Source organism: Odocoileus virginianus, chromosome 12 (genome assembly GCF_023699985.2).
Source record: "Odocoileus virginianus isolate 20LAN1187 ecotype Illinois chromosome 12, Ovbor_1.2, whole genome shotgun sequence".
NCBI classification, from domain to species: Eukaryota; Metazoa; Chordata; class Mammalia; order Artiodactyla; family Cervidae; genus Odocoileus; species Odocoileus virginianus.
Window position 1 is genome coordinate 2309 of NC_069685.1, and position 72089 is coordinate 74397.

The 72089-nt window shown below is 40.0% G+C and overlaps 3 long non-coding RNA genes across 5 annotated transcripts; 1 reads left to right on the forward strand and 2 right to left on the reverse strand.

Annotated features, from left to right (window-relative positions):
- Positions 1-3320: 3320 nt before the first annotated feature.
- LOC139037723 (uncharacterized) lies at positions 3321-6429 on the reverse strand. The gene is made up of 2 exons (XR_011490564.1): positions 6338-6429; positions 3321-5884 (listed from the first exon to the last, which is right to left on the reverse strand). It is a non-coding gene; the product is annotated as an uncharacterized lncRNA (long non-coding RNA).
- Positions 6430-6977: 548 nt separating this feature from the next.
- Positions 6978-7448, forward strand: LOC110128102 (uncharacterized). Its single transcript, XR_002311055.2, has 2 exons — positions 6978-7040; positions 7207-7448. It is a non-coding gene; the product is annotated as an uncharacterized lncRNA (long non-coding RNA).
- A 15518-nt stretch (positions 7449-22966) lies between these two features.
- Positions 22967-42229, reverse strand: LOC139037724 (uncharacterized). Of its 3 annotated transcripts, none has more exons than XR_011490567.1 (3): positions 42082-42229; positions 25373-25454; positions 22967-24455 (listed from the first exon to the last, which is right to left on the reverse strand). It is a non-coding gene; the product is annotated as an uncharacterized lncRNA (long non-coding RNA). The 3 variants fall into 3 exon arrangements; XR_011490566.1 differs by lacking the exon at positions 42082-42229 and adding an exon at positions 26878-27487 and having other exon boundaries at positions 22968-24455; XR_011490565.1 differs by lacking the exon at positions 42082-42229 and adding an exon at positions 26457-26838 and having other exon boundaries at positions 22968-24455.
- Positions 42230-72089: the final 29860 nt, after the last annotated feature.

The following is a 72089-nucleotide window of genomic DNA, read 5'->3' on the forward strand; positions in this document are numbered from 1 at the left end:
AAACTGGAGCCCATTATACAGAGCGAAGTAAGCCAGAAAGATAAAGACCATTACAGTATACTAACACATATATATGGACTTTAGAAAGATGGTAATGATAACCCTATATGCAAAACAGAAAAAGAGACTCAGATGTATAGAACAGACTTGTGGACTCTGGGAGAAGGCGAGGGTGGGATGTTTCAAGAGAACAGCATTGAAACATGTATATTATCTAGGGTGAAACAGATCACCAGCCCAGGTTGGGTGCATGAGACAGGTGCTCAGACCTGGTGCACTGGGAAGACCCAGAGGGATGGGGTGGAGAGGGAGGTGGGAAGGGGGACTGGGATGGGGAATACATGTAAATCCATGGCTGATTCATTTCAATGTATGACAAAAACTACTGTAATGATGTAAAGTAATTAGCCTATAAAAAAATATTTTATAAAAATTATCAAAATTATTTAAAACACCAGAAGGATTAAAAATAAATAAAAAATAAATAATAAAAAAATAAAAATCTATAAATAAATAAATAAATGAAAAAAAAACTTAATGGAGAGCATAAGAATATACTCAAATTTAGAAAAAAAATCAATATGTCATGGACTAACTTTAGAAATAACCACAAAGAAAAAAATGCATATAATATAAAAAGTAAATATAAAATATTTATAAGTTCCCCAAAAATGTCAAGAAATTGAATTCTAAATTTCCTACTTCTAACTATTTCTCATTTCAATATACTACAATGCTAACTAGAAGTCTTTATAATCACTGGTGTACTGTTAATTATGACCTCAATGCCTTCTCATAACAAACCCATACAAAGTTCATATAAAACTAGTTTACAGTAAATAAAATTATTTCTATAATTGCCTATTTCTTTTAGGTTAAGATTATTGTGTGTTCAAAATTATATCTTCCAGAAAAATTTCACTAATGATTATAATCTAATGACAAAAATAAATTAAGAGCCCAGGCTTAGCGGTTATGAAAGAAAGGAGTCAATCCAAACTTTTATTTTTCAGAGTAAGACTTGGACAAGTTAACCAAATTCAATCGCTTTATCTAGAGAATAAATCACAGATCTAGAGAATAAATCACAGATCTGTGGACAACTAAAAGAAAATAATTTGTTAATTTAGGATATAGTAGGGATTCAATAAATAGCTAGCATTACTTTTACTTTTATTACATGTTCTTTTTGCTAAACAAAGACATAAAAGAGAAGCCTGGCATGCTGCAGTTCATGGAGTTGCAGTCAGACATGACTTAGCGAATGAACAACAACAAAGAGATAAAACTATTTTTAACATATAAAATGTACACTGAACAGGATCTGAAATTATTATTGGAATTTACTTAACACTAACACTGCAAGTAAACTATCAAACAAGAATACAAATTAAAATTTTTAATCACCCTTGCCAGTAAAGACAAGAATTTTCAATATTGATACTTTCTCATCTGAGCCTCCTCATTTTCAACATATTGGATGTAGCTAACTAAGTAGGTCCATCCCTTTAATTTTCTTAAAATATAAACATACAAGCAACAGATTAAGAATCCTAATTTCATTTATATGTAAACTGTACCATGCTGCTTCTTCAACTTTATTTTTGGAAATAATCTATTTTAGTTATAATATAATAAAATGTCAGCATGTGTACAAAAAATTGTATAAGTATACACAGCTTATTTTTTAAAAGTGGGAGATGAACAGGCAGAGAATTTCTGAAGTCACATTTTGAGTTTTTGACAACAACAAGTATTCCTTCTGCAATCATTTAAAAAATTTATTAAGTTATTTAACAATTCCACAAAGGAAACCAAAGGTGGACAATTTACCACTGCCACTTAAAAATAATAAAAATAACCCTCTTTCCTAAGTATTTTTCAGTGATCTTTATCTCCTCAGCCTACCATCCAGTGTAACAAGAAACAGAATTATCAAATCCTCATTTTTACAAGCAGCTTCCTTGAAAAGTTACAAACAGATGTAGTAGGATTTGTTTCCATAAATATATACATGTTATATATTATATATATACTTAAATACAGATTGATGAAGAGACAATGCTTTCTAAACATGTTTAAGGATTTTGATAATGAAACTCTCCCTGGGGAGAAAAATCTTATAGGTACTAACAGTACTTCTACAACCTGCCAGAATCCAATCTTTGGAACATGCTTTCTGCTCCTGATTAACCCACAGAGAAAACAAGGCCCTTAAATGAAGAGAAATGCAACACTGAAAGGGAAGACTAAAGCTGATTCCTTTACCCTGATTGCATACTTCACATACTTTTTTTTTTACCTCCATTAGATAAGCAGATATCAGGTAAAGACTTTCAATTTTACACTGCTATTAACTTCTTTACTCATAAAATAAAATTATCCAAAATCAGGGGCAAAAGCCTGTAATAAAAATACTCCATTAAAAAGAAGTTTGCAATAGATGGATAGGTATTTTCGCCTTTCTGTCCTTTAGAATTGAAGCAGTAATTTAACAAGATGAAAAATATTACAAGTATTAACTGAGACCTTTTTGGTACAGAATTATCAAGTTCATGTTGGTGATGGCATAGGAAAAAATAGAAAAAGTAAAAAGGAATAAACACACACACACACAAAATTAAGCTCAGCTAAAAAATGTTTCCTTTTTGGAATTTTGGTATATGTGTTTGCTAAACAGCAGCAAAATTTCAGAAAAAAACAAATGTTGCTCCTAAAAGTTATTGAGAGTCTTAAACAAATACCATCTTACATTCATAGAAGTTTTAAACTATTTTCACATTGTTATAATCTTTTATCTTCACAATCCTATGAAGTAGACAGATCATGTTATTACCATCCCTATATTAAGAAAAACTAAACAGAGCTCAGTCAAACTGTTTAAAATGGGCCTTAACTTCTACTTCGTAAAGATAACATAATCGGAGTTGGAACAGACTTGAGTGTTCCTTTCACAGTTAATCTTCCCCCATTTCACAGATGAAAAACAATGAAGCTCAGGGAAGTCAAGACACCCACCCAATATTACAAAACTCTCAGTGACATACTGAAGCCTGGGAGGCAGGTCTCCTAACTTTCGGCTGGATACTCTCCTTTCACCACACTGCCCTGCCATGTCACAATGAGTGATATAAAAGCAGGCTGAAAATGTTAAAAGTCACTATAGAAGTGGGTAGTAGTAGCAGCTCCAGAAAAGGGAAGACATTTTTAATTTTGAAAAAATTAAGACATTATGAAATAAATAAATTTAAATGTAAAACTACCTACCACCTTCACCTTTTCCCCCTAAAATCCTCCTTCACATCTTCTTAAATCCCTGATTTGATCACAAATTCTTAAAATTTTCATAATCTGTACATATTTGTTCGTTGTTTAATCACTCAGTGGTGTCCGACTCTTTTGCGACCCCATGGACAAGGCTCCTTTGTTGGTGAGATTTCCCAGCCAAGAATACTGGAGTGGGTTGCCATTTCCTTCTCCAGCCTGCACATATTAAGATATCAAAAATTACTCAACTGATAAAATTTTACTTCAAATAGCAAAATATTTTTCAGGAGCCATGTTATATTCCTCTAAGTATTAAAGCCTATCATTCTTGGTTATAGTAACTTAAAGTTATTTTATTGATACTTAGGTCACTGAAGTATTTTTCATTGTATATGCTCACTAAAATATTGCCATTGCAGACTTTTAGTTGAAACAGTAATCAGATCTGATAGACAATCTAATGCAAACATGAATTAATGAAAATGTGGTAACTGACTGGCAGACATGTATCATGTGATAGAAGGGTTTTTTTTTTTTTTTTGAGGACTGTAAGAGATTGAGATTGAAAAGATTACATGGGCTTATACTGTCATAAAAATGTAGACAGCACGAATCTTATAAACACATGGTAAACAGATCTTAATCACTTTTTTAGGCAAGATTTTTGAAATGTTTCAATCCCAGCCATCCAGGAAGATATGCCAGGCTTTATACACAACTCTATACAGGCTGAAAGACTCAAAATCCATCTGATGTATCTGTATATAAAATAACACAAGGAGGGCAGATCAAAAGCTATTAGTATTAAAACTAGAGCAAGATTACACACACACACACACACACGCTCATATATATGTTGCATATACATACATACATACATACATACATGATATGCATAATGTATTCATCCTTTTCAACAAGTCCTAACTGAAAGCTTCATGGACCAGGGAAGACCCCAAGTACTAGTAATTCAAAAATGATAACAGTCCCCACTGAGCGGGAACTCACAGTCACTCAGACAAGGCAGAAGTATTTCTCAAGAAATTATAAATGTGTTAAGTGCTGAAATATAACATTTCAATAATTCAAAATATTAGACACTTGGATATAATGATCAACTCACTTTAAATTGTACTAGTTCAGTAATGCAAGAGCCTAAAGTTTCTCAAAACAGGAAGTGAAAAAACATGCTTTTGAGAAAAGGCAGTGAACTGAAGCATTTGAACGCTTAGAATTTAATCTCATCTGAGATCATTTATGAAGATGAAATTTGTAAAATCTCACTATTTTCATGCCATAAAAATGTGTAATGAATGCTTTAAAAAGAGGAATTTTGCCTAAATACCCGAATCACTTTTGATGTTACTCTCACTTCCTCTCTTGGAAACCATCATAACCATTTCCTTTAACCACAAGACCACATGTCTAGTAACTTCTAGCGATGTTTGTCTTGCTTGTTTTTTTGCACAAAGCTCATATAGGAACGAATTTCCAAGTTAAGGAGCATAATCTCACAAAAAAGTTCAGGTCAATGAACCTGTAAGTAATACTATCTAAAATTATTACAAACTTATAACCAAGTCTCTTCTCGGTAAATGCAGAGGGCTTCATTGGAATGACCCTGAGCTCCTGTCACACAAAATTGAAGTGTGAAGAGGCATTTTACTCTCCAGAGTGCACTAGGTTTAAAGTCAACCAATCCTTCTATTCAGGGAAGCCAATGGAACACAGCCATCGCTACACAAAATTTATCATTATTAAACCAGGACAGTCTTCTCCTCTAGAATTTCAGTGTCTACATCAAATTGCTGAAATAGGTCAGTTTTATATTGAACTCCATCATACGTTTTTTAAGTATTCTTTTCTTCAGGAGACCTAATTTACAAGGGCTACAACTCTACTGCTACGATTAAACTAAAAGGAAATATTCAGAATGCATTAAAAAGCCAACAAAAAAATTATGAAGATATAACATCAAATACACACTGGAAACTGTCAGGATCCAGCTTGCATCAAAAAATCTTAAGTTTTCTCTATCAAATTACTAAAAACTTACTAACTTTGCCTTAAAAGGAATAGAATTTTGGTCTTTCTTTTCTAAAATAAATTAATGTAATATTTGCTCTATCCTTCCATCTATTTTTCTTAATTGCAACTCAGCCTTTCATTCCTTAATGTTGCGAAAGCCATGTACTTTCAATGGGTCTATTAGCTAGAGCTACTCAAATTATCAGACTACACCATGAAATCAGCATAAGAGCAACACAATCACAGTTTTTATTTTGTATAGACACCGAACGTCAAGAAATTTAAGCAACGATGTTTCGGTATTAGCGACATGGTTGGAAAAACTAAGATGAGGAGGAGTAAAGAAAGACAAGAAGGTTGTTATTCCTGTCCTAGTGACTCACAACCCAGAAGTATTTCAGGAGAAAACTGGTTCCACCCTCACTCCCACCTCCTTTCCACCTTCAAAATGAAATAATTCCCAATCGTCAACACACTCTTCAATGGCTTTTACTTGGCGATCCAGAATAAAATGGCCAAGTGGAGGAGATGTAGGGTTCATCCAGATGAGCCATTCCCTTCTCACGCTCCCACTTACATACCAAAAGAACTGAGGGGGAAAAAAAAAAAAAACTGCTTCCATCTCCGCCAGATTTCTACCATTCGATCTCAGTTACGGAACACCCAAGTTTTCCTAGCCCCCATCTAGTATCTCATCCATCCTCCTCCCTTTCGCGCAGACCCAGTCCCGGGGGCCAGGGCGCCGAGGAGGGGGCGGCGGCGGCGCCCCTCACCCCGCGCCGGGCCGGCCAGTTCCCATTGCTGGGAGCGGGCAAATGGCTCATCTCCGCCCCTGGCCGGCCCGCGAGCCGGCGGGAGAGACGCCATGGCTCCGCATTAGGCCGCGGCGCATCCCGGCGACCCTGGGCGGGCCTGCCGCCGCGAGGCCGCGCTTGCCGCCCCGGGCGCCGCCCGCCGCCCCCAGGGCCCAGGCCTCCCCGGCCCTTCCTCCCGCCTCCGCCTGCCCGCCGCCCCCGCCGAGGCCTCGCCGGCCCGTGCGCACCTGCTTGATGTTGTAGAGGCGCGTGACCATGCCGACGACCCGGTCGTTGAGGATGGTGAGCTTCTCCACCAGCTTCTGCTGGCTAGGCTGCAGCACGGAGCGCGACATGGTGGTGGCGGCAGTGGTGGGGCCGGCGCTGCCGGCCTCGCGCCCAGTCACCGGCCCGCGGCCTCCGCAGCTACCTCGGTCGGGCCTCCTCCCCTCCCGCCCGTGACCTCCGTCTCAGGGGAGCGCGTCCATGGCCCTCGCGCCCCAATCCCGTGCGGGTGGACAGAGCGAGCCGCGGCGGACGCCTCGTCGTCCCTTTCCCCACAGCAGCCCGCGCCCCAACAGCCTCCTGCCTTCGGTCCGCCGCCCTTCCGTCCCCACCCCGGGCGCTCTCCGCCCCAGCCCCCACCGCCGAGCCGCCTTCCCCGGCTCCTCCACTAGGTGTGGCGGAGGCGGCGGCGTCTCTGGCGGCTGAGAACGAGGCCGCTTCCCCGCAGCCCCGGACGAGCGCTCGGTCACCTGATCTGCCGCGCAGGCGCCCTCGCCAGGCCGGACGGGGAACTGCGCCTGGGGGGCGGGGCCTCGGCCCGCCTTCCCCGGCCTCGCTGCAGCCGCCGCTCGGGACGCGGCTCCGGCTCCACACCCGACCCGACCCGGCCTGGCCCGCCCGCTGTCCGGGGAGCCTCAGCCCGACCTGCTGAGGTTACGCTTTTCTGTCCGCCACACAGCCCCCCCTTTCAAGTTTCCAAAAGTTGCCTTTCCACCGCCGCCCAGCAGAAGCCGCGGGCAGGGGGCGGAGGCAGGGCGGGCTTTTTTCTGGCGAGTTTCGCCCGAGAGTGGGCTGGTGGCTCCATGCGCTTTTCCCTCCCACTGCTTGACAGACGCTCCGGCTGAACACAGCAGATGTGCTCTGCGAGGCGGCCTTCGCCTCTGCCTTCCTCCCCTTTCCAGCCTATCTCCCCCGCTTCAAATCAGTTCAGGAGAGGGTTGGAAGCGAGGGCGACTCGAGTTCCTCAGATAATCAGAATCTGACATTTGTCAACGGGATTACCCTTCCAGAGAAGACGTCAACAGAAGAGGCCCTGGCCTGTGGGAGGCAGAAATAAATGTTTCTTCAAGTGAATGAAGGAACTTTCCTTTTTTTTTTTTTTCTTTTTCTGGCCTCCACCCCAAATCCCACGCCTTCTTGGCAACATTCTGCTTTTCCATCTTTTTTTTTTTTTCCTGATCAAATTCCTCCAAGTCAGACCTGAAGGTTGCCCCCTCTGATCAAATATGTTAGACATGATTCCAAAAGTGAGCAAACTCAAGGATTTATGTCATTGACTTGGGTGAGGAACTCCAGCAAAGAGGAGTCAAGCTGTTTTGATGGATTTTTTTCGCTTTAATTTCGTTTGATGTATTAATTTTTAAGTAAGTGACAAAATATCCTGCCACCGTCAGTAAACGACATTATAAAAGTAAGTGTCATTGGATTGATCAAAACACTTTATGGAAAGGAAATTGTGAGGAATATATTCCGAAACATTTTAAGCTAGTATATGTAGAGTTCCTTCAGAAATTTTCGTTTTAATATTACAAGATAAAGGCAATAGATTGAACTTGATTTAAGGAGGTTTGAAAAGAGTCCTATATTCACCAAAAAATCCCACCTGCCATTATGCTTGGAATCCTGTACACAAAATTAACTTGAATGAGTTTTTTTTAAATAGAAACACCTCAGAGAGATCACCTATTGAGCTAGTATTAGTTATTAGCATATTGCAGGATTTAATGTATCTGGTTGCAGTCCAACTTGATAGTTTAAGTATTAATTTAGAGAAGGTAAGAGTCTGGAACCTGAGATAGTGAGGGCAGGCCTGAGAAGGAGGGGCTGTAGGGAGCAGGGTGGGGAGTAAAGATGTGCTTTTTTCAGGGACCAAAGGCAAATTTAACCAGACAGAGTCCTACAAAGAAAGATTATATCATTTTCTAGTTTTTCAAAAGTGCTGTATAGAGAGAACAATAAAGTGGTGCCGCATTAAAATTTGAACACAGCTGTCATTTAGAAAAGCCACTCTGATGATTCCATATGAACTTGAACACTTGAAGCTGCTTATAACTCAGAAGTACCGGATAGAGGGAGAGCTCTGTAGATTCTAGTCTCATTATTGAATTTTTATTATAACTAACTTTTAGACATACTGGTCCTAGATTGAATAGAATATTTATATCAGGTGTAAGTGAAGTATTCATAATTCTTGCATTTCTCTACATTTTGCATCAAGAATTTTGTTCCTGAGCCAACCCTTTTGAAGTTTGCCCATATGTGTAGTGTGAAGTGGGCTTCCCCAGTGGCTCAGCAGTGAAGAATCCGCCTGCAATGCAAGAAACTTGGGTTTGATGCCTGGGTGAGGAATATCCTCCCTGGAGGAGGACCCCGCAACCCACTCCAGTATTCTTGCCTGGAGAAACCCATGGACAGAGGAGCCTGGCAGGCTACAGTCCATAGGGTCGCAAAGAGTCAGACACCACAGAAGTGACTGAGGTCACGCATAATATAAAGTTTATTGTAAGTGCTAAGGTAATAATCATGTATTTTCCTATGCATATATGATTTCATGGCAAGTATAATTAGTGTATGTCCTTTTCTATTTCCTTTCAGTATTTCAGTCTTTGAAAAATAGGTCATACCGTGTGAATCAGCCTATAAAGTTATTATAAGAATTGCCCATCTTGTAGATTTTTTCTTCCTACTGTTTTCTGGAAAAGCAAAAAATTTTAAAAATGATTAGGAAACTTAGAAAAGATTAAGTAAGTTTTAAAAAGCTTGATTGGAGATTTTATTTCTCTCATCAAATAAAGCATAGTCTTCACACTTCCTTTGGTAAGCTCTTCAAATTGTTTCACTTCAGTTAAGAGATTTCTGCTGTTTGTCCCTAGAACATAAGGCTTCAGAGAGATTTAGAAAGTAGATGATAGCTTTTTATTTGCAGTAATCATAGAAATTTAGCTAGCATAGACCAATAGGCCTTAAAAAGTGTGAATTTTTCTGTATGTAAAGTATATCTCAATAAATCTGACTAGAAGTTACAGAACTGTGTTTTGAAAAATTATTTTTTGTTGAGAGAAGTATAAAAGTACCCACTGTAAGGAAAGTAAACATTTGAAAACCCAAACTGGAAAATATATAAATTGGAAGAGGAATAAATTTGGCTTTATAGAAGAATTCATAATAGAATTATATTTTGTGACCCACAAATATATTTTACAATGATTCAGTTATAAAATCCTACTTATAAAATTTCAGAAACAAATCACGGGTATGACATATAACTTTTTATATATGTGTTGTGAAATATTCAATCATTCATAGTGACAATTCTGGATGGATTTAAATGTAAATGTTTGTACAATAAATACTTAAAATGTGCAGAATACTGTTATTCTAAGAGGAGATATGAAGCTGTATAAGGTGTAGATTTTAATCTCCCTAGCTCACATTCTGGGCTTCCCTGGTAGCTCAGCTGGTAAAGAATCCGCCTGCAATGTGGGAGACCTCGGCTTGGTCCCTGGAGAAGGGAATGGCTACCCACTCCAGTATTCTGGCCTGGAGAGTTCCGTGGACTACAGTCCATGGGGTCGCAAAGAGTCAGACACGACTGAGTAACTTTTACTTTCACTTGGGCTTCCCTAGTGGTTCAGCTGGTAAAGAATCTGCCTGCAGTGCAGCAGACCCAGTTCGATCCCCCAGTCAGGAAGATCTCCTGGAGAAGGAAATGGTAACTCACTCCAGTATTCTTGCCTGGAGAATTCCATGGACAAAGGAGCGGGACAGGCTGCAGCCCGTGGAATCACAAGGAGTCAGACACAACTGTGCAACTAACTTTCACTTTTTTTTCAGCTCACATACTGGGTGAGCATAGAACTGTACATACACAAGGAAGTCTAATATAAAGCAGCCTGCAATACAGGGCTACGAGAGAAGTCTAGAGAGAAGAGTCCCAAATTGAAGTTCCTAAGCATGTGTGTATGTGTTGCTCACATGACTTAGTTGCCCAGTAATGTCCAGCTCTTTGCGATGGACTATAGCCCACCAGGCTCCTCTATCCATGGAATTCTCTAGGCAGGAATAGAGATCGATAGTGTAGAGATAGTGTAGAGATCCATCCCAGGTTTCCTGCACTGCAGGCGGATTCTTCACTGTCTGACCCACCAGTGAAGCCCAAAGTTCCTAAGGATTATTCTAAAACTTAGGTTTGTTCAACTTTAATAAGTGCAAAATAATTTTTTTAAGTGCAGGAAAATAATAGGAATGCTCATCACATACATAAAAGAACAAAGAAAGTTGAAGGTAGAACAGAAAATATGTATGCCTATGATTGCTAAAGCAGGAGGAAAAAAAAGGGAAAAATAAAGGTAGCTTTTGAGGCCTTGAGGATAATAAAGACAATTTGAAATAGTTGTTGACTTTATTAATTAGCCTTCAATGTCTCCTTCTTCCTTAGAATAAAGTCTACATCTCTCAGTCTCCCTTGCAGGCTAGTTCTTGCCACTAGGACATAAGCTTTCAAGAACCTTAAGAGACTGCTGTGTTCTCTTTTTGACAGTCTTCCCCTCTTATTTCATTCTCCCACATGAAACAAGGACCCAGAGACCACTATCTCAATCCATGAAGACAATGGCCACTCACTGAGGATGGCAAAACATAGAAATGGAAGATGCAAGTGGGCTTCTTAGAGCAGAACTATCATACCAAACCTTCCCGTTCTATATCTGGATTTTGTGTGAAACAAAGTTTTATTTAAGCTTCTTTTAGCTGTGATTTTTTTTTAATTATTCTCAACCAAACCTGATCCTAAATAATATTTTTTGTGGTCAACATTATAGATCATTACTAAGAATAAAATAAGGAATCCAATTTATTATTTATGTGTTTCTCACGCTATGTGTCAGGTGCTTTGAGTTACATTTTCTCATCTGCCTCTCTCAATTTAAGGTGCTTAGTTGCTCAGTCGTGTCTGACTCTTTGCGACCCCATGGACTGTAGCCCTCCAGACTCTTCTGTCCATGGGGATTCTCCAGGTATTCTTTAAATATTTTCAGAGGATAATATTCCTTAGAAATCTTATCATCCTCATTTTACAGGTGAGGAAACTAAAATGCAGATAGTTTTTTTTTTAATTACAGAAGGTCATACCCATAGAAAGTGATAAAGCTGGTATTAGATTCTGTCAGTCTGACTCCAAAGTTCATGCATATTCTTAACCACTGTGCTATAACCAACAAATTGGATGGCATAAATTTGTCATGCATCTGATGAATAGATTCTGTAGTTTCTGGAGAGTTCCTTAACTCTGCCCAAACCTTCCTAAACAGTCCCTTCATTAAATGTTCTTCAATTAACTGCTAGACTCAGCCATATTTTTCCCACACTAATATATCGGTTTTTTAGGTGTTTTTCTTTTTTTTTTCTTTTTTTTTTTTTATTAGTTGGAGGCTAATTACTTTACAAAGGTGTTTTTCTTTAGCTTTTGCCTCCTCCAGAAGCTAGAATGGTAATTTTTTTCTGTGATACTTTTTCCTAATCATGAAGTGTATATTTCACTTTGCCTTTTTTTTTTTTTAATCACCCATCCTTCTGTTGCTTCCCTATTTAGAGCAAAAAGAGAGACAAATTGACAAAGATCTTCTTCCAAGGTTCTTAGTGTAAAGCTCTTCGATTAGGATATCTACTGTCAAAATTAATGTTCCCCTAATTTTTAAAGACAAATGCAACATTTTTCCTCACATACAAACCAGGTAGCTATGTATGACTAGAAATGTCTGACCAAATTTCTCTGAGAAGCCTAGAAATAAAGCAGTAGACATATAGTGTTTTTTTTTTTTTTTTTTGCCTGTTCCCCATCCCTTCCTTTTGTGAAAACTGCTACCTTTGAACAAAACTGAGTGCAGAAAGTGAAAAATGGGTCAGGCTGTGGGGAAAGATTAGGCATATATAAACAAGAAACGAATGGAGTTTTGCAAGGAAATTTTACTTTTTTAAACTATTCTAAAGATTGCATATAGTTGGACCACACTGTAGACAGAAGAACCAACTTTGGGTGAAGACCTTTGAAAAGGACAGTAGAAGATTTCACTGTAGTTTAACTGTGGTCATAAAAAGGATAGACAGTAAGATACATGCTAAATCAATACTTCAAGTTGTGTTCTCCTACAAAGACCGTAAGGTATGAAAATTACACAACTAAAAATGATTAAGAAAGTGAACAGGGAAAGAGGCAGCAACAGTATCCCAGTATCGATAGTAAGTGAATAAGGAGTTAGGACTTAGCCAGAGATTGCAACTTGGTATTGCAAAGGAGTAACCAAGAGAGGTCTAAATGAAACAGAAGATGTCTCCAGTAGTCAGCAGAAGACATGCCAAAAATAGAACTGATCCAAAAAGTTCAAAAAGAAAACAATGAAAAATTAATTACAGCCTTGATCTTGACCATTCACATCCAATTAAATTCATCTTGCAGCCTGCGAGACCTTGATAATGCACTTTACACATGTTTGCTTCTGCTCTGCAAATTAAATTTCCTTTTAAAATCACTCAAAGAACTTCAGATTCTCTCTGTGGAAAAATTCTAATGTAATGAATAATTTCTGTTTATGATTGGTTTTAGTTCTTCTTGGTTCTTTTTGCACTGCAAAGGACTCGTGAGTTTTTTGTTTTTGCTTTAGAGATGTATTGTGCTTGTGAAGTTGCTCAGTCGTGTCCAACTCTTTGTGACCCCATGGACTGTAACCTACCAGGCTCCTCTGTCCATGGAATTCTCAAGGCAAGAATACTGGAGTGGGTTGCTGTTTCCTTCTCCAGGGGATCTTCCCAACCCAGGGATTGAACCTGGGTCACCCGCATTGCAGGCAGACGCTTTACTGTCTGAGCTACGAGGGAAGCTTAGACATACTTAGATAGTAGATGACGTATCAGTGTATACACACATTTATTGGTCGATCTTTGGGGTTTGGTCTTAAGTATTTTAAAATATTAGAATGCTACATGTAAAATTGGCAAAAAACACAATGGTAAAACAAAGCTTGAGTTAAACTATAGGTTAAGCCTACAATGATACCCAACTTCCAGGTTATATTTTTACATTTAGTCTACCCTAAAGATGAATAGTTGACAAAAATTGGGAAGAATATCGAACATGCTGAACTGGACCTCCAAGAAGTCTAGACTAGAAGTACAAACTTAGGATCATCAAAATATCGATGATATTTGGAATCATGACAATAGATGAGATCATTTTTTGGAGAGAGTATTTTTAAAAGGAAATTAGGGCCTAGTCCAAAGCCCTCAAGAACTCTGACTTTAGGAATCAAATACAGTTAAGTGGAGTCAGCAAAGAAGACTGAACAGGAGTGTGAAGGCAACCAGAGACTAGGGCAGGAGCCAGAGGGATCCAGGGAGGGTTCTTTGTTTATTTTCAGTGGACGTTGTCTTTACAGATTATCCTGTAACGAGGGAGAGATTTATAACTAGGAAATGGCAACCCACTCCAGTACTCTTGCCTGGAGAATCCCATGGACGGAAGAGCCTGGTGGACTGCAGTCCATGGGGTCGCAAAGAGTCTGACACGACTGAGCGACTTCACTTTCACTTTACCGACAGAAAGAATAATCAAAGGTACAGAAGCCTTGACAGAACAGGAAGAAAGGAAATGAAGGGGAAGCAGATGATAAACAGACAAACTAATTTTGACTGGGAGTTCCAGGAAAAGCCAAGAGAATGATACGAGATAACGTTTATTGAGTGCTAGCATTGTGTCATGCTCTGCTTCAGTGTCTTACATGTATTAATGTGCTTCATCTTCATAACAAACTCTGAAATAGGAACACTTTATTATTCCTATTAAACAGATGAAGAAGTTGCTCCTAAGGCCACAGCTGGTAAGGGGCAAAGCTCAGGCTATTAACCACTTAATGAGAATACTGATGTAGGTCAGCAGAATTGGTTTGGGAAAGATAGGAAAGTTTCCTCATATCTTCTATCTTCTCAATAATTAGAAGCAGTTCATCAGCGTAAAGGGGAGGTCATGTGTCACAAATATTGAATGTTTAGCAGAAAAAAAGCCTAGGTTCTGGGATCAGACTGACAGAGCTGGAATCCTGGTTTTGCCACTGACAGTATATCTTCAACATGTGACTAAAGCACTCTGAACCTCAATCTTTCACCTTAAATGCGGATTATTGTGCTTACCTCACTAGATTGTTTGAGGAATGCATGGAATAATTTTTAGGACTGCACCTTGTGTGATTCAGTGATGTGAACGTTTCCTGTGACTACTACCATGGTGATTATTGTTATTGCCCAGCCTGCCCAGCTGTGTGATTTTCTGCATTGGCACGTGGCGCAGAGGGAGGAAGAGCCGCAGATTCCTCTGTTTCTGGGTGAGCGCTACGGGGAGAGAAAGTGGCAACGGGACTGAGAGCAGTGGTCAGAGAGGAATAGAGCTAACTGTGTTTTAAGACTCAACCAAAAATTCTTTAAAACTTGTCTAATTGTATTAGCGTTGCTTTGTTTGACAAATTCCTATTTCAAAGTAATAATTTCTGAAAAAGACAGTTCCTCTATTTCATGTTAGATACACAGCATAATAATTAAGCTTCTAAGTGTTGATTATGTGCAAATGTTAGGAACATTAAATTTTTTCTTATCAAATATACATTATGCTAAATATTATAAACTCATTAAAAGATGATTTTCCCCTACTAAAACATCACAGAAGTCTAAATGTTTACAATAAGTCAAGTGTTCACTGATGCTTAAATTCAACTTTCTATACCCACGTAAATTCAAATCCAGTGTTACTTAACCACCATCATACAAACTAAGCTGCTACCGTCTCCTTGCTTTAAAGCTATGAACATTCATTGTCCTACCTAGATTATTTGTATGGTACATTTTTCCCGTTTCTTCCATTATTTCTAATTACTTCAATTGATTACTCTTTTCCCAACAAAACTTTAGAATCAGAATTTATTTAAATTTTCCACACTTTTTGTATTTTCCCATTCCCAGTGGTCTTTATTTATGCTACACTTGAAATAATATGATGAACAATTAACTTTCAGTTTGTGAAAAGAGGAAAGCCATGTTTCACAGCTAGTATCAAATTTTTTTTACTTATTTCACATCATAGATTCTACATTTACAATATTAGGAGAATGTTAAACTTTAGCATATGCATATGTATATGTAAATACTTCCTTGTGTCAGATTTTAATTATAGAATAGTTTGACCTTTGTATGTTGAAAATATTTATAAATATCTATAAATAGAAAATATTTATGTTATCTAACATATTAGCTTAAAAATGGTAGTCATTCTGTTATCTAATATTTTAGTTAAAACTGCAACTGCTGGATTACAAAATATAGTACTTCCAAACACCAGAAGGGGACATTGGTAGTCAACCAGTTCTGGAAATAACAAAGTTAGTCTAACTCACTCTCTTGTTTTAAGAGAGGGTGTGACAGACTTAAAGCTCATGACTTGAATCAGAAGAACGGAATGAAGCTAACAACTCGTCTTTACTCATTTCCCCCAAGGAGTTGAAGCAGAACAAAAACAAAGCTGTAATCATTTTTTCCTTACATTTTGGTCTTTATAGGCCAAATTAATTCTTGCTTCTAATTAAGGTTCCTAATTAGCTTTGGATCATGGATGCTATATAAATCTAATAAAACTAGGCATCCTGTCCATAAAAATATACAAAATTTTAGTGCAATTTTAAAGAACTCACAGCCTCACTAAAGCCTATATAAGGCCCACAGACCAAAGATTCAGAACTATTTTGGACTGTAACGAGTCCATCCAAAAAGCTACAGGAGGAGCAGTTGTATACCCAGAGTAATCATGTGTTATATGTCCAGGTTTAACCTGACATAAATATTGAAAAACAAATGCTCAGACCAGCATTCAGAGTGTAAAAAGTGTCTCTTTCCTGATCAGTTCAATGCATAACAACTGACTCTATAGTAATCTTTCCACAGGAGTGAGAGTGTAGACTTTGTAATCAACATCCTTATCAGGACTAAATATCCCAGTGTAGCTGGATTACTCAAGTTCCTTCTTTATCTGCCTCCTGGTGCCAGACTTTGGCACCTCCAACAGAAAGTAGGAAGAAGAACTGAACGCATGAAACTCAAATGATTTTATTTTATTCTCAGTTGAATACCTTGACTAAATAGCTTGGTGCAAAGGAAACTGCTATTTAGCTCTAAGTTTTTGCCCTTTCTCTTACTGCTATATGTAATATAGCATTGGCTGCCTCCTTAATGAAATATAGAAATATCTTAAAGAGATTCTGTGGCTTCTGCACATTACATAAGCCGTAGTCAGTCTGCCTCAGAATGAATGCCGAAAAATTGTAAATTTAGTCTCAGAGGCATGCTGCTAAAGCAGACCCAGCCAACTTTCAGCCTTCAAAGCTGCTTTGTATAAAGCAGCACATTTGGAAATCTGTTGCTGGTACACTCTATTCATGCTGGATTAATAAGAAGTAAAATTTAACATGACTAGGAAAAGGACACAGAATAGAAGAAAGGATCACAAAAATGGAGAAAGCAATAAATTCCAACAAAATCCAGTATTAATTTTCAAATACCTAGACATTGATATGTTTTTGAATGCTGACAATATACTCTTATTCCTGAAATGTCCCGTCTCTTGACCTCAAAGCCCAGTGGCAAATTCGCTCTTTGCAGTGTACAATATGCCTATGTTCCACACTGCTATTGCTTTTTCAGGTAGGCAAAAAGTAAATATATAGTAAATACCACCACCATCATTTAACATTAGATGTTTGACACAAAATAATCAACTTGACTACAATTATCAGAGTTAAGTGAGCTGCCTCAAATTCTTTGTGGAATAAGATCATTTCAAAAAAGATAATGAAAAACTAGGATTAAGGGACTTTTTCTTGTCTCCATGGGAGACAGGTTAGCTTAATTTATGTGAAAGTTTTTTTTTTCTTTTATATCTCTTTTATTTCAAGTTGTGTCCCTACCATTATTGGAAGATTTTTTAAAATTTTAACTTTATATAGCAAATTGTTTCAAACATAAGAAGAATAGCGTATAAAGGCCTTCTATATATTCATTATCCAGCTTTGACACTTAACATTTTCCCAAACTTGACTGTAAAGGGTTTTAATGTATCTATAATTGAAACTAGAATTATTTTATTTATATAATAAATAATATGTAATCAGATTATAAATAATATAAACCATAAAAAATTGGAAACTCTTGAAAGAGGTCATTTTGAATTATTTTTAGAAGACAACTATTTATTGCTCTTTCAGAAAGGAATTGGGCTTATAAACAGAATTCTTAATGGGCGTTAATTTTATTTTCATGGTGCTTGATGGTAATTTTTAGAAACATTTTTAAAAGAGGAGACTGTAAGAATAAATATCAAAGTAACATGCTTAGCAATAGCCAAACCAAGTGGTCAAACTTATTAAGTTCAGTTAAATACATATCTCTCTATCAAACTGAAGCTGAGCTAATAGCATGTGATACACCATTGCATGAGTCGGGCTTCCTAAATCGATTTCTTTGAAAAGCAGATGAAGAGTGCAGCCAGAGCATTCATTGTACTGAGTCACTGGGTTGAAAAAGAGAAAGATAAACCACCGACTGAACAATCACATTTTTTTTCTTCTAGGTGATTCACAATTCTTTGAAGACTGGCACTCATCCAGTGCTCATTTCATGTATTTTGATCTCGGGCAACGTTGACCATGGGAATTTGATTATGTAAAAAACTCTCTAACTTATGTATCATCGTCACCGTTCAGTCACCAAGTGGTGTCCAACTCTTTGTGACACCATAGACTGCAGCGTGCCAGGCTTCCCTGAGATCCTCAGGCTTCCCTCACCACCTCCCAGAGTCTGCCCAAGTTTATTTCCACTGAGTCGGTGATGCCATCCAACCATCTTATCCTCTGTCACCCTTTTCTTCTTCTGCCTTCAATCTTTCCCAGCATCAGGGTCTTTTCCAGTGAGTCAGCTTTTTGCATCAAGTGGCCAAAGTACTGGAAATTCAGCTTCAGCATCAGTCATTCCAATGAGTATTCAGGGTTGATTTCCTTTAAGATTAATTGGCTTATCATAAAGTGAGTGAAAGTCACTCAGTCGTGTCTGACTCTTTGCGATGCCCTGGACTACACAGTCCATGGAATTCTTCAGGCCAGGATACTGGAGTGGGTAGCCTTTTCCTTCTCCGGGGGATCTTCCCAACCCAGGGATCGAACCCAGGTCTCCCATATTGCAGGCAGATTCTTTACCAGCTGAGCCACAAGGGAAGCCCAAGAATACTGGAGTGGGTAGCCTATCCCTTCTCCAGCAGATCATCCTGACCCAGGAATTGAATCGGGCTGTCCTGCATTGCAGGCAGATTCTTTACCAACTGAGCTAACTGGCTTATAGGTGTAAACAAAAACAATTTTATTTTATTTTTTACAAAAACAATTTTAAAAAGTCATATAATTTTCAGAATCATAGTGCTATGTTTATTAAAACTTTTTTCAGCTAGTTTTAAATATTTGCTAGTAATTTGCACTAGTTGACAAGAAAAATTACAAAATCATTTTGATTAATTCAGTCTAGGAAACATTTCTTGTTTTTCTGTTTCCAAAGAATCATAGAAGAGCATTTTTGCTGGCAGTACTGGCTATAACTGTGGGGATATCAACTTATTATATTGATAAGCTTGATAAATATACTCTTCATTTAATTTTTGTTTATTAAATTTTAGGTTAAGCCTAAGATCTATTGTAAGAAAAAATGCTGTAATAAAATAGAGAAATATTAATCTTTATAATTTTATATTGTTTGTGATATCAAGTGCCTTTTTCTCTGTATAACATACAAAATCCAAGCTGTATTTTCCCCATGAATTTACAATGTGGGGGAAAAAAGAAGTCTTTAAAATTTAGAGCAGCAAGACTTCATACTTTGGAAAACAGGAAAAAATAAGTTTAAACTGCTCTTGTAGTAAAAAGCACACTTTCATGCAGTGCTGTAACCCTTTTGAAGATTAATTTCAACATATGCATAAAGAACATTCAAAATATCCATGCCTTCTAAATATGAATACACATTCATGTATTCTTTTTTCTATGTAAAGGATCATTATCTGATTTTTTTAAATATAATAAAGACTTCTTGGTATATTCCTTTATTTTTTAATTGAAGGAAAATTGCTTTACAATGTTGTGTTGGTTTCTGCCACAGAACAATGCAAATCAGCTATAATTATACATATATCCCCTCCCTCCTGAGCTTCCCTCTCCTCCCTTCATCCCACCCCTCTAGGTCATCACAGAGCGCCAAGTTTTATTCTCTGTGTTATATAGCAACCGCTCACTGGCTATCTATTTTACACATGATGACAGAGGAGCCTGATGGGCTGCAGTCTCTAGGGTGGTCAAGAGTCAGACACGACTGAGCATACATGCATAGTGTGTATATTAATATGTCGATGCTACTTTCCCCATTCGACCCACTCTCCCCGTGCCCTACTGTGTCCACAAGTCCATTCTGTACATCTGCGTCTCCATTTCATCCCTGCAAATAGGTTCATAAATACCATTTCTCGTGATTCCACATGCATGCTTTAATATACAATATTTGTTTCTCTTTCTGTATAACAGGCTCTAGGTTCATCCACCTCACTATAATTGACTCAAATTCATTCCTTTCTATGGCTAACATTCCCTTGTATATATGGAACACATCTTCATTACGCATTCATCTGTTGATGGACATCCAGGTTGCTTCCATGTCCTGGCTATTGTACATAGTGCTGCAGTGAACATTGGGGTACATGGGGCTTTCAGAATTGTGGTTTTTCTCAGGGTGTATATATAAATAACATATATATAACAGAAGCAGAAGATATTAAGATATTGTATATAAATAACATGTTATATATATATATATATATATATATATATATATATAAAGAAGCAGAAGATATGAAGAAGAGGTGGCAAGAATACACAGAAGAACTGTACAAAAAAGATCTTCATGACCCAATTAAATATGATGGTGGGATCACTCACACACACCTAGAGCCGGACATCCTGGAATGTGAAGTCAAGTGGGCCTTAGGAAGCACCACTACAAACAAAGCTGGTGGAGGTGATGGAATTCCAGTTGAGCTGTTTCAAATCCTAAAAGATGATGCTGTGAAAGTGCTGCACTCAATATGTCAGCAAATTTGGAAAACTCAGCAGTGGACACAGGACTGAAAAGGGTCAGTTTTCATTCCAATCCCAGAGAAAGGCAATGCCAAAGAATGCTCAAACTACCACACAATTGCACTCATCCCACACGCTAGCAAAGTAATGCTCAAAATTCTCCAAGCCAGGCTTCAGAAATACATGAACCGTGAACTTCCACATGTTCAAGCTGGTTTTAGAAAAGGCAGAAGAACCAGAGATCAAATTGCCAACATTTGCTGGATCATCAAAAAAAACAAGAGAGTTCCAGAAAAACATCTATTTCTGCTTTATTGACTATGCCAAAGCCTTTGACTGTGTGGATCACAATAAACTGTGGAAAATTCTGAAAGAGATGGGCATACCAGACCACCTGACCTGCCTCTTGAGACACCTATATGCAGGTCAGGAAGCGACAGTTAGAACTGGCCATGGAACAACAGGCTGGTTCCAGATAGGAAAAGGAGAACATCAAGGCTGTACATTGTCACCCTGCTTATTTAACTTATATGCAGAGCACATCATGAGAAACGCTGGGCTGGAAGAAGCACAAGCTGGAATCAAGATTGCCAGGAGAAATATCAGTAACCTCAGACATGCAGATGACACCATTCTTATGGCAGAAAGTGAAGAAGAACTAAAGAGCCTCTTGATGAAAGTGAAAGAGGAGAGTGAAAACGTTTGCTTAAAGCTCAACATTCAGAAAACTAAGATCATGGCATCCAGTCCCATCATTTCATGGCAAATAGATGGGAAGACAGTGGAAACAGTGGCTGACTTTATTTTTCTGGGCTCCAAAATCACTGCGGATGGTGATTGCAGCCATGAAATTAAAAGACGCTTGCTCCTTGGAAGGAAAGTTATGACCAACCTAGACAGCATATTAAGAAGCAGAGACGTTACTTTGCCAACAAAGGGCTATCTGGTAAAGGCTATGGTTTTTCCAGTGGTCATGTATGGATGTGAGAGTTGGACTATAAAGAAAGCTGAGCACCAAAAATTGATTCTTTTGAAATGTGGTGTTGGAGAAGACTGTTAAGAATCCCCTTGGATTGCAAGGTGTGTCCCCGCACACCGGCAAACCTGGCCAGTAAACCTGGCCCGGCCCGGGGCCCGGAGTGTTTCCGGGACCCCAAGCGGCCGGTCGGGCATGCATGCCTGGGCTTGGGGCTGGGGTGAGGGGTGCGGAGGATTAGGCGCCCGCCCGCCCGGGGCCTCCAAGGCCCGCCACCTGTCGGCGCCCCCCCTGCCCACTCCCGCTCATGGCTCAGGGCCACGTGGCCACGGAGGTGTCTGATTCGGGCCCGCCAGGGACCGCGGCCCTCGGTCCTCTGAGCCTCCCGCGGGCATAGGCAGAGCGCAGCCAGGGCCCTGAGAGCCGATACTGCCCGGCACCTGCCCGGGGCCCAAACCCACCAGGAGCCACCAGCGCGGTCCACCCGAGTGCCTCAGCCCCGCCCCTTCGCCCGAGTGCACCCCTCTCATCGCCACGCTGCCCGCCAAGCAAAGGACCTTCCTGAGGACCTTAAAACTCTTCCTTCAACATTTCTAAGTAAATTTAAGACAGCATCTACTGGATTTTCACCAACTGCTAAACAAACAAACAAACAAACAGTTACCTTGATCCTTCTTCCCTTAATGTGAGCTGTAACAGTAACCTCATAGCTGCTGCACTCAATGATTTGATTCATTCTGCTGTTTAAAAACAGGGATTCTCAATATTGTCAAAATGGCTATAGTACCCAAAGCAATCTATAGATTCAATGCAATCCCTATCAAGCTACCAATGGTATTTTTCACAGAACTGGAGCAAATAATTTCACAATTTGTATGGAAATGCAAAAAACCTCGAATAGCCAAAGGAATCTTGAGAAAGAAGAATGGAACTGAAGAAATCAACCTGCCTGACTTGAGATTACACCACAAAGCCACAGTCATCAAGACAGTATGGTACTGGCACAAAGACAGAAATATAGATCAATGGAACAGAATAGAAAGCCCAGAGATAAATCCAGGAACCTATGGTCACCTTATCTTCGACAAAGGAGGTAAGGATATACAATGGGAAAAAGACAACCTCTTTAACAAGCGGTGCTGGGAAAACTGGTCAGCCACCTGTAAAAGAATGAAACTAGAACACTTTCTAACACCATACACAGAAATAAACTCAAAACGGATTAAGGATCTAAACGTAAGACCAGAAACTATAAAACTCCTAGAGGACAACATAGGCAAAACACTCTCCAACATAAATCACACCAGGATGCTCTATGACCCACATCCGAGAATAATAGAAACAAAAGGAAAAATAAACAAATAGGACCTAATGAAACTTAAAAGCTTTTGCACAACAAAGGAAACTATAAGCAAGGTGAAAAGACAGCACTCAGATTGGGAGAAAATAATAGCAAACGAAGCAACACACAAAGGATTAATCTCAAAAATACACAAGCAACTCCTCCAGCTCAACTCCAGAAAAATAAATGACCCAATCAAAAAATGGGCCAAAGAACTGAACAGACATTTCTCCAAGGAAGACATACAGATGGCTAAAAGACACATGAAAAGATGCTCAACATCACTCAGTATCAGAGAAATGCAAATCAAAACCACAATGAGGTACCATTACACGCCAGTCAGGATGGCTGCTATCCAAAAAGTCTACAAGCAATAAATGCTGGAGAGGGTGTGGAGAAAAGGGAACCCTCTTACACTGTCGGTGGGAATGCAAACTAGTACAGCCGCTATGGAAAACAGTGTGGAGATTTCTTAAAAAACTGGAAACAGAACTGCCCTATGATCCAGCAATCCCACTTCTGGGCATACACGCCGAGGAAACCAGATCTGAAAGAGACACGTGCACCCCAATGTTCATCGCAGCACCGTTTATAATAGGCAGGACATGGAAGCAACCTAGATGCCCGTCAGCAGACGAATGGATAAGGCAGCTGTGGTACATATACACCATGGAATCTTACTCAGCCATTAAAAAGAATTCATTTGAATCAGTTCTAAAGAGATGGATGAAACTGGAGCCCGTTATACAGACTGAAGTAAGCCAGAAAGATAAAGACCATCACAGTATACTAACACATATATATGGATTTTAGAAAGATGGTAACAATAACCCTATATGCAAAATGGAAAAAGACACAGATGTATAGAACAGACTTTTGGACTCTGTGGGAGAAGGCCACAGAGAAGGCCAACCATCTCTGAGGGTGGGATGTTTCAAGAGAACAGCATCGAAACATGTATATAATCTAGGGTGAAAGAGATCACCAGCCCAGGTTGGATGCAGGAGACATGTGCCCGGACAAGGTGCACTGGGAAGAGCCAAAGGGATCGGGTCGAGACGGAGGTGGGAGGGGGGATCGGGATGGGGAATACATGTAAATCCATGGCTAATTCATGTCAATGTATGACAAAAAAATTTGTAAAGTAATTAGCCTCCAACTAATAAAAATAAATGAAAAAAAAAAAAAAAAATAAAAACAGGGATTCATTGAGCTGCATGGGAGATGAATTCTGTCATTAGAAACTTTGCCACCAGGCTTAAGAAATATATTTAGAACTCATTTCTTCCAGGAAACAGGTTTCAAGATCTCCATAAGAAGTCTTTTACTAAGATAAATCACAGCTTTGTCAGTTTCTCCAGAAGTACCCTATTTTTAATTCCCAAGGAGAACCGCAATAATAAAACTAAATTAACCTAGTAGGTTATTTTCTCTCTAATGGCCCCTGTCCATATTAATAGGATTCCGGTCGACGTATTTCCTGGGCTTCCCTGGTGGCTCAGGTGGTCAAGAATCTGTCTGCAATGCAGGAGACCTGGGTTCCATGCCTGGGTTGAGAAGATCGCCTGGAGAAGGGAATGGCAACCTCTTCCAGTATTCTTGCCTAGAGAATTCCACGGACAGAGGAACTGGGAGGCCACAGTCCATGGAGTCACAAAGAGTCGGACACAGCTGAGCAACTAATACACATATTTTCTTACCATTTGCTTAGCAGAAGCAATCATTCATAGCATTTTATAGCACTTTCTAAAGAACATTTAGTGCCTTTTTTCTCTTTTGTAAGCTGCACTAGGTCTTGGTTGCCACACATGGGATCTTTAATTGTGGCGTGCAAACTCTTCCTTGCAGTGTATGGGATCTAGTTCACTGACCAGAGATTGAACCCAGGCCCCTGCATTGGGAGCAGCCACTGGATCGCCAGGGAAGCCCTCTAAAGAACTCTTAAAGTGAAACTTTTTGGATGTTCGCAGCAGCTCTGGGCAGTCCTAGTGATGATACTTGCTCTGCACTCTTGAGCCCGTGACCTCCCTGAGGGACACAGGGGCCAAGCGAGCAGATGCTACCCCAGCGTCAGACCGCAGGGCCAGACTGGCTGTGTAAACTCCCTTCCAGTGATGTCCTCTTTTTACTGTTCCTCTGGTCAATTCAGTACTGTTTTCCTTGGAGCATGTGTTTAAAAGGAAATCCTAGATGTGTTCAAACATTACTGCACACTTTCAGATGGATTGATATCTACCTAGGACTCGTTTATGAAACCCACCTGCCTGAGTACTGTGACTTGATTGGAGTTTTCTGGAAGTCACTCCTGAAGCACTGTGATGGCTTTGTCTAACATTAATAGATTTTTAAAAATGATATGTGTTGGGGAATGGCTATGAAAAAGGGGAGAATCTGTTGCTATTGCAAACCAATTAAGGAGGCAACTTAAAAAGGAAATCTGAATTGTAACTATGTTTCTATTTCTGTAAAATACTGTCCTTACCTTGCAGTCTGTAGTTGATGTGCACAGACACAGTAGTGGCTCTCGGGTTGCTCTTCTGCCATCTTCCTGTCTCCTTCAGTCCCTGCATGTGTATAGGAACTTCAGTGAGATAATGGGGCATTGAACAGAGATTGCTCTGTGCAATACTGTATTTAGTGTTTCTATTTTAAAGTTCCTAGGATGTTAATTTACATGCAAATAAAATACATAATAAGAGAGTTCTCTGCCTATTGTGTATATATGACCTAAAAGTAAATGCAAAATATTTATCCCAGAGGGAAAATAAGTTAGAGCGTCTGTGTTCAAAGATTTTTGAAAGTTCTTATTTCAGGCCAAACCGTTGCTGGTGAACAGTGAAAGTCGCTCAGTCATGTCTGACTCTGCGAACGCATGGACTATACAGTCCATGGAACTCTCCAGGCCAGAATACTAGAGGGGGTAGCCGTTTCCCTTCTCCAGGGGGTCTTTGCAACCCAGGGATCGAACCCAGGTCTCCTGCATTGCAGGTGGACTCTTCACCAGCTGAGCCACCAGGGAAGCCCGAACAGTTATTAGCAGTTAAGGATTTAACAAATGCTAGACTGTAAAGATAAAACAATAATTCTGCTACATTAAAACACATTTTCTTAAGTTCAAATGTTCTCAATGCAGTTTCAGGGAAGAAGTATTTCCCCCTTATGGAAATATCAGTATGTTAATACCTAAGAAGTCCTTTTCCGAAAAGTTACAAAATAGTTGCAACAATTCATATGATGTAGATTAAATGGTGATAAAAATTGAGTTGATCTCAGTGAGGCAGCAGCGAGTGGTGGCGTGAAGTGAGATCTATTTTCGCTGCCCAGGAACTGAACCTGGGTAGCCTGAACGAAAACCAGGAATCCTAGCCACCAGACCAGCAAGGGCTAGAGGCTAGAAGCCAAGTTTCCCTGGATCTTTGACCAGTGAAAAATGCATTTCTCATGGAGGCAGAATCGGTAAATGCAGGTACAACGTTTATTATTAGAGACACAGCAGAGCAACACGTGGGAAAGAGCACGGAGAAACAGCTGGTCTAGTTAGACAGAAGCAAAGCAGAGAGACACACCTGGAGAGAAAGGTTATGGGCGCCCCCTAGTGAGAAGGAGCACAATAACCACAAGGCGGTTAAGTCATTTAGATAGGCCAGTTCTGCTGGGTCTCTGTCTTCCTTCCTGCCAAGTTTCTGGTTTCTCTCTTCACATCTGACCTATCCTGGGACTCTCCCCTGGTGTGCACATACCCCTCAGCCAAGATGGATCTCCAAGTGGAGGCTGCTGGGAGAAGCAAGGCTCATTAGGGTCTGGCATTTTCGCGGGACTTTTCACCCACGAGGAGCCTCTCTGCGCATGTGTAGTGTTTCCCTTCTCCCACAAGGGGGGTGGGGGGAGGGGAGATCTCTTCATCCTTGACTCAAGCAGGATTTTGTCCCTCTTTGCCCTTGTCATGGCTACTCAAGTGTTCATAAGACACAGACACTGGCTATTTACCCTCTTTCTGTTGTTACTTCCATTTCAGAGGGCAAGCAGGACACTGACTGTAAAGGCTCAACTGGAGCCCCACCATCTCTTGCCTCAGGAAATGTAAACAGGCCAGATGTAAATGCCTAACCTGGAGTCCATCTGTCTCCTACAGCAGCATTATGGGAAGACAAAAGGCGGAAAATTATGCCAATAAGGCACCACATGATGGTGCAAAAAGATGGATATACACAAGGAAAGAAGGAATAAAAACTAAGCATTATGCTAATGGAAACCACTATGCAAGTTCATGGGGGGTGGGGGGGAACCTAATGGAAAACACTTGCTTTTATGCCATAAACCATCTTTGAATTCAGGTTTCAATCAATTTTTCACCATAAACTTTTCATCACCTATACATTGGCTTGCCGTCTACTTTGTGCAAAAGCCTGGAGCTCCTAACTACCAGGGGGTCTCCCATCCAAGTACTAACTAACCCTGCTTAGTTTCCCAGATGAGAAGACATCTGGCCCGTTCAGGGTGGTATGATGTTAGATGGAGGCGGCTGCCGCCAGGCGCCTTTAAAAACCCTGCGCTGCGCCTCCTTTTCGCCCTGATGTGCCGTGTCGAGCCAGCCGGCCGCACCTTTCCACGGGGCGCGCCGGCCAGGGCCGGCAGCCCGGCCGAAGCCGCCCCGTCCCCGCACACCGGCAACCCTGGCCAGCAAACCTGGCCCGGCCCGGGGGCCCGGAGTGTTTCCGGGACCCCGAGCGGCCGGTCGGGCGTGCAAGCCTGGGCTCGGGGTTGGGGTGAGGGGCGCGGAGGTCTCGGCGCCCTCCCGCCCTGGGCCTCTCCAGGCCCGCCCCCTGGCGGCGCCCCCCCTGCCCACTCCCGTTCGTGGCTCAGGGCCACGTGGCCCCGGAGGTGTCTGATTCGGGCCCGCCGCGGACCGCGGCCCTCGGTCCTCTGAGCCTCCCGCGGGCATAGGCGGAGTGCAGCCGGGGCCCTGAGCGCCCATCCTGCCCGGCACCTGCCCGGGGCCCAAACCCACCGGGAGCCAGCAGCGCGGTCCACGGGAGCGCCTCAGCCCCGCCCCTTCGCCCGACCGCGGCCCCCCTCGTCGCCACGCCGCCCGCCAAGCACAGGACCTTCCTGAGGGCCTTAAAACTCTTCCTTCAAGAGTTCTAAGTCAATTTAAGGCAGCATCGACTGGATTTTCACCAACTGCTAAACAAAATAAACAAACAAACAAAAAACATTTACTTTGATCCTTCTTGCCTTACTGTGAGCTGTAACAGTAACCTCATAGCTGCTGCACTCAACGATTTGATTCATTCTGTTGTTTAATAACAGGGATTCTCAAAATTGTCAAAATGGCTATAGTACCCAAAGCAATCTATAGATTCAATGCAATCCCTATCAAGCTACCAACGGTAGTTTTCAGAGAACTAGAGCAAATAATTTCACAATTTGTATGGAAATGCAAAAAACCTCGAATAGCCAAAGGAATCTTGAGAAAGAAGAATGGAACTGGAGGAATCAACCTGCCTGACTTCAGACTATACCACAAAGCCACAGTCATCAAGACAGTATGGTACTGGCACAAAGACAGAAATATAGATCAATGGAACAGAATAGAAAGCTCAGAGATAAATCCAGGAACCTATGGTCACCTTATCTTCGACAAAGGAGGCAAGGATATACAATGGAAAAAAAGACAACCTCTTTAACAAGCGGTGCTGGGAAAACTGGTCAACCACCTGTAAGAGAATGAAACTACAACACTTTCTAACACCATACACAGAAATAAACTCAAAACGGATTAAAGATCTAAACGTAAGACCAGAAACTATAAAACTCCTAGAGGAGAACATCAGGCAAAACACTCTCCGACATAAATCACAGCAGGATCCCAGAGTATTAGAAACAAAAGCGAAAATAAACAAATGGGACCTAATGAAACTTAAAAGCTTTTGCACGACAAAGAAACTATAAGCGAGGTGAAAAGACAGCCCTCAGATTGGGAGAAAATAACAGCAAACGAAGCAACACACAAAGGATTAATCTCAAAAATATACAAGCAACTCCTCCAGCTCAACTCCAGAAAATAAATGACCCAATCAAAAAATGGGCCAAAGAACTAAACAGACATTTCTCCAAGGAAGACATACAGATGGCTAAAAGACACATGAAAAGATGCTCAACATCACTCATTATCAGAGAAATGCAAATCAAAACCACAATGAGGTACCATTACACACCAGTCAGGATGGCTGCTATCCAAAAAGTCTACAAGCAATAAATGCTGGAGAGGGTGTGGAGAAAAGGGAACCCTCTTACACTGTCGGTGGGAATGCAAACTAGTACAGCCGCTATGGAAAACAGTGTGGAGATTTCTTACAAAACTGGAAACAGAACTGCCATATGACCCAGCAATCCCACTTCTGGCCATACACGCCGAGGAAACCAGATCTCAAAGAGACACCTGCACCCCAATGTTCATCGCAGCACCGTTTATAATAGGCAGGACATGGAAGCAACCTAGATGCCCATCAGCAGACGAATGGATAAGGCAGCTGTGGTACATATACACCATGGAATCTTACTCAGCCATTAAAAAGAATTCATTTGAATCAGTTCTAAAGAGATGGATGAAACTGGAGCCCGTTATACAGACTGAAGTAAGCCAGAAAGATAAAGACCATTACAGGATACTAACACATATACATGGAATTTAGAAAGATGGTAACGATAACCCTATATGCAAAACAGAAAAAAGATACCCAGATGTATAGAACAGACTTTTGGACTCTGTGGGAGAAGGCCACAGAGAAGGCCACCCATCTCTGAGGGTGGGATGTTTCAAGAGAACAGCATCGAAACATGTATATAATCTAGGGTGAAAGAGATCACCAGCCCAGGTTGGATGCAGGAGACAAGTGCTCGGACCTGGTGCACTGGGAAGAGCCAAAGGGATCGGGTCGAGACGGAGGTGGGAGGGGGGATCGGGATGGGGAATACATGTAAATCCATGGCTAATTCATGTCAATGTATGACAAAAAATTTTGTAAAGTAATTAGCCTCCAGCTAATAAAACTAAATGAAAAAAAAATAAAAATAAAAACAGGGATTCCTTGAGCTGCATGGGAGATGAATTCTGTCATTAGAAACTTTGCCACCAGGCTTAAGAAATATATTTAGAACTCATTTCTTTCAGGAAACAGGTTTCAAGATCTCCATAAGAAGTCTTTTATTAAGATAAATCACAGCTTTGTCAGTTTCTCCAGTAGTACCCTATTTTTAATTCCCAAGGAGAACCGCAATAATAAAACTAAATTAACCTAGTAGGTTATTTTCTCTCTAATGGCCCCTGTCTTGATTAAGAGGATTCCGGTTGACGTATTTCCTGGCCTTCCCTGGTGGCTCAGGTGGCAAAGAATCTGTCTGCAATGCAGGAGACCTGGGTTCCATGCCTGGGTTGAGAAGATCGCCTGGAGAAGGGAATGGCCACCTCTTCCAGTATTCTTGCCTAGAGAATTCCATGGACAGAGGAACTTGGAAGGCCACAGTCCATGGAGTCACAAAGAGTCGGACACAGCTTAGCAACTAATACACATATTTTCTTACCATTCGCTAGTAGAAGCAATCATTCATAGCATTTTCTAGCACTTTCTAAAGAACATTTAGTGCCTTTTTTCTTTTTTACATTTCAAAACTTATTCATAGTTAGAAAATTAACTAAATAGAATAGCAAATGGTAATAAAACATACAAAATACCTAAGAATGAATCTTACAGAGTTTGCAAGACATTTATGGAGATTATGATAAAAATTGTACTGAAAGACATTAAGGAATAACTACATAAGCTCAGACTACCATGATTGCAAATAGGAAGACAGTATTTCTAATGTATTGGTTTTCTCTAGTTTGAATTGAAGATTCATTAGAAGTTCAATGAAAAGCCCAGGAGGTTTTTTCATAGAACCACACAGTTCAAGGGTTCTTAATAACATGCAGTATAGATGTGATTTAGCAGGTCTGTTAAGATGAATAGAAAAAATTACATTTTCACTAACCTCTAGCTAAATTTTAGCATATTCCCCAATCACAAATGTAGACAAAAGAGACTGTATTCACTAGTGCTATGCATTTGTTACCACCGTAAATTACAGATACCTAGAAATATTGTTTATGGTCTTCCTTACTTCTAAATAACAGCATTTACTAAAATCACCACTTGAAAAAAAATCACCATTAGATCTTGTTATTTAATGCTCTAATAATTAAGAAGACATAGTATAATTTCTAATATATTGATATCAGCATCTCAATATAACTATTTACTTTGTAACCAGATGTATACATTTTACACATTTCACAAGCATTGCTCTGAAGAGGTCACAGCTTCAGCAAAGTGCCAGAAGGATCCATGGCACAAAGAAGAACAAAGAATCTCCCATAGTGAGTGTGTGCATTATAGGTACAAGCCGTTGAGATATTACTGGGAGATGATTATTACTGGGACATTTTTGCAGAAAATTCCAGAAGATGGGGACCATCCACAATCCATAGTCAGCTGTGCTAATGCAAATGTTGACATGACAGTTTCTCAAGGGTGACAGCCTGTTGTGGAGATGGAGTCTGCATCATTTCCCCCTTTAAATAAAGGGGTTCCTGGGGTCTAAGAAACCTCCTCAAAGTCACAAAGCTGTTTGAGGGCAAGTAAGGATTCTTTCCATCAACTGCTTAACTTGGCAAGCCTGCTCCTTTCCCAGCTTCCACCTCACCCCAGCACAGCTTTCTTTCTAAGTCTGGCCAGATGCTCCCCACTTAGGCACATCTTTCTCATCTCACCATTATGAGATCTCTCCTTACTGGATTGAAAACTTGAGGACCAAGTGTGGATTCTGGAGCCAGATGGGGTATGGGTTTGGCATTTACCAAGCTGCCTACTATTGGGGTGTCAGTGGCCTTTCCTAAGCTTCAGTTATATCATCTGTACAATGAGGATGTTACACAACTGAATCACACAACTGGGAAAAAGGAAATCAAAGAATGACAGAGTTTCTATGAGGACTAAAGTATTTGTTTTTATTACTTTCTGTATGGTAACACAAGTCATCAAATAAACTTCTTCAAAATAGTCTATAAGCATATTTTCTCCATAGAGAGATATAGAAGGCAGCATTCAGAGTTCCAAGTCATATTTTCATTTTTTATTATTTCTTCAAAAGAAACCATAGTCTTTTAAAAAAAGAGATGTAATCACTTTTGTGATGCAATATTTGTTTTTGAGAAACAATTTTAAAAGTAATAGCTTTCTTTATAACCCTAATTGTTCCAATTCAATTTCACACAGTCAAATCTGAGAATGCACATGATCAAAAAACATGACCATGTCCCATTACATGGAAGAGCAACTCTGTATATGCTTTCTGTGCATTCACTGTGTTTCTAAGGAAACTATATTCAAGCAATGTGAAGGCTCAGATGCCATCCAAAGTCTCCCTAACTATTGTTTTCTATCTGAAATGTCTATATTTTATACTATAATTCCTGGAGACAAAGTTGCAAAGACCCAATTTAACTTTTCTCTGGAATTATTAAAAAATATTTGATTTCCACTGAATATCATTCTTATCAATATTCTGATAAATACTGTTTCTATCCCCCAATAAGCATGAATCCTGAAATGCTTCAAAGCTACAAGAATTATTCATAAGCAATAGTTTTTAACAAATGAGATAGCAAAACAATTGATAAGTACAACCATTTACCACCTAGGCAGGAAAAAGAAGTGAGTACAAGTAATAAACTTATAAGAATTAACAAGTGAAAATAGATAATATTATAGTTAAATAGGCTAAAAGTAAGTTTATTTCTATTCGTAATAACCACTCGTAACAATAACCACTTCGTAATAACCAGGCATACTCCCTGGAATGAAAAGGACAGTGTGGTGTGCTTAATCCACATAACTGGGGTTCCATTTTCATGCAGATTCTCAATCCATGTCTTCACTCCTTTGGACTCCAGTTCTGAATTTAGCCAACTGTTCTGGGGGCATTGGCCAATTTCTAGCCCTCAGCTACACACACAGTGCAGAGAAGTTGATGACCCCTTGGAATCTACAGGACGTTCTAAGCTTATAAGACTGGCATGCAGGACACTCTAGAGACCCTTGAATAATTCTCCAGCTTCAGTTCATTTGCTACCACCCTCACTTTCTCCCAAAAATATGTGCTGCAGCAGGTCCCAGTGTGTTCATATCTGCAGCTACCCAATGTGGGTCTACCTTTGACACCTCTCTGCATGCCATGAGCTTGCATAACTACACTAGATCCAGTTGTTTAATTTCATGACCCTCAATGCCCACTCTGATAGGAAGTAGGGTGGAGGACAGCAGAGGTGATTTCTAATTTCTTGCTTTTCCAGTAAGTTATGCATTCTAATATTAGAGCATCCTTGGAGGCTCAGACAGTAAAGAACGTGTTTGCAGTGCAGAAGACCTGGGGTCCATCTCTGGACCGGGAAGATCCTCTGGAGAAGGGAATGGTCACCCACTCTAGTATTCTTGCCTGGAGAATTCCACAGACAGAGGAGCATGGTGGGCTACAGTTCATGGGGTCACAAAGAGTCAGACACAACTGAGCAACTAGCACTTCTACTTTTCTAATACTAGAACATATTTATATCTTTGCCAGAACAAAGTCAGAAAGGGAACCTTAGACCATGTTCCTGGTTAATTCATTTAATTCACACATGCATATGTATTATGCCTAGCCATTAGCAGAGTTCAAAGATAAGCACTTTTATTTTTACTTCTTTGCTGTTCGGTCCCTCAGCTGTGCCTGACTGTGATCCCGTGGACTGCAGCATACCAGACTGCCCTGTCCTTCACCATCTTCCAGAGCTTGCTCAAACTCATGTCCATTGAGTCAGTGATGCCATCCAACCATCTCGTCCTCTGCCTCGCCCTTCTCCTCCTGCTTCCAACCTTTCCCAACATCAGGGTCTTTTCTAATGAGTCAGCTCTTCTCATCAGGTGGCCAAAGTATTTGAGATTCAGCTTCAGTATTGGTCCTTCAATTATAAATAAATAATCTTTCCCTCACTAATTTTGCAGCATAATCATTTCATCAAGTCATAAACACTCCTTTCTTTAATGAAGACTCTTGCTTATCAGTTCAGTTCAGTTCAGTCGCTCAGTTGTGTCCAACTTTTTGTGACCCCATAGACTGCAGCACACCAGGCCTCCCTGTCCATCACCAACTCCTGGAGCCTACTCAAACTCATGTCCATTGAGTCAGTGATGCCATCCAACAATCTCATCCTCTGTCGTTCCCTTCTCCTCCTGCCCTCAATCTTTCCCAGCATCAGGATCTTTTCAAATGAGTCAGCTCTTCACATGAGGTGGCCAAAGTACTGGAGTTTCAGCTTCAACATCAGTCCTTCCAATGAATACCCAGGACTGATCTCCTTTAGGATGGACTGGTTGGATCTCCTTGCAGTCCAAGGGACTCTCAAGAGTCTTCTCCAACACCACAGTTCAAAAGCATCAATTCTTCTGTGCTCAGCTTTCTTTCTAGTCCAACTCTCACATCCATACATGACTACTGGAAAATGCCAAGGAGTAAGCATCTTTTAATTTCAGGCTGTAGTCACCATCTGCAGTGATTTTGGAACCCCAAAAAATAAAGTCTCTCATCATTTCCATTGTTTCCCCATCTATTTGCCATGAAGTGATGGGACCGGATGCCATGATCTTAGTTTTCAAAAGCATCAGTTCTTCGGCACTCAGCCTTCTTTTACTTCTTTCGGCTCCTTTTAACAAATTAATCTAGACCTGAAAGTTGCATGCAAAATTATTCTTCAGGGTTTAAATTTTCACTTTTTACTGTAAATCAAATAGCAACACTACAAGAACAGCCTGTCATTAATTTTAGTGCTGCAAGATAGCAAATTAATACCCATTAATTAAAACTATTACTAGGTTGTGGTATAAATCCAAAACAATCATTGTTATTATAATTAAATTATACCTCATGTTCCCCATAGTTTTCTTTTTCAGATCACTGCATCTGTGAAATAACTTGCATCTTTTTTGAGAAGAGTTTAAATTATAAAATAGTGCATTCCAAAGTCTTATATCCAAATGGCAGATAATATTTAGCTAGGTAAGTACTTTTTATTAAAAGTACTTCCTCCCTAGTGATCTGATTTTGAACTTCAAGAAAGTCAGCAACTCTAATACAAAAAGTCAGTTTTGAAAACCCTTCCTCTTAGAGCTGAAATCAATGAATTTGAAAATAGGAAGTCATGGAGAAAAGTCAATGAACCAACAACTAACTCTTCGAAAGATTAATAGCACTGAAAAGCCTTTGGCCAGCCTAGTTTAGGTAAGAAAGCCACAACTTATTAATATCTAAAATGAAATTAAGGACATAAATACAGATTCCATGGACTTTAAAAGGATAATAAATGAATAGTATGAGAAATTCTGTGTCCATAAATTTGATCATCTAGATGAAATGGACCAATTCCTTGAAAATACAGTTTATATCTAATAAAGAATTTGAAACAATAATTCAAATATTTTTAAAAAATATATAATAATAACCTTCCAAAACAGAAAGCACCAAGTCCAAATGGCTTCACTGGTGAATTCAGTGAAACATTTAAGGAAAAAATCATGCCACGTCTCCATAATCCCTTTTAGAAAATAAAAGCAGAGGGAATAATTTATGCCTTATTCCATGAGGCCAATATTACCACAATATAAAAAAAACAGTCACAGATACTACCAAAAAAAAAAAAAAACTTACAGACCAATATTTCTCATGAACACAGATACAAAATCCTCAACAAAATATTAGCAATCAAATCCAACAATGTACAAGAATAATTTTATACTGTAAACAAGTGGAATTTGACCCAGGTATGCAGGGCTGGTTTAACATTCAAAGATCAATTTATATAATCTTTCATATCAATAAGCATAGATGCAGAAAAGCATCTGACAGAATCCAACACCTATCGATGGCAAAAACTCTTGGTAAATTAGGAATAAAGGTGAACACACTCAACCTGATAAAGAATGTATACAAAAAACTTACAGCTAACACTACACTTCTGGTGAAAACTTTGAAGTTTTCCCACTAAGATCAAGAAATAGGCAATGATTTTCCCTCTCACAACTCCTTATCCACATCCTACTGGAAGCTTATTTAATACAATTAAACAAGAAAAGGAAATTTTAAAAGCTACAGATTAGGAAGGAAAAATCTGTTTTTGTTCATGGATGACAGAATCATCTCTATTAAAAAACTCTGAAAGAATAGAAAAAAATAACTTCTGGAACTAAGAAGTGGTTATAACAAAAACAAAGAATACAGGTTAATATACAAAATCAATTGCATTTCTATATACCACTCATCTACAAATGGAATTAAGGATCTGAAACACAATGCCATTTATATTCAGTTCAGTTCAGTTCAGTCGCTCAGTTGTCTGACTCTTTGCCACACCATGGACCGGATCACGCCAGGTCTCCCTGACCATCACCAACTCACAGAGCCTACTCAAACTCATGTCCATTGAGTCAGTGATGCAATTCAGCCATCTCATCCTCTGTCATCCCCTTCTCCTTCTGCCCCCAATCCCTCCCAGCATCAGGGTCTTTTCCAGTGAGTCAGCTCTTTGCATTAGGTGGCCAAAGTACTGGAGTTTCAGATTCAACATCAGTGCTTCCAATGAACACCCAGGACTGATCTCCTTTAGGATGGACTGGTTGGATCTCCTTGCAGTCCAAGGGACTCTCAAGCGTCTCCTCCAACACCACAGTCCAAAAGCATCAATTCTTCGGCACTCAGCTTTCTTTATAGTCCAACTCTCACATCCATACATGACTACTGGAAAAACCATAGCCTTGACTAGACAGACCTTTGTTGGCAAAGTAATGTCTCTACTTTTTAATATGCTATCTAGGTCGGTCATAACTTTCCTTCCAATGAGTAAGTATCTTTTAATTTCATGGCTGCAGCCACCATCTGCAGTGATTTTGGAGCCCCCAAAAATAAAGTCTGTCACTGTTTCCGTTGTTTCCCCATCTATTTGGCATGAAGTGAAGGGACCACATGCCATGATCTTAGTTTTCTGAATGTTGAGTTTTAAGCCAACTTGTCCACTCTCCTCTTTCACTTTTATCAAGAGGCTCTTTAGTTCCTCTTCACTTTCTGCCATAAGGGTGGTGTCATCTGCATATCTGAGGTTATTAATATTTCTCCCGGCAATCTTGATTCCAGCTTGTGCTTCTTCCAGCCCAGCATTTCTCATGATGTACCCTGCATATAAGTTAAATAAGCAGGGTAACAATATACCGCCTTGACATACTCCTTTTCCTAATGGGAACCAGTCTGTTGTTCCATGTCCAGTTCTAACTGTTGCTTCCTGGCCTGCATACAGATTTCTCAAGAGGTGGGTCAGGTGGTCTGGTATTCCTAGCTCTTTCAGACAGTTTATTGTGATCCACACAGTCAAAGGCTTTGGCATAGTCAATAAAGCAGCTGTAGATGTGTTTTGGAACTCTCTTGCTTTTTCAATGATCCAGCGGATGTTGGCAATTTCATCTCTGGTTCCTCTAACTTTTCTAAATCCAGCTTGAACATCTGGAAGTTCATGGTTCATGTACTGCTGAAGCCTGACTTAAAGAATTTTGAGCATTATTTTACTAGCATGTGAGATGAGTGCAATTGTGTGGTGGTTTGAGCATTCTTTGGCATTGCCTTTCTTTGGGATTGTAAAAGACTCACCTTTTCTAGTCCTGTGGCCACTGCTGAGTTTTAAAAATTTGCTGACATATTGAGTGCAGCACTTTCACAACATCATCTTTCAGGATTTGAAAAAACTCAACTGAAATTCCATCACCTCCACTAGCTTTGTTCATAGTGATGCTTCCTAAAGCCCACTTGACTTCCCATTCCAGGATGTCTGGCTCTAAATGCGTGATCACACCATCGTGATTATCTGGGTCATGAAGATCTTTTTTGTACAGTTCTTCTGTGTATTCTTGCCACCTCTTCTTAATATCGTCTGCTTCTGTTAGGTCCCTACGATTTCTGTCCTTTATTGAGCCCATCTTTGCATGAAATGTTCCCTTGATAGCTCTGATTTTCCTGAAGAGATCTCTAGTCTTTTCCATCCTATTGTTTTCCTCTATTTTTTTGCATTCATCGCTGAGGAAGGCTTTCTTTTCTCTCCTTGCTATTCTTTGGAACTCTGCATTCAAATGGGAATATCTTTCCTGTTCTCCTTTGCTTTTGGCTTCTCTTATTTTCACCGCTATTTGTAAGGCCTCCTCAGATGGCCATTTTGCTTTTTTGCATTTCTTTTTCTTGGGGATGGTCTTGATCCCTGTCTCCTGTACCTTGTCACAAAACTCCATCCATAGTTCATCAGACTCTCTGTCTATCAGATCTAGTCCCTTAAATCTATTTCTTGCTTCCACTGTATAATCATAAGGCATTTAATTTAGGTCATACCTGAATGTGGTTTTCCTTACTGTCTTCAATTTAAGTCTGAATTTGGCAATAAGGAGTTGGAGTGGTGATTGGCAGAGAGGCCGAGAGGTCATACCCCATGACCAACGTAGGCAGCAGTGACTAAGCTTTGCTGGAGCAGCCATGAAAAGACACCCCACGTCCAAGGTAAGAGAAACCCCGGTAAGACTCTAGGCACTGAGAGAGGGCATCAGAGGGCAGACAGACTGAAACAACAATCACAGAAAACTAGCCAATCTGATCACAGGACCACAGTCTTGTCTACCTCAATGAAACTAAGCCATGCCATGTAGGGCCACCCAAGACGGACACTTCATGGTGGAGAGGTCTGACAGAATGTGGTCCACTGGAGAAGGGAATGGCCAACCACTTCAGTATTCCTGGCTTAAGAGCCCCATGACCAGTATGAAATGGCAGAAAGACAGGACACTGAACGATGAACTCCCCAGGTCATTAGGTGGCCAATATGCTACTGGAGATCAGTGGAGAACTAACTCCAGAAAGAATGAAGAGATGGAGCCAAAGCATAAACAACACCCAGCTGTGGATGGGACTGGTGATAGAAGCAAGGTCTGATGCTGTAAAGAGCAATAATGCACAGGAACCTGGAATGCTAGGTATACGAATCAAGGCAAATTGAAAGTGGTCAAACAGGAGACAGTAAGAGTGACCGTCGACATTTTAGGAATCAGTGAACTAAAATGGACTGGAATGGGTGAATGTAACTCAGATGACCATTATATCTTCTACTGTGGGCAAGAATCCCTTAGAAGAAATGGAGTAGCCATCATAGTCAGCAAAAGAGTCTGAAATGCAGTACTTGGAATGAATTCAAAAATGACAGAATGATCTCTGTTCATTTCCAAAGGCAAACCACTGCCTATCATGGTAATCCAAGTCAATGCCCTGACCAGTAATGCTAAAGAAGCTGAAGTTGAATGGTTCTATGGAGAGCTACAAGACCTTTTAGAACTAACACCCAAAAAAGATGTTCTTTTCATTACAGGGAACTGGAATGCAAAAGTAGGAAGTCAAGAAACACCTGGAGTTACAGGCAAATTTGGCCTTGGAGTACAGAATGAAGCAGGGCAAAGGTTAATAGAGTTTTGCCAAGAGAACACACTGGTCATAGCAAACACCCTCTTCCAACAACACAAGAGAAGACTCTACACATGGACATCACCAGATGGCCAACACCAAAATCAGACTGATTATATTCTTTGCAGCCAAAGATAGAGAAGCTCTATACAGTCAGCAAAACACTACCAGGAAGTGACTGTGGCTCAGATCATGAATTCCTTGTTGCCATTTATATTAGCACCTAAAAATAAAAATACTCAGGTATAAAGCTATCAAAATATGTATTAGATCTATTTGAGGAAGGGCTTCCCTAGTGGCTCAGATGGTAAAAATCCACATGCAATGCAGAAGACCTGGGTTCAATCCCTGGGTCATGAAGTCCCCTGGAGAAGGAAATAGCTACCCACTCTGGTATTCTTGCCTGCAGAATTCCATGGACAGAGTAGCTTGGTTGGCTACAGTCCATGAGGTCACAAATGACTCATGTCATTTGTCACACTTGACTGAGTGACTAAAACAACAACACAATTTGGCAAAAACTATAAGATTCTGATGAATGAAATCAAAGAAAAGCTAAATATCAATAAATGAAGAGATACTCAATGTTCATGGACAATAATACTCAATATTGTCAAGATTTCAATTTTTTCCAATTTGATCATAGAGTCAAGGCAATCTCAGTCAAAATTCTAGCAAATTATTTTGTGGATATCACCAAATCTACTCTAAACTTTGTGTGATGAGGCAAAAGACACAGAATAGTAAACACAATATTAAAGAAGAACATGAAGAAGTTGTATGATTGATGCTACCTGATTTTAAGACTTACCATCAAGTTACAGCAGTCAAGACAGGATCTTGGCAAAAGAACTGACAAATAGAAACAGAATAGAGAACCCAGAAGTAGATCTAGAGAAATATAATCCATGGACCTTTGCCAAAGGAGCAAGGGCAACACAACAGAGTAAAGATAGTCTTTTCAACAAATGGTACTGGAACAAATGGACTTCCGTAAGCAAAAACATGAATCCAGACACAGACTTTTCACCTCTAAAAAATTAATTCAAAAGAGATCACAGATATAACTGTAAAGCACAAAGCTATAAAAATCCTTGAAGGTAACATAGGAGAAAATCTAGATGAAAGTGTGTTCTGCAAAGATTTTGCAAATACAAAGGCACAATCCATGAAAAAAATTGATAAGATGGACTTTATTAAAATTAAAAATGCCTGCTCTGCAGAAGACACTGTCAACAGAAATAAAACACAAGCCAGAAGATGGGAGAAAATATTTGCAAAAGATAATCTGACAAAGGACTGTTGTCCAAATTATGCAAAGAACTCAAACTCAACAATAGGAAAACAAACCAATCCATCTAAAATGGCCCAAAAGTGACTTTAACAGACATTTCACCGAAGAAGACACACAGATGATAAGCATATGAAAAGATGCTCCATGTTCTATGTCTTCAGAGAAATGCAAATTAAAACAACAATAAGATACCACTGCACTCCTATGAAAATGCTCAGAATCTGGAACACTAATGACACCAAATGCTGGTGAGGATGTAGAGAAATAGAAACTCTCATTTATTGCTGGGGGGACGCAAAATGGGCAGCCTTTTTGGAAGACCATGTGGCCAAGTTTTTACAATACTCAACATATTCCTACCATGCAATGTGAAACCTCCTCCTTGGTATTTACTCTAAATCACTGAACAGTCATGTCTACACTAAAACATGCGCAAAAATGTTTGTAGCAGCTTTAGCCATTCAGCTCTAACATTTATAAGTAACCAAGACATCGTTTAGTAGGGAATGGATAAATATACTATAGTACATCCATACAGTGAAACATCAGTAACAAAAAGAAATGATCCATCAATGCATGAAAGGACACAGGAGAAACTTAAATGCATATTACTAAGTGAAAGAAACCAGTCTTAAAAGCATGAGAAATGTAAGAGTTTGGCTATATGATATCCTAGAAAAACCAACAGTATGGAGCACCTAAAATGATGAATGGTTGCCAGTGTTTAGATAGGAAGAGAAATGAATAGGAGCATGAGGGATTTTTTTTTTAGAGCAGTAAAACTATTCTGTACAATAAGGTAACACTGGATGCATGAAATTATACATTTGTTCCACAGAATGTACAACAATAAGAATAAACCATAAAGTATGGACTTGGGGAGATTATCACATGTTAGTGTAGGTCCATCAATTATAAAAAAATGCACCACTCTGAGAAGGACGCTGATAACAGACGGGCTAAGCATGTGTGAGGGAAGGAGCTATTGGGGAAATCTCTGTACTTTCTCTTCAATTTTACATAAGCCTAAATTTGCTCTAAAAAATAAAGCTTTTTTTTTTTTTTTTAAAGGACAGGGGAGCTTTCTCTTTATCAAGATCCCTGAGACTTCACTTAAAAATAAAAGTCACGATTGACCTATCTGGCCCACCCTCTCCTCCTCCCGCAAGTCTGTTATCCGCGTTTCCATGGCCACTGCTGCTCTGCAGTCCATTAGCGCCATCCCTCTGGATTCCGTATATATGCACTGATATATGATATTTGTCTTTCTCTTTCTGACTTACTTCAGTCTGTATAACAGGCTCCAGGTTCATCCACCTCATTAGGACTGAGTCAAATGTGTTCCTTTTTATGGCTAATATTCCATTGTGTACATACACCGCAGCTTCCTTATCCATTCATCCATCAAGTGGGTGGGCTGTTCAAGAGGGAGAAAACATATTTATATCTATGGCTGATTCATGTTACTATATGGTAAAATGTCAACACTTTTGTAAAGTAATTATCCTCCAATTAAAAAAAATTAATTTAAAAATAAAGACTATATTAAAATAACTCACTGAGAAAAGAGATACCATTTCCATAGCTTTTTTTGTTTCTGTGTTATATATCTAGGAGCCTTTTTATAAAACTTAGTTCTTGCTCTTAGCCTGGCAACTGAAAGAATCCAGCATATCCCTTCATGGTTTTAAAATTATGCAAGATGATGTGACTCTATCAACCTTCAGATGAATCAAATACCTGGAGAGAGAATGGTTCCAGTTTTCATGGATTGTCCTCTTCAGCACCCTAAGCAGCCAAAGATTTAAACCTGCTTGAAAGGTCAGTTTTAATTATCTCAATAATTATTCACCCATGGCCACTGAAAAATTGTATTTGACAAAAAGAACAGATTCCCAATGATGGGAGTGGTTCTAAAATTACAACTGGTGCCAGTTTAATGAATCAACTTGTTTCTCATACAGGATCAACAATTGAATATATATATATATATATATATATATATATATATATATATATCTTTATTTCTTCAGCTTCTATCACAATGCCTGGTACATGGTAGGCATTTGATAAATGTTTGCTGAATTAAATTCATCACAAGTCTGAGAGAACTTTCTTAAATCTCCATATCTAAGTTATATTTCAATCCTGACATATATTGAGCTTAAAACATTGAAGCAGCCAAGCTCATCCTAACAGAAAATTCATGCGGCTTTAATATCCATGGAGGTGGGGTAGGTGTGTGACAGTGGGGCCCAGGAAAATATAGATAGAGAAGTGAGATCTAACTAATAGGAAGGCACTGCCAACAAAGCATTTATTTTAAAAGACATTCTTGTTCCTGCTTAAGTAGGGCATGTCAGTAAAATTTAACAGTCCACTACACTCAGATATTTTTCAGAAAGAATTCACAAATGGAAAGATTAGAACATATCTGCATTAGAAGTCACACCCCTAGATTTATCAAGATTGTAAAATGCTGTGCAATAAAATTCAGGGGAGAAACAGACATAGTAGTTTTTCAGACCCTGAAAGTACCCAAGGGATAATTCCCCATTTCTGCCCCTGAGATTCTGATTCGTGAGAGGATTTCATTTGAGTTCCACCAAAACAGAGTATTTGAGCCACAATTTATGATACTTGTGTACTTAAGGCAAATACACTCTGTTCTTCAGAGAAGGGAATGTACACTGCTTGGGGGCCAAAGCTGGGAAATCTCTGCAGTGGATGAAAACCTCAGTGGTTCCTGAAAAGACCATCAATGTGACCGCCAGGATGATATTGCAGTGTTCATATGCGTAGCCCTGGCACCTGTACTGTGTTTTGTGATTATTAAACTAGAATTGGAGACCTGGGCAGTGTAAAAGACACACATTCAGAAATCTGAAACCTTATCAAGATTCTGTCTAGAAGGATGCACTTGGGAAACTCAGCTGTCGATTCACATTAGTAATGATATTACATTAAATGTGTAGTTTTAAAAGATGTTAACTATCCGTGGCTCATTAACTAGAGAACTTCCTTGCTTGCATAGAAACCTGAAATGTCCACTTAAGGAGCAAAGTCTCATATTTCACAAACTTTATTCAAATTATTGAAATAGTCACAGAGCAATAAAATATGCAATTCTGAAGTGATGTCAGTATCATGGAGAAGGAAATGGCAACCCACTACAGTATTCTTGACTAGAAAATCCCTGGACAGAGGAGCCTGGAAGGCTGCAGTCCACGGGGTTGCCAAAGAGTCAAACATGACTGAGCAGCTAAACAGCAGCAGTATCATGGCACTGATACGGAATCATTCCTTTCTTTATTTTTCCCTCTCTCCTTTGATTTATAATGAAGAGGACATCCATAACCAGAGTGGGGGAGGACCTTTGCACCGCATGCATGGACAGCCAAGAGCTCATCCATCTGTGCCCCAAAGAGGGTGGACTGGACCGTGGAGTAGGCAGCTGAGTGAGGGAAGCAGCAGGAGCTAGGGGCAGGAGGCGGAGACAGTAGGAAAGGAGGTGGCTCCTCTGGCACAGAGCAAGCACAGCCTTTCTGCCGGAAGGGATGGAGCGTGAAGGCAGTAAGTGGGAGTCTGCCCAGCCACATGTATCCCCGCTGGAGGGACCAGTTGCTCTCTGTAAGGAAAGACTCCAGTGAATGCAGAAAGCAAGCTTAGTGAATAGACAACTGAAGGAAAGTTTCTCTGGCTGTCTGCCCTTGGAGGCAAGAGGATCACCCAAGGGCATCTGGGGCTCCCCTCAAATTGAGGCTATCTCTTCCAGAACACGGGCATTCACAAAGCCCTGTGCTAACTATTCACATCTCTCTCACTCCCCATTTGCCACCATGCTTTGCTTTTGTGGTTGTTGTTGTTTTTTAACTGTGTGAATTCCTAATCTTAGAAGCTGCTGGTTAACTTCGGTGGTTGTTGTTAAGTCGCTCACTTGTGTCTGACTCTTTGTGATCCCGGGGACTGCAGCACGCCAGGCTCCTCCGCCCTCCACTACCTCTCAGAGTTTGCTCAGATTCATGTCCATTGAGTCTGTGATGCTATTTAACCATTCTTTGGCCTTCAATCTTTCCCAGGATCAGGGTCTTTTCCAATGAATCAGCTCTATACCTCAGGTGGCCCAATTTTGGAGCTTCAGCTTTGGCATCAGTCCTTCCAGTGACTACTCAGAGTTGATTTCCTTTGGAATTGACTAGTTTGATCTCCCTGTTGTCCAAGAGCCTCGCAAGAGTCTTCTCCAGCACCACAATTCGAAAGCATCAACTCTTCAGCACTCAGCCTTCTTTATGATCCAACTCTCACATCTGTACATAATTACTGGAAAACCAAAGTTTGGACTATATGGATCTTTGTCAGCAAAGTGATGACTCTGACTTTTAATACACTGTCTAGGTTTGTCATACCTTTCCTTCCGAGGAGCAACTGTCTTTTAATTTCATGGCTGCAGTCACTGTCCACAGTGATTTTGGAGCCCAAGAAAACAAAATCTATCACTTCTTCCACTTTTTCCCCTTCTATTTGCCATGAAGTGATAGGACAGGATTCCACGATCTTAGTTTTTTGAATGTTGAGTTTCAAGCCAGGTTTTTACTCTCCTCTTTCATACTCATCAAGAAGCTCTTCAGTTCCTCTTCACTTTCTGCCATTAGAGTAGGATCATCTGCATATCTGAGGTTGTCGCTATTTTTCCCAGCAAACTCCCTTTTGTTGTTGTTTTCTTAACTGTGTGAATTAAAAAAAAAAAAAAAAAAAAAAAACAAAAAACTGTGTGAATTCCCAACCTTAGAAACTGCTGGTTAACTTTGGTTGTGATTCATCCAACACAGCATTTCACATGATGTATTCTGAATAGAAGTTAAATAAGGAGGCTGCCAATATACAGCCTTGCCGTACTCCTTTCCAAATTTTGAACCACTCTGTTGTTCCAGGTCCAGTTCTAACTGTTGCTTTTTGACCTGCATACAGGTTTCCCACGAGACAGATAAGGTGGTCTAGTATTCCCATGCATTTAAGTATTTTCCAGTTTGTTGTGATCTATGCAGTCAAAGGCTTTACTGTAGTCAATAAAGCAGAAATAGGTGTTTTTCTGGAATTTTCTTGCTTTCTCCACAATCCAACAAATGTTGGCAACTTGATCTCTGGTCCCTCTGCCTCTTCCAGACTCAAGCCTGTACACCTGGAAGTTCTCAGTTCAAGAACTGCTGAAGCCTAGCTTGAAGTATTTTAAGCATAACCTTACTAGCATGTGAAATGAGAGCAACTGTGAGGTAGTGTGAATATTCTGTGGCATTGCCTTCTTTGGGATTGGAATGAAAACTGACCTTTTCCAGTCCTGTGGCCACTGCTGAGTTTTCCAAATTGCTGGCATATTGAGTGCAGCACTTTCACAGCATCATCTCTGGTTAAGATACACCAAAAATTTGTGCCATAACGCCTCCTTCTGGAAAACAAAAGGAAATCTCCTAAATACCAACCTGTTGAATTCTTAGGATTAAAGAGCCTTACCTAAATAAAAAAAAGTGTTCCCTTTTTAAATTAGGGCATCATGATAATACAATATCACAAAAGAGAAAATGACAATTTTCCAGCAACCAAACCCAAAGGTATGGAGTATCGTGATATAACTTATAAAGAATTTTAAATAGCTGCTATGATGTAATTCAATGAACTACAAGAAAACTCATAAAGGCAACTCAGTGATATCAGAAGTAAAAATAGCAAGCAGAAGGAATACCTTACCAAAGAGATTAAAATTCTAAAAAGGAATCAGATTTCTAGAGCTGAGGAACTGAGTATATAAGATAAAGAGTGCATTATAATGCATTAGAAATAGAGCAGATCAGAGAGAATTAGCAAGCTTAAAGATAGAAACATTAAAATAATTCAGGTAGAAGAGGAAAGAGAACTATGGATTTTAAAGTGTACCCTAAGAGAACCATCTGATTCCACTGGAAAGGGCAACATAAGAATAATGTTTATCCCAGAAAGAGAAGAAAGGGGAGAAAAAGCAGAGTTTACTTAAAGAGACAATAGTTGAGAAATTCCCTCACCTAGGGTACAGCTCAGTATACAAATCCAGGAAGCTATCAGAATATCTTATTATCTCATCACAAAAAGTCCTCGTCCAAGACATACTTTAATGAAGCTGTCAAAAGTAAAAAATCAATCATAAATAAACAATTTTCAAGGCATCCAGGAAAAAAAAAAAAAGGACATATTAAAACCTTCCATCCAAGATACCCTATCCAGTAAGGTTATTCTTCAGAAGGAAGGAGAAATAAAGCCTTTCCCAGACAAAGTAAAGCTGAGAGAATTCACCACCCCAGTAGTCCTGCCTTACAAGGAATGGTGAAACGAACTCTTCAAGCTGAAACAAAAAGATCCAAGTACACAAAACTTTGATTAAGATAAGAAATAGAATGCTGCAAATTATTTTAGAATAGTATGTTAAACTCTTAACTATAAGTGTTAAAGGAGAAGAGCATTAAAAATAATTCCTTTGTGGCTGAGGCAGTAAAGAATCTGCCTACAATGTAGGAGAACCGGGTTCAATCCGTGGGTTGAGATTGGAGAAGGAAATGGCAACCAACTCCAATATTCTTGCCTGGAGAATCCCATGGACAGAGGAGCCTGGCAGGCTACAGTCCATGAGGTCACAAAGACTTGAACATGACCAAGAGACTAACACTTTCACTTTTTCATAGATACTACAACTTGGTAATGAAATTATAGCATAAAGAGAGATAACATCTGTCAAGGATATTACAGGAAAAGAAAATCAAATAATTAAATTATTATCTCTGATGAACATAGATGTAAAAATTCTCAACCAAATGTTAGCAAAACAAGTTCAAACACACATTAAAATAATTAAATTAAAAAATCACTCCCTCAGAGAATCTTCCATTGGCAGAGTATAAGAAGGACCCCATCAAAAAGGAAGGACCCTGGTTCTTCTCAAGGGTCAGTCTTGAGTTGACCAAGACGTTTCTTTTTCGTATGGAAATGTTGTCTTAAGCTATGTTAATGAACCCCAGACTCTATCTTAAAGTTAGTTCCGCCAAATGGCCTAAATTTACTTACTCAGGTATTGTTCCCCTAATCTATGTAAATGAAAATATTTGTTGGTATTCTGACCTTCTACAAGATTCAAGTCAATCGTTTTATGGCCAGGGATGAATTATCTGGTATCATTCTAAATTTTATGACATCCTTTTCCTTAACAGACTGTGAGTGACTATATAACAGACAGCTAAAGACTAGGAGGGGGGTATTCTTTTGCCCCCTTCTGATGCCTATGTCAGAAGCTTTCCCTATCTCCTTTATACTTTAATAAAACTTTATTACACAAAAGCTCTGAGCGATCCAGCCTCGTCTCTGGCCCCGGATTGAATTCGTCTCCTCTGGAGGCCAAGAATCCCGCGTCTAATCGTTCAGTAACAACCTTTCAACCCTCTCATTTCCCTTTTAATAAATTTCCTTTTCTTGCCTGATCAGAAAAAAAGAAGTTTTTGACAAAATATATGCGCCCTTATGTTTATCACAGCATTACTCACAATAGTCAAGATATGGAGACAATCCAAAAGACCATCATTGGAGGAATAGATAAAGTGGTATTCACGCACAATGGAATGCTATTCAGCCACGAGAAGGGAGGATAGCTTTCTATTTGCTACAACAGAGTGCTAAGGTGCTTCCTGGTAGCTCAGCTGCTAAAGAATCCACCTTCAATGCACGAGACCCTGGTTCAATTCCTGGGTCAGGAAGATCCCCTGGAGATGTGAATGTCTACCCACTGTAGTATTCTGGCCTGGAGAATTCCATGGACTGTATAGTCCATGGGGTCACAAAGAGTCAGACACGATTGAATGACTTTCACTTTCAGTGCTTAGAGAGGGGATTCCCTTGTGGCTCAGATGGTAAAGAATCTGCCTGCAGCCCAAGAGACCTGGGCCCAATCCCTGGGTTGGGAAGATTCCCTGGAGAAGGGAATGGCTATTCACTGCAGTATTCTTACCTGGAGAATTCCATGGATAGAGGAGCCTGGCAGGCCACAGTCCATGGGGTCACAAACAGTAGGACACAACTAAGTGACTAACACTTTCACTTTTTTCAATGCTAAGAGAGAAAGTCAGAGAGAAAGACAAGTACTGTATGATGTCATTATATGTGGAAGTCTAAAAAAGTGAAATCTGTAAAAAAAAATAAATAAAATGGTTACTAGGGGATGGGCAGAGATAACAGTGAAGGTGTTTAAGGGTACAAATAGTATCAATGCACAAATAAACCATAGAGGTCTAATTAACAGTATAATGAATATAGATCATAGTATCATAGTATAATTATCAGTTCAGTTTAGTTCAGTCACTCAGTCGTGTCTGACTCTTTATGACCCCATGGACTGCAGCACGCCAGGCTTCTCTGTCCATCACCAACTTCCAGAGTTTACTCAAACCCATGTCCATTGAGTCAGTGATGGCATCCAACCATCTCATCCTCTGTCATCCCCTTCTCCTCCCGCCTTCAATCCTTCTCAGCATCCAATGAGTCAGTTCTTCACATCAGGTGGCCAAAGTATTGAAGTTTAGTTTCAGCTTCAGCATCAGTCCTTCCAGTGAATATTCAGGACTGATTTCCTTTAGTATGGATTGATTTGATTTCCTTGCAGTCCAAGGGACTCTCAAGAGTCTTCTCAAACACCACAGTTCAAAAGTATCAATTCTTCGGCACTCAGCTTTCTTTATGGTTCAACTTTCACATACATAGATGACTACTGAAAAAATCATAGCCTTGACTAGATGGACTTTTGTTGGCAAAGTAATGTCTCTGCTTTTTAATATGCTGTCTAGGTTGATCATAGCTTTTCTTCCAAGGAGTAAGCATCTTTTAATTTCATGGCTGCAGTCACCATCTGCAGTGATTTTGGAGCCCCAAGAAAATAAAGACCTTAGATGTTCATTTATGTTTATAGGAATCTTTCTTCTAAAAATGCCATGTGACTTTAAAAACTTACAAAATTTAACAAAAATATAATACCTGGTACTATAATACTTGATTCATAAATAACCATTGTTACATTTTTAGGACAAGACTTAGATTACACAAGAAACTTTTTTACACTCTATTTGGTAATTTGGGCATTTTCATTGGAAAAAATTAAAATAAAATAACTAACATATTCCAAAGTAAAGATTTACTGCTTTGTTGTAGAATAAGAAAACAGAATATATATCATTGCAAAGAAATGTGTATGTGGTGCTTTAAATAATCAGCTGGGACTTTCAGAAAGCTTGTCCGACTGCAGATAAAAGTCTATTCACATGCTGTCTTACAATCTGGACACACTTTCCTTTGGTTCCTCCCGCCCGCTCCTTCTTCCTTGTCTTCCTCCTTTCCTCTCTTCTTTCTTTTCTCCATGAGATGTAATAGGGGGCACAGTTGACAAAATGATGTCCATAGCTAATAGCAGGAAGTACAGTCAATTCATTCACAGTACAAGTATTTGTTATTGACCCTTCCATAAAATGCCTGTTTTTCTCATTTTATTGGAGAGAAGAAAAAGCAAGATAGTAATTTCTTTGTAGAGTTCCAAGAATGTGTACAAAGGGCATAGGAGAAAAGAAAGGTTTCATATCGTGAGTTTGGATTCAAACGAGACTCAGAGTTTAACACAACCAAGTCCTGGGAAATGTTTTCTGGTTTAATTCACTGAGGTGCACTATTGTTACAATATAGCACTACTGTTTAATGCAATGTTTACCTAAACATCTGTAAATATTAATAGTAATAATTAATAGTTTTTAGTAATAATAATTAATAGTTCATTGAAAACTTGGATCTCTGCCCAAAAAAGTCCATAAAACAATCATTTTGTTTAATTGTTCATGTTTATTCAAAAGTATAAGGCACTGTTGCTATGAGAGTGAAAAATCCAATAATTTTAGGAATTGTGTATGTGTGTGTGCATGCCCATGAGCACATATGTTTAAGTAAAGACAAAATTAGATTACTATTGAATAAAGAAGTGCACTCTCATATCTCATTAGATTCATGTATAAAGATAAAATACCTATTCGGTATTATTTTCACAAGGTACAGTAAACATTTCTTTAAAAATGTGCCTGAAGAGTGTGTTTTTTTACCAACCTTCCAAACTGTGCTGGTGTGTGGCGCTCATGTCAGCTTGAAGGTAAAACGTTTTAATTCAGCACCAAGTAGGAATTAGAGACTCACAGGGTTTGCTGAATTATACCAGATATGAAAATGGCCTTTTCTTTCATAAACCTGACTATAGGTTATATATAAGACTACATATAAGCATTATATAAGACTTACTTAAAATTAGTTTATAAAAAATGTCTTTTATAAATCTGTTAACCTCAGGGAACTCCAGATTTTTACAGAAAATGCATAATAAGATCCACATTCATTCTATTTAAAAATCTGAGAAATAGCTAAATATTTTAATCACTTACAGAAAAATGCTTCAATTAGTTTTCAGCAATAATAACTGGTGATTGGTTCTAAGTATACTAGTATGATGGTAAAGGTGTGAATTAAATTGTGTCACCCAAATCCTCCCAGAGGTGCTACTCATCAACCTTTATGGTTTTCATGGGTAAGCTCCCACAAGCCAACAGAGGTCCAGAAAACAACTAAGTTGGGTAAAACAAACAAAAACAGAAACCCCACATGCTTAAATAAGCTCTTTCACTCATTCTAAAATACAAACACCTTTTTAAACTATGAATACTCTTGCTAGCAGATGAAAGGAAGAATCTTTTTTTTCATTAAAAACGTGCAACCATATTAAAACATGAAATAGGAAACATGACATTTGTCTAAAGAGTTAAATCAGTTTCATGATTTTGAAAAGCACAGAAAATATCACATTTAATTTACTTCTACTGATCCATCCTTCTATTTATAACACAATTTTAATCTCAATTTTTACAGTTAAATTTGACCTGTTTCTCCAAGAATATTAGCCAGAATTTAGACTCCCCCTTTATCGTCTCTTCTCATGTTTTATGATGGTTTAAACAATAGTTTCTAGTTAAAAAGTTATTTTCCTCACAACTCATACTTAGTTCTATATTTCTTTCTGCTTCTGGTATTATTGCTTTGCTGAGGTCAAACTAGCTCTCATTCTTTTATAGAAAATCAGTTTATATCATTATTGTTAGTGGTTTAAAATGTGACCATGTTTCTAGCTGTGTGTATGTGTGTGTGTGTGTGTGTGTGTGTGTGTGTGTGCGCGCTTCTGTTTTAATTATATTTTCCATTCATCTAACTCAACATAATATGAGCTTTTATAATTGAGACACATTGTTCTTTACAGTTTTAAGAAATTTTATTTTTTGCTACTAATTTTTAAATTATTGAACCTGATTTATTGTTAAGTAAAAATATAAATATTCCATAAGTAATTGAAAAGTCTGCAGACTTTTCATGTAGAATATTTACACCTTGTCCCTTAACTTGGCTTTCCTATTTTCCATCTCTTTATCTGACTGTAGTTTACACTGGTTATTTATCTCAAATTTGTCTTCTAATTTGCTGAGTCTCTCTTTACTAGGGTGTAATCTGCTGTTTCAGCATCTACTAAATTCTTTATTTCGGTGATTCTGCTTTTCATTTCTCTATACTGCTCTTTTCCAGTTCTACTTGATCATTTTGATAGTCTCTTATTCTTTCCATTCTTTTACTCTTTTATTTCTTTATACATACAAAACACGTTGTATCCTAAATCTATTTCAATGTCTACATTTACTTTGGTTTGATTTAGTAGCCGTTATTTGTGCTGATTTTTACTCATGGTGACTTGTTTCCTCATGCATTTGATGTTTTCATTTTTATTGTGAGCATATGTTTCCTGGAAATGCATCTGTAAGCCTAGATGACTGCATTCAACAGAAAGACATGAAGAAAAAGTGCCATAAGTAGAGGGAAGGGAAAGTGAAAGTCCTGATGTAAGAATGCCAAGGTAGGTAGGTGGTTGTAGTTTAGGGTCAGTTAAAAGAGGGATTGGGAGCAATAAGTGAAGAGAAGTCACCTTTCAAGGAATAAGTGAGTGAATGAGTGTGTGATATGAGGGAAGACTTGAAAAGCCCTACCAGAAACGCAAGATCATCAGGTAAGTCATCTTTAGGTAGATTACTCTGGCAGCAGGATGGTAAATGGATTAGAAGGAGGTAAGGCACAGACAGGAAATCATGGAGAAAACAGTAGTAAATGCCAGAGATATGGAGAGCTTAAACAAGTCAGTGATGGGATAACTGAAGAAAAGGGGACATAAGAAAACTCAAGACACAGAGCTAAACTTAACCTTTTAAAAATCAACCAGTAATGCTCTCTTTCCAATGATCCACACCAATGTTTTCACACCCATTCCAATAGAGATGACACCCCAAAGCATCCAAAGTATTCTTACTTGGGAGACTAACACTAATTTCACAATCATAAATGTTAGACTATCTGTATTGATGGTCATATACTACATGTCTTAGAAGACTTTAAGAAAACAGCCAGATAACAAGAAGTTAATGTTTCAGGGGTATACTGTCTTGATCTGGGGAGTTGTTCTCAGCTAATGAAAAAATGTGAAAACTTGAAAGAAGTTTTAAAGATTAAAGTTGCTAATGCCAAATTAATCCAAATAGCCAAATCAGAAAAGCTTTATTGTTTAGAGAGATGATATTACAGAAAGCCAAAACATTTCAGTATACTGTTAGAGTTTCTAATTCTGTAACATAAACTTCTTTTTAATATTATATTTTTGTAATAATATCTTAATCTGCACTATTTGTGACAATTTGGATAACAGAAATACCCAAAGATGTTTACATCTTTCCCTAACATTACATATCTAATTATTCTACCCAAAGTCATGAACCAAAGTCACATTTCTGACTTTATACTTGAGATCAACAGAAGCAATAATAATAATAGCTAAAATTCACTGAGGACTTAATATGTTCCAGACAATATTTACATATATTAATTAATTTAAACTTCATGTATGCATACTAAGTCTCTTCAGTCGTGTCCAACTTTTGTGACCCTATGGACTGGCTCCATAGGGCATCCACCAGGCTCCATGGGATTCTCTAGGCAAGAATACTGGAGTGGATTGCCATGCTGTCCTCCAGAGGATCTTCCCAACCCAGGAATTGAACCCGCCTCTCTAACGTCTCCTGCATTAGCTGGTGGGTTATTTTCCACTAGTGCCACCTGGGAAGCCCAATTTAATCTTCAGTCCTATGAGATGGGTTATAATTATTACTTACATTTTTAGAGACAAGAAAACTGAGCTACAGAAAGGATAAGTCCATTACCCAAGGTCATGCAGCTGGCATTAACCTGTGACGTCAGAATTCCAATTCAAACACTCCTCTCATAACTACTCCACTCTACTGCCTATCTAAAAGTGCAGTTCTTTACATTAGTATGTTTGGTTGAATTTTATAGCTTTATGCTGTTTGAAAGAGTGCTGCTGGAATCATCTTCATTTATATTACCTCCACCATGCCCTTCTGTGTAATTCTCAAAATAGAAACAATCTTCATCTGAAAATACAGATATTCTCTATGTGACAGCATGTGCATATTGTCATGCCCTTGAGCTAGCTAGTCATAAAAACTTTCAAAGATAATAACAGATTTTGTTGACAATAATAACCAGACTAGAAATCCCTCAGCCCAGACTGGGGGCGGGGGTGGGGGTCAAGTTTGCAAGCCCAGTGGGAACTTCCTCCTGATGTCGCAAGTTACTGGACACAGAGTCCATGGCTCCTACGCCCAAAGGCAGGTGTGGCTCAAAGAAATTTAGACCCGTGGGTGTCAAAGAAATAACTGGACAGCTCACTGAAAGGCAACAGCCACCTGGCCACTTGCAGGTCCTTTGCCCTGATGGTCAGCGAGCCTTTCCCACCTGGATTAGATACTGCTTCAAGTATCAGGTGGACCCTAAGAGCCAGACTGGTGGAGAATGCCACTTTCACACTGCTTCCAGACACCTCTGTTTTAGGCCCCTCCTGGACATGGAGCCTGGCTGAGACCAGACTGGACCGAGACCTCCTGAGACACAGTCGTCTTGTCTAATGACACTTGCTGGAAGGGCCCTCTGCTGCTTGTCGGTCCTCGGCAGCTCTCTGGACACTTGGCCTTTTCAAGCTCTCCCTCAGGACTTCACAGCAACTCTTAGGGCACATAACATGCTTTTTAGCAAAGCCTTGGGCTAGAAATTACGTCTGAAATTTTACATTAAGACAATAAGACACTCAAAATGAGCCAATGGATGCTTCCATGAACAAATCAGTGGCTGGTAGAGAGTTCAGGGACAGTCACATGAAAATTCATTTTTATTAGGTCACCTAAAATAAAAAATATATATATATAAAGTACACAGGGGGATTCTGCAGATCTTCCATATACTTTCAAGGTAGCATGTTTAAAATATATTAATTTCTCCATTTATTTGGTACTTACTGAGTACCAGCAGCAGAGCAATGTAGCGACAAAGAAAGAAGACTCAGTTTTCAGGAAGTTTAAAATCTGACTAAGGAGGAAGACCCTTATCCAACCATCTGTTCTATGAAGCAGATAAGAGCCTGAAAGCTAATACTTTTCATAATAGATGTTAAACTAATTACTTAAATGGATGGTGCATGTTGCTTTCTTTTCAAAGTGATGCAGTCAAAGCACCTGGTCAAGGATCAAGTTGCAGTCACTTCCTGGCTCCTAGCTTGGTCAAAAGAAAGCCACCCTTTCCTGTCATAGTAACTGGAAAAGGGCAATCACTGTCAAAACAGTGAAAGTTATAATAGACCTGGGAATCTTGCTGAATGTTTTGCGAAAGAGAATCATTCACACTTTTACTTACCCAAAAATATATATTGAGAACCCACTGTCTTCCAGGACTTACCCCTGTGCTCTGGGGACCATGAAGTGGAAAGAACAGAAAAGAAAAAGGAAGTCTCTGCTTTCTTGGAGCTTGGGTTGAGGGGATAAATAAATAAGTGCATGCTTAATGCTTCAGGGTGATAAGGACCAAAGTCCAAATAGAAGAAAGCATCACTGTGGCTAGGAAGGTTGACCTTGGATATGGAGCTACCAAGCAGATTGTTGCCTGAGCATCAAGCCAACACTGGAAAGACAGGGTTGAAAGATGAAGAGCGACTGACACCGATGGCATCACCTCACCTGGATCTAATCTTGCCTGAAATGAAATGATGTGAGCAATTCGCCTTTTTGTTTAGGTCACTTGCCAATACCCCAGTCCTTGACGCTCCCATTTCTCATTACTCCACATATAATCAAACAACCACTAAGTTCTGAAAGTATTCTTTATGTGCAGAGCCACTTTTTCATTCTCACTGCCATCCTCCCACTTCAGTCCTTCTTACACCTGTAAAATGGAGCAACAGCAGAAGGCCTCAGGGTGTCTCCCAGAGGAAGTAGTGAAAAAGGAAGGACCACTCTTTGGCCGACAGAATCCACGCGAGTCGGCCCAGGCGGTCACGCAGCGTCACCTCATCTGAGAAAACGGGAGGCTCCGGTGTGTGGTGCTGGGGGTGGGAGGGACGGGAAGTGAAGGTGGGGAGCCCAGTCTCAGTCCTCGGAAACTAGGATGGTGATTAATATACAACATAGGTCCTTTTCCTGCTCAAGTGCACAATAGTCTGCAGGATGTATCTTCCCACTCCTGCCTCACCTTACAACAAAATTCATGAGGAAAAGCATCTTTTCCTAGACAAACATGCAGCCTCTCTTCCAAAAACTGAATCCTATTATTATCACCTATAAGAAGAACGAGTGAAATCAGTCAATAGCAATGCAAATCTCCCAAAGATCAGATTTTCAGGTTTCTTAAGAGATCAGTAGCTCATCATGACAAAGAATAGTAAACTATGATGATAAAACATTTATTCTTATAATCTGGAAAATCGATATTATGTTTCTTAACCTTGTACCAGAGCTCAAAATAGATCATTCAACTTTCTCTAATTGGTAACTGACTCTGAGATTTGTCAATTCTACTGTGTTCTATGCCCCCCAATTTTTTTCAGAAATGTTCCCTGTAAATTTAAGAATGCAAAAAGTAATTGGTGTTTGCTGCCTTAAACTCTCTTAAATGTATCTTAACTAAACTCTTCATATCCTCTTCAGTCCCCCAATTTTTTAACCCCTCACAGTGATGGAACAGTTCACACATAGAGAAGGATATGCTGGAAGTGTCAAGCTCACAGGTTTTCTTATCAGAATGTCCATGAATCAAGACACCATTGCAGAGAAGCCTAAGAATTACTCACACACAGCAGCTGGCTAGCTTGATGACGTTACACAGCTATTTAGTTTTCCTTTTTATGTTGTATTACTTTTAGTGTAGCAATGTCCTTATTCTCAAGTTTTTAAATATCAAAAACACAGCAAAAGTAAAGCTACATGACAAATCTTTAATTTTTATAATCTCCAAACATTCAAATAGATGTCAATAGATACATATTGTTTTTCTTAAATCAGCCAAATCTGAGACATTTAAATATTAACAGTTGTTAAAATATTTTCTTCTATAATAGTTTTGATTAAAATGACTTTCTCTGACTTGAATCAAATTATTGAATTATTTTCTACTGCTAATTGGATTCCCTTTATCATATCTACTGGCCCTTAATAGAAAATCCTACCAGCCATCCCTTAGCACTATATTAACAAGAACCAGGACCCGGGAAGGCCTCAGAGGCAGGTGAAGTGCTGCTGGTTCTAAGGGTGACTGCATACCAATATCCTAGAACACAGACTGCCTCAGACACACGGAGGCAACAGTTTCACCTGGGTTCAAGTGGGTCAGGACAGATGTTGTTACATTTCTTGGTTGCTCACATACTCAGAAATCCTAAGTAAATAATATTTGCTTTTGCATGGTAGTAAATAAGAAATAGTTCAATCCCACATAACTGGATTGTCACCTAAGCCAATCTGTGCCTCTCTTATAACTATTGACAGTTTTTAATTCCATCAGCAGCTCTCTCTGCCCTACCAGAGAGAACTGTGTGTCTGTTCCCTAAGACCCACAGACATATCTGCACACATAAGTATCATTCTGCCACTTCCCCACCAATTCACCATTCCTTATGTATTCATTCAGCTTAACCTTATCAAGCTCTTTGGTTGCCTGAGGATTTAAAAATGTTAAAATAAAAAAACTAATTACAACCTTGAGAGGTGCAGGTGGCACCTGATGTGTGTCTCAAGGTCACTCCTGTATTCATCTAAACAGCAATATCATGCTTACTTCTAAACTCCAGAGAAACTTTCTATTGAGTCTTTAACACTGTAAGTAGTGAGATGAAGCTGAAATGAGGATGTGGGAACACAAGGTCTAAGCCACAGCACTGTATGGCTACTGAGGTTATTTAAACTGCCACAGATTCAAAATAAGGTGGGATCTTATTTGGAATAAGCCCCTTCCTCCCACAGCGGCCCAGTGAACATGCAGCATAAAAACCCCTTCTCTTCAGGTGACAGCAACCAAGGCGAGTGATGGAGCCACAAGTGACACGTTGTCAAAGCCACATCTCAGTAAAACGTGGGTGTGCATATGTTCTCAGTTGCTCAGTCATGTCTGACTCTTTGTGACCTTGTAGACTGAAGCCCACCAGGCTTCTCTATCCATGGGATTCTCCGGGCAAGAATACTGGAATGGGTTGCCATTTCATCCTCCAGGGAATCTTCCCGACCCTGGGATCGAACTCATGTCTCCTGAGTCTCCTGCATTGGGAGGCGGGTTCTTTACCACTGTGCCACCTGGGAAGCCCTCAATAAAACTTAGGAACAGACAAATTTAAATATCTGATACACCATTTATCATATCACTAAAGTGACACATCTGAAAATATTATATTTGCCAGTTAAAAAAGCAAAGATTTTTCATGTTTCTCTCCATAAGTTAGGTATAACTAACACATCCTCCATGAGTATCATATCCTGCCATACTACTGAGTAAAAACTTAATAAAATCCATATTCTGGTAGGATATACCTTTTTTTTTCTTTTTTTTAATTGTGATTAACAGCCTTGGAGGAATTTTTTTTTTAATTTGCCCATGAAATGGGTATATATTTTTAAATAAAAACTATTTAGCTTAAATTGTAAATCTTTTAACTTCAAACTGCTTAAAATGTTAAGTACTTTCTGTTTCAATTCTATTTCAAATCAGTACATTGAAAATACCCATTACCTGGAACCAAGGAGAATATTTTTACTATTTATTGTGAGCCAGACTCCCTACTTTATTATTAAAAAGGTAAATTTCCAATGAACCAGAAAGAAAATTTATTTTAAAGCAACAACCAAACTAAGCATATTTATTATCACACAAGATTATATTTTTACCTGCCAGATATGTGCAATCTCTATGTCAAAGCAATATTTTCAAAGAGTTAAAAACACAGCACACACAAATATAGAACAAATGTATGCTAAAGATTTATAAACTCATTAATGCCTAGTCCAGTAAAAGAGTATTTTGAGAAACTAGGAATTTACAAGCATTTCTAGATGAAGGTTAGAATGATATTGCTAGGTTACATAAAGGCTGACCAATGCTCTACAGGGCAATACAACCTTTGTAGTTATCATGTGTATCTGATGGAAAAAGAAATCATCAATTGTAATGTCCAAATTCTAATCAAATACTAAATGGCCAAGTCAGACATAGGTGCATTCTTCTAGATACTTAAACAATCATGTACATCCATTAAATAATTTTCCTGTATAATGTCAAAAGATCATGCTATTATAATATCTTTACTTTTTTAAATTTTGTATTGTAGTACAGCTGATTTACAAAGCGTTAATTTTTGCTTAACTTAAGTTGTGTATAATTGTTCTTAGCGTATTGACTTTATGCCACAGAACTCGAACTGGGAAAAACAAGCATGATATTTTGAAAGAATGTATTACACATGGTCCAATGCCATTCAGAAATGGGCAGACATAAGTAATTCAGTTTTTTAAAGTTATCCAACATCGTGCAAAAGACACTGGAAGCAATCAGCGCCGCAGGTGGCGGGTGGAGAGGGAGCACTGCAGCAGTCACTCTGCAGACTCAGATGCTGAAGCCGAGCCTCTAAGGGCCTAAAACGTGAGCAGGGGGAGATCTAGAGGTTAATTTCATACTTGCTTTTCAGGATTTAAATCAGAATTACAGGTAAACCCTGGCTCTATTAATTCCAAATTGTTTGAGCTCTTTTAAACATTTTTTAAAATTTATTTTTATTAGTTGGAGGCTAATTACTTTACAATATTGTAGTGGGTTTTGCCATACATTGACATGAATCAGCCATGGATTTAAGTATACTTACATATTGAAATTCTGATTTTGGTTTAAAGGGAAATATTCAAGGTAAAACTTGCTCAGTTAATTGAGATTTTTGTTACTGAGAATGTCCTTTATTTAGTACTTTTGAATGTTTCTTCTTACTAATGGATTCCTGATTTGGTGCACTTCCCTTGTGGCTCTGTTGGTAAAGAATCTACCTGCAAAGCGGGAGACCTGGGTTCAACCCCTGGGCTGGGAAGATCCCCTGGAGAAGGGAAAGGCTGCCCATCCCAGTATTGTGGCCTGGAGAATTCTATGGACTCTATAGTCCATGGGGTCGCAAAGAGCTGGACACGACTGAGCAACTTTCCTTCCTTCCTTTCTTCCTGATTTGGTTGATTTACTCAAAGGAGCAGATTTTCTTGAGCTCCAGTCTTCTCCCCAAAACAGGTTTTCAGGGATGGTAGGGTCACTGGTAATCTGCCCTTAGTCCTTCGGGTCATTATGTTTGTTTGCTTAAAGAGTCTCTCCAAACTGCATAAGCTTCAGCCCCCCCCCCCCAAGCACAGCTCTAGCCTTGCCTGTCACCCCATGTGATAGTCACATGGACTCAGTAAGGTTTTTTTTTTTTTTTTTTTTTTTGAGGAAAAAAGTGCCACTGTTTTCCTTAAATTTTAAAAATATCCTGACCTCAGTATTTCTGGGAAGTTTATTCAAATATGATTTTTTTTTAAGTCTGTTTACTAGTTTTTTGATTCTTTCCAAAAATACCGATCTCCGTTGCCTTCTACGTTTCTGTCTGTGTCCCATGCTCTCTTTCCTCAACACATTTCACCACATCACGAACGGATTCCCTGTTCACTTGTTCCAGGGGCACGTCCTCTGACAGGCTCGCCTCCTAAACCAAGGACCATATTACATATGGTCTAATGCCTTTCAGAAATGGGCAGTCTTAAATAATTCAATCTAAATATGCAACCAAAATACTGACATTTTCCTATTCAGATTATATCTCTTCTTCCTCCCTAAAGATAAGGAAATTCATAAAGAAAGAGTAGATTCACAGGGATAATCCTGATTAATTTGGAGGAGCAGACTCACTTCAGATAAACATTAAGCACACCATGAGACAAGAAGAAGCCTGCACCAGCTGAAACATTAGCAGGATTTTAGTCCATACCACCCACGGTGAAGACTCCTTTATGGACTATACAGTCACAGCACACATAGCATGACCTGAGACTGATGGTGACACTTAGCAGTAAAGTATGTAGATGGCACTTAGCAAATAATCACACAGGATCTGTGCCCACTGAGATGACAAAGAGTTCTGAAAACAATATCCTCAAGAAGGCACATGTGATAAACACACTATTAGACATTCACCTAAATTCTCGTGATTTTATACTTCTTAGCAGTTGCAGCATTATGTTCAGTTCCTCCATTCTGCTTGCATTTACCTTTATACCAAATTCTTCAGGTTAATCATATTATTGGGTTAGGATAATTCATACAATGTGTCTCACTATTATTCTATCCATATTATTTTTATTTCAAAATAATAATATTGTGTGATAATTTCTATTAGAGGAATATAATAATAAACTTTCATTAAAGATGATACAATAACACTTTAGCACATAAGGAAGCCAACCCTCCAATGAAGAAAGGATTCAAATCTGATACAAATCTTCAAACTGAGGTGCTAATACATTTGTTGCTTAGATCAAGCATTAGGTATCACATGAAGATCACAAGTTTGTTTTCCATGTTAGCCAACAACCCTCAATGATGGGCAGAGACCTCTCACACGTATGCAGGAGTTAAGAGATATTGATGGATAAATACAAATCCTGATTATCACTCCTAAAACAGTCATTCAAATTGTATGCCCCACCTGTCGTGGGCCAGAATATATCTTTTTTCCCCCTCATAACAAGGATACTTATGACAGGGGAAGGAAACAAAATGAAGATTCTAGAGAAAATTACAAGTTGGAGTTGAGTGGGTTATACTCATTAAATTGAATCCCTTCATCTATAAATGTCATCATTCATGTGAAATAATCACCATCAACAGCGGTTGAAATATCTAACACATGCTTCAGTTCTTTTTCTTTTCAGTGGGGAATAGGGTTAGGGAGGAGAGCAACTTCTAGGAAAATAATTCAACTGTAAATTAACTTCCAATTGTGTTGTTCCTTAATAGGAAAAACTACCATTGCTCCTCAAAGTGATATGTGATCCAGGAAACAGATTTACAACACTAAATATGCAAGCAAAATATTGACATTTTCTTATACAGATTATACCTCTTCTTCTTCTCCTCCCCCTTTCCCCAAAGATCTGCAAATTCACAAAGAAATAGTAGATTCACAGGAATAATCCTAAAGCAGAGAGCTACTGCCTTCTTCCACTTGTGGCTCATAGTGGGAAGTAAGTGAACCAACCACTGTCTTCACATCTTCTCACAAACAGGACTCTAACTTGGGATCTATATTCTAACCTTCCTCTTCAGTTCCATTTAAGAGGAGAGCCCCACTTGAATAACACTTTCATCTTGACTAAGTACAGAAAGTTCTAGAAGGCAAACCAAGTAGAGGTAGATGATTTTTAAATATCAAGTCCTAGGTCAAAATTTGGAGATGCTGCCCATTCAACTTGCTTTATCTTCAAAAAGACATATACATGTGTGTGTGTGTGTGTGTGTTTTATCTTCAAAAAGGCAGAGATTGTATATGTGTGTGTGTGTGTGTGTGTGTGTGTGTGTGTATACATACATACATAACGTCCATGGTTTTGGGTCTTTAGAAACATTACTCTTTCCATGTAGACTTTTCCTGACTTAAAACTTCCCATTAATTGTAAAGATTCATTTCAAAACATGGGTAATTTCTGAGATGCCAAATGTTTCAAGCAAGTCTTATATCTTGAGAGGATGCCTTATGCCAGAATCTCACCCAGGCTGACCCCTCTGTATGATTTACTACTGAGAACAAGTTGTAAACAGAGCAAATATGTCTCTGGATCCTTTGGGGGGAAAGATCTGTACCTTTTAAAAATTTACATACAATTAGTGAGGTGGGAGACCCAGGGTTCCTTTCCAGTTGCCACAGGGATATTGGGATTCCTATCAATTTTCAAGAGGAGTCAGGCATCGTCACCTTTGAAGCATTGAACTCCGCGTGCCTCTCGTGGTGTCAAACGGTTGTGAGGCCTCCTGTCAAGATGAGGCGGGGACCTAGGGCTTTCTCTAGGGTCTCCACAGTTATTCAGACATCCCTTCATCTTGTGAGATGAAAGACAAGCCTGCATTCAAGCCACTGCAGGGAAATCTGGCCTTCTTTCGAGTCAGGGCACCTCGGTGTCCATTCCACTTGAGGCAGCAAGCTCAGGGTCCCTCCCTCACACCTACTGCTGAGAGAAGCCCCCTCCTGAAGTGCTTGTGGATAATTGGCATACCTCTTGAGTCGAAGTCAGGGGATAAGCTCTCATCTCGAGACAATTTGGGGTACACGGAGCATTCCTCGAGTTGCTGGGCTGAACTTGGAGTTCCTCTAGACTTGGGACGGTGTTCTCGGGGCATCTCTGTAGTTGCCTAAAGGAAGTCAAGCCACTTGTCGTGTTTGATGTGAAACACGGGATGGCTCTGGAGCCAATGCAGGGGAATCGGGCCTCATCTCGAGTTGATTTGGGGTACACGGAGCTATTTCACATTGCTGCGTTGACCTCAGGGCCCCTTTAGACTTGTGACAGTGTTCTTTGGGATTATCTCTTCTTCCATCCAGGAAGTCCAGGCTCCTTTCGTGTTTGATGTGGAACAAGGAATTGCTCTGCACCCAATGCAGGGGAATCGGACCTCATCAGCCGGCGAGGGGGAAGTCTCGCCGTTTTTCTCGAGTTGCGGCGGGAACCTGGGGTATATTCTCGAGTTACAGAGGGGATGGCGCTTCAAAACTCTTGTTTGTTCAGCGATGACAGGACTCCTGTCTAGTTCCGAGGGACACCTCAGGAATCTCTTCGAGGCTTGGCAGGGCAATAGGGACGCTTCTCGAGGTGAGGCAGGAGACCCAGGGTCCCTTTCCAGGTGCCACAGGGATACTGGGATGCCTATCAATTTCCAAGAGGAGTCAGGCATCTTCACCTTTTGAAGCATTGAACTCCGCATCCCTCTCCAGGTGTCAAAGGGATGTGTGGCCTCCTGTCGAGATGAGGCGGGGAACTAGGGCTTTCTCTAGGTTCTCCACAGAGTTTCAGACATCCCTTCATCTTGTGAGATGAAAGACAAGCCTGCATTCAAGCCACTGCAGGGAAATCTGGCCTTATTTTGAGTCAGGGCATCTCGGTTTCCATTCCACTTGAGGCAGCAAACTCAGGGTCCCTCTCACATACCTACTGCTGAGAGAAGCCTCCACTTGAGGTGCTTGTGGAAAGTTGGCATACGTCTTGAGTTTAAGCCAGGGAATCAGCTCTCATTTCCAGAGATTTGGGGTTCACGGAGCATTCCTCAAGTTGCTGTGCTGACCTGGGTGTTCCTCTAGACTTGGTATGGTGTTCTTGGGGAATCTCTGGAGTTGCCTAAAGAAGTCAAGCAACAGGTCGTGTTTGATGGGGAATGCGGGATGGCTCCGGAGCCAATGCAGGGGAATCGGATGCCGGAGCCTGCCGGCAAAGTACAGGTCACAAACGCAATTGCTGAAATACCTAAGAAATAAAGACTCGGAAAGATGGGGTAGAGAGGGATGGAGTCAGCTCTCGACTGAAACCGACAACTTTATTGAGGGGTAACATACATATATATGCTAACAGGACTCACTAAATTTAGATCAAGGACATGTATAAGTGCAGAATCGCAGGCATTAGTCTTCGCTCAGGAATTTTACCTCAAGTCTTTAAGACTATCAGAGCAAGGGACTGGCATCTTACTATGATTACAATCAGTTAAAGATTATCTAAAGATTACCTAGACATAAACCATACACAGGAGCCTGACAATCTCGTCAGGAAAATGGGTAAAAGGTCGCTACAGCAATTTCCTTGAGGGAGGTAAGAAAGGCCAACCTGCACTTTAATAAATCAGGGGTGGTGGGACAGAGAGGGACCTCTTGATCTCTCTCAGGGCCAAGAAGGAGCCTGAGCAGTCAAGCCGGCTCCCCACATCTCCCCCTTTTCTTTTTACTAATGGCCTTTATATCTCCCTCAAGGGAAATGGCTGTGTTTGCAAACGGGAAAACATCAACAATCTTTTATTTATCATTTCAGATAGGCATTGACAAATGCAAGGGCCAAAGGTTGTGTCCACAAATCCATCAAGTGTTATTTGGGGCTACCCATCTTATACTGGGGCTATTTTCCCAATCTGTCCCTGGCCATCTAACAGACTTGTTGGCAATAAACGTTACATCCATTACAGTCTTACATTTTAGGGTAGGCAATAGTCCCATATGTTTCGTGTGATATCTTGGAAATTCCCGGCCTCCAAATGTTGGTACTTGAGTCTTTTGCTCCCAGCAAATGACGGCAGGGGTCAGTAGTTGTCCTTTTTCAGGGGTCATCCAGAAATATTCATCCCAAATTTGGTAGTAGTCACCTTCAAATCGATTAAAATCATTGGGAGAAGAAACAGATCTATTTTCGTAATACGAGTATGCATTAACAATTTCCTGATAACTTTGTGTTACATCAAAATAAAAAGAAGAAGCGTATAAAGGATCAGAGCATCGAAAATCTATATCAAAATTAACTGTAATTAAGCTTCGATGTTTCTTCTGATTTTTTTTTTTTTTAAATCACATAAAGCCGAAGTTTCATTTTTTGGAAAGGGAGGCACCCACCAAGGCAATCCTTCGGTAACTGATAATGGCATGCTTGTGCAGACCCAACAGGCTGTTTCAACTGTTTTACAACTGTTGAAAAAGCTGTTTTACAACTTTTGTAAAAGTCAGCATAAGAACGAGCCCAGGAAACAAAAACATTGGCTTCAGCCTGAGGGAAGGCTTGATTGATTATTGCACAAGCCAAAGTGAGCACAATGTAAGCTAGGGCTTGTTGAGGTTGAGCCGTCTCTGCAGCCATCCTCCTTGCTTGAAGAATAAACTCATGCATCTGCTGATTTGTTGGAAGAAGATTCCTCTGCTGAAGAGTCAGATGACTCATCTGCTGGTTTAGGGATCTCCTCCGCCTGGCATACCAGCCTTTCTGGGAGCCAGCGTGGTGCTTTGGCATCCTGTGGAAAAACACATACATGACCCCTCCCCCAAATTAACACGGGATCTGGGCCATGCCAGTTATTATCTAGCGGGTCCTTCCACAAGACCATTGGCCTTCTGCTGGAAATCTGAGGGTCCCAAAATCTCTGCGTGGCTGAATGTCCTTCTTTATGTAAAATTAAAATAATTTTAAATGTATAAAGCGTGATTAAGGTAATTTCTGGGTAGAAGTGGGTAGAGCTCCCCCCTCTGTATTTTTTGAAGCTGTAGTTTCAAAGTTTGATTGGCACGTTCCACGATGCCTTGACCTTGTGGATTATAAGGAATGCCTGTTTTTAGGGTGATAGAAAAAGAGGAACAAAAATTTTTGAAGGCAGAGGAAACATAGCCGGGGCCATTATCAGTTTTTATAATCTTTGGCGTGCCTAAAACGGAAAAAGCATAAAGACAGTGCGGGATAGAATGTTTTGTGGCTTCACCAGTCTGTAAGGATGCCACAATATATCCTGAAAAGGTGTCAATAGATACATGAAAGCACTTTAAACGACCAAAAGAGGGGACATGAGTGACATCCATTTGCCAAAGATGATTCAGTAGAAGCCCGCGAGGATTAACGCCAAGGTGTGGAACTGGGAGAAACTTAGGGCAAACAGAACAAGATTTAACAATTTGTCGTGCAGTTTCTCGAAGGATATGAAATTGCAAATGAAGATTGTGATTTTGGTGATGTAGCGCATGTGATTGTTGTGCCGCTTCTACCTGTGAAAGAAAAACTCTAGTGTGAGAATCAGCTATTTGATTTCCCATAGATGAAGGTCCAGGGAGTCCAGTGTGAGCATGTAAATGTTCAAAGAAGCAGGGTAAGGTGCCCTGTTGCAGCAGAGACTGAATTGAACGTAACAAATGTTGAATGTTAGAATTCACAGTAGAAATAAAGGGAACAGTTTCTATATATTGCAAAGCATGAGCAATGTATTTGCTATCTGTAAATAAATTAAAAGGTTGTGAATTATATCGTAAGCAGGCCTCATAAACAGCAGACAATTCTACCTCTTGGGCAGAGCTATATGCAGTTTGCCAAGAAGTAGGGTGATTATTAAGTACAAATGCAGCAATGCCATTAGAGGAACCATCAGTGAATACAGTGAGAGCATCCGGAATAGGTTCAGATAAAACAACCTTAGGGAAGATAAAAGGATGTTGACTAGCAAAATGTAAAATCTTATCAGAAGGTAAATGATTAATTATTTTCCCTGCAAAGGAATCTAGAGCCAAAGCCCATGAATCATTAAACTGAAAAAGCCAGTCTTGCTGCTCTTTGGTATAGGGTACATAAATATATGTAGGATCAGCTCCGAGCATTTCTCTGGATCGCTGGCATCCTCAAGCAATCAACAAGCTGATAAAATCAAAAAAGGGAGTAAGAACTTCTGAGTGAGAAACGGGCAAATGAATCCAATGTAATGGAGCATCCTGATACAAAACTGCTGTAGGCGTATGTTTGGAAGGGAGTATGTAAAGACCCCCAGGGCTTAGAAAAGTCACAATAAGTAGCGAAATGTTGAGAAAGGACATTTTCTACTTTAGCTAGCGCGGTTTGACCATCATCTGTAAACGTACTGGGGGAAGAAGGATCAGTAGGGCCTTTTAAAATATAAAACAAAGGCTTTAATTCACCAGTGGTTAATTTAAGATATGGACGTATCCAATTTATATCCCCAAGTACTTTTTGAAAATCATTAAGGGTTTTTAGATTATCTTTTCAGATCTGCAGTTTTTGGGCTAATTTAAACCCCAGGTATGAGAAAGGAGGGAGCCTTTGTACTTTCTCTGGTGCCACTTGAAGGCCGAATTGAGACAATTGTGTGAGCAGCAAATTATAGGCTTGCAAAAGCACACCCTCAAGGTGGTAGGCAATCAGGATGTCATCCATATAATGGACTAAGTAGACATCAGGATATGCAGCTCTTACAGGGTCGATTGCATGATTGACATAATGTGGGGCTATTAGCTATCCCTTGAGGCAAAACTTTCCAATGATACCTCCGAGCAGGCTGCTTAAAATTAGTAGAAGGTATGCTGAAGGCAAAACGCTGGCAATCATCAGGAATAGTATAGAAACAATCCTTTAAATCTATAATTATCTTAAAGGTTTTATGAGGGATCCCTGCAGGTAAGGGCAGGCCAGGTTGTAAGGGTCCCATGACAATCATGGTTTCATTTACTTTGCGGAGGTCCTGCAAAAGCCTCCATTTTCCAGATTTTTTCTTTATAACAAGTATTGGTGAATTCCAAGGGGAATTGGAAGGTTCAATATGTCCTAAGCTCAATTGTTCCTGCATCAATTGTTCAGCTGCTGAAATTTTTTCTTTGGTTAGGGGCCATTGATCAACCCAAACAGGCTCATTAGTTTTCCAACTGATAGGATCTGCATGAGTTAAAGGAGAATCAGAGGTCCCCATCAAAAACACCCTAGGCCTGCTCTGGTGGGGCGAGGAGTGGGTACAATAGGGCAAATAATTCCTTGATTACCCTTTCCTAGTCCCTGCTGTGGAAGCAGACCTTGATTCATCATCATATCTGAGATGACTTGATTTGGGGCAAACGTATATACACCCATTACGGCAATTACGATATTCAATAAGACCACAAACTTCTCCATACTCGGAGCGCCAGAGCAAGTAATTGCCTCCAGAAAGGCAGGCGCGTGCAACAGCTTTCCAATCATTGGGTGGCAAATATTGGGCTCCGAGGCTCTCAATTATAGCTAATGTAAAAGGTACCATGGGTCCATACTGGCAACAAGCCTGCTTAAGCTCCTTTAACTGCTTAAATGGAACAGGCTCATGATACCTGCTGCAGTTAGCATCGTCAAAGACTGGAAAAATCATGGAATATCCCTCAAGGCTTTCTCCTTGGTCTCTAGCATGTTTAAGAGCCATTTGAAGTGGGGAAAGGATGGGTTTTTCAAATTTCAAAGGAGCATATACAGGAGCTGTAGGTATTAAGGGAGCCTCAACAAAAGGAGGAGGCATAGGATGAATCAGAGCAGGATCCAATCCTGCCACAACAGACGGTGTATTGGAATGCATCGGCTTGGGACCTGAAGGAGGCAGCAAGTCTAACTGCTCCACTCTCTGTGATATGGATGTTAACATTTCTTTAAGTTCCGAAAAGGGGGATGCCTTGTCCTTTACTTTTGCGACAATAAAAGCATCCCAATTCTCTCTATTGTACTCAAATGCTTGCTTATCTAGTTCTTCTTGATCCTCATGAGAGAGTTCAGACTCTGAGTCAGATGTTAAAGCAACAGCCTCCTTTTTACTAGATTTTGGGTCTTCTGGGGAATCACAAAGGTGTTCAGCTGTCCTGGAGGTAGGCTGCAGATTTTTAGGAGTTATAAGCTTTAGAGCTGTTTCTAATTTTTTGCTTTCATGTTCTGGATTTAAACAATCCCTGATCAAAGTCCACAAGGAATAAGCATCGAGGGGAAATTCATCAGGGCCATGCAAAGTATAAGCCAATTGAATTTGCTCTCCCACTTTGGTCCAAGTTTCCAGGCTAACCGTTCCTTCCTCTGGAAACCAGGGGCAAGTTTCTTCTACAAAACTAAGAAACTTTTCTAGCTTAGGCTTAGTTAGAGAAATACCTCTCGCTTTGAGCATAGTTTTTAACATAGAAACAAAGAACTGTTTACTATTACTTTGACCCATAATTTTTACTCTCAACTTTACCCTCTCCACCCACAATACCTGCAACTTTAGACGCTACCCGCGGGATTACTTGTTCTCGGGTGGCTGTAGTCCGGGATCCGCTCGTGTCCCTGTTCGGGTGCCACTTGCCGGAGCCTGCTGGCAAACGAACAGGTCACGGATGCAATTGCCGAAATACCTAAGACATAAAGACTCGGAAAGATGGGGTTGACAGGGACGGAGTCAACTCTCGACTGAAACCGACAACTTTATTGAGGGGTAACATACATATATATGCTAACAGGACTCACTAAATTTAGATCAAGGACATGTATACGTGCAGAATCACAGGCATTAGTCTTCACTCAGGAATTTTACTTCAAATCTTTAAGACTATCAGAGCAAGGGACGGGTATCTTACTATGATTACAATCTGTTAAAGATTATCTAAAGATTACCTAGACATAAACCATACACAGGAGCCTGACAATCTCGTCAGGAAAATGGGTAAAAGGTCGCTACAGCAATTTCCTTGAGGGAGGTAAGAAAGGCCAACCTGCACTTTAATAAATCAGGGGTGGTGGGACAGAGAGGGACCTCTTGATCTCTCTCAGGGCCAAGAAGGAGCCTGAGCAGTCAGGCTGGCTCCCCGCAATCAGGCCTCATCTCTACTTGATTTAGGGTACATGTAGCTCCTTCGCTTTGCTGGAGTGACCTCAGGGTCCCTCTAGATTTGTGACAGTGTTCTTGGTGACTCTCTGGAGATCCATCTCACAAGTCAAGGCTCCTCACGGGTTTGATGGGGAAAACTGAATTGCTCTGCACGCAATGCAGGGGAATAGGGCCTCATGTCACAGCAAGAGTGACGTCTCATGGTTTTTCACGAGTTGTGGCGGGAACCCGGGGTATATTCTCCAGTTACGGTGGGGATGGCCCTTCAAAACGCGTGTTTGTTCAGCGACGTCGGGACTCCTGTCTAGTTATGAGGGACACCTCAGGAATCTTTGCGAGGCTTGGCAGGGCAATAGGGATGCTTCTCGAGGTGAGGCAGGAGACCCAGGGTCCTTTCCAGTTGCCACAGGGATATTGGTATTCCTATCAATTTTCAAGAGGAGTCAGGCATCGTGCTTTTGAAGCATTGAACTCTGTGTTCCTCTCGAGATGTCAAAGGGATGTGAGGCCTCCTGTCGAGATGAGTGGGGAACTAGTTCTTTCTCTAAAGACTCCACAGGGGATTCAGACATCCCTTCACCTTGTGAAATGAAACAGGAGCCTGTATTCAAGCCACTGCAGGGAAATCCGGCCTACTTTCGAGTCAGGGCATCGCCGTGTCCATTCCCCTTGAGCCAGCAAACTCAGGGTCCCTCCCTCATACCTATTGCTGACAGAGGGCTCCTCTTGAGGTGTTTGTGGAAAGTTGGCATAATGCTTCAGTCTAAGCCAGGGAATCAGCTCTCATCTCGAGACGATTTGTGGTACAAGGAGCATTCCTCGAGTTGCTGTGCTGAACTTGGTGTTCCTCTAGACTTGGGACGGTGTTCTTGGGGAATCTCTGGAGTTGCCTAAAGGAAGTCAAGCCACAGGTCCTGTTTGATGGGGAATCCGGGATGGCTCTGGAGTCAATGCAGGAGAATCGGGCCTCATCTCGAGTTGATTTGGTGTACATGGAGCTCCTTCGCGTTGCTGGGGTGACCTCAGGGTCCCTCTAGACTTGTGACAGTGTTCTTGGGGACTCTCTGGAGTTCCATCAAGCAAGTCAAGGCTCGTTTCGCATTTGATGGGGAACACGGAATTGCACTGCACAATATACGGCAATCGGGCCTCACCTCACTGCGAGGGGGATGTCTCAGGGTTTTTCTGAAGTTGCGGTGGGATCCTGGGGTATATTCTTGAGTTAAGGCGGGGATGGCCCTTCAAAACGCATGTTTGTTCAGCAACGTCGGGACTGCTGTCTAGTTGCGAGGGACACCTCAGGAATCTCTTCGCGGCTTGGCAGGGCAAAAGGGATGCTTCTCGAGGTGAGGCGGGAGACCCAGGTTCCCATTCCAGTAGCCACAGGGATATT